We start from the raw sequence: 69,198 nt of genomic DNA, 5'->3' as shown, positions 1-69,198 counted from the left end.
GAGAGGGGGAGAGAGAGAGAGAATGGAGAATTGGGCTGAAACGAATTAGGTTTTTAACCCAATTCTTTTATGCGACGAATTCCACAGAATCGACGCGACAATGAAAAAAAAAATCTTAAATTAATTAATTGCGTCGATTCAATATACATCGTCGCCACAAAATAATAAAAAAATAATTCCATTGCGACGTTTATATATTCGTAGCAATTTGGGCTCCAAAATTTGGGAAAGAGAAAATTCTTGCGACGTTTCATATACATATTCGTCGCAATATTTATTAAAAAATAATAAAAGGAAAATAATTTATTCTAACTGCGACTGTTTCCTAAATCGACGCAACGGGAAAAGAAATAAATGCAATTTGTTTGCGTCGTTTAGTCACAATTCGTCGCCGGTAACATAATACATAAAATAAAAATTATTCTAATTGCGACGACGTGCATTTCGTCGCAGGGATTGAAGAAAAAAATATTTTTTTCAAACTCCTAGCGACGATTATCTACATTTCGTCGCTAACATATACTTTAAAAATAAAAAAAAATTACTTTTCGCGACGTTTATCGCTTTTTCGTCTAAAAAATATGTGAAAATTATTTTGTTTTCTCGTTGCGACTTTTATTTACCGATTCGACGCAACATAGCGACGATACTCGCGTTTCGTCGCCAAGGTTTTGAGTCAAAAGCGGGATTTAAACTGTTGCGACTAATGTAGTAGGAATCGTCGCAAAATTGCGACGATTTGGATTTAGTCGCAAATTTTAACGTCGCCAGAAGTGTGTTTTGGCCTAGTGACAATTAATTGGTTATTGGAATACTAAAGAGATAAATAATTCGGGAACAAAAATATTACTTCAAGCCTCAAGGAGACAAATATGTTGGGATTGAGAGAGCTACGGTTAAATACTTTTATCTATCGATATGATCTAATAATAAATGGGGAAAAAACATTTTAGAAAAGATTTGTTATATACCTAAACATTTAACGAAAATAAAATTAGGTTTTGGCGGGATCAATAAAATACATACCTAATTTTTGTCGGGTTTTGATTTATCCTATTATGTTCGGATACGATGGCTTTTACCATCATGACGGATATATTTCTCATCTTTGATTTATTTATATCTCAAAATTAAATTATTTTTCGTCGTCTTATAATAACATAACATCAGTAACTTTTATAATAATATTATTTGTCGTTTTGGATTTTATTTTTACCAAATTGTTAGTAACTTTAGAATTTCAATGAAGTAATAATTGTATTTTTTTAATTTACCATTTATCGCTCTTAATTTATTGAAAGATAATTCGTTAACAAACAATTAGTGGCAAAGATATTTTATTTATTTTCATATTTTTGCAATTTGCTCAACATTGCAGGACCAATTAAAATGGAAATGAGCTCTTCACATAAAAGAGTCTACTTCAAACCAATAACCACTTTTACATTTTTATTTTATTTATTGGCTCATTTATTTAAATTAAACCTTTTTGATAAAGAATAATATAATAATTAAATATTTTATCAATAATATTAGATATTTTAAATTAATTTTACTTTTTAATTTTAATTTAATTTTTGTGAGATGTATTTATTCGTTAATTTTCAAATGACAACTTGTTCCTACCAACTATACAACGAGCTTTCATTTATTATCCAAATTCCAAACCAAATAGTAGTTACTAGGGATAAGTTTGTAAGTAATACGAACATTAATTACATTTATGTTCTTAATGTGCATTAAATTCATATATACAAAGATATATTTACTTCACCATTTGCCATTCATTGTCTAACAGTTGCTCGATAAAAGCTCGAGATCAAGCTTAAAATTTTTCGAGTTCGAACTCGAGCCCATCCTTAGTTGTTCATAAGTTCATGAACCGGCTCGTGAGCTTTTATATATACATATTTTTAATTTTAATATAAATATAACTATTCTATAGCTATCATAATATAATAATAAATAGATATTAAAAACTAAAATAAATATCATTTTTACTTTTCATTCTATAATTTTTTAGTATAATATAAATAATTAATAATAAAAATAATATCAATATTATGTAAAAATAATAAATAAATAAATAAAATGACCTGAGCTCGAGCCCCTAAACAGGAAGCTCAATGAGCTTGGGCTCGAAAAATCTTGCGAGTGCAGCTAATTTACAGCCTATAGATGTAAATGTGAATATTAAGCTAGAACGAAAATTGATTTCAAAATTTTCCGGTTTGGGGTAATACTTTTCATATAAAAAGTCCATTGCGATTTTTTGATGGTATTAGAATATATATGAGTTTCGAATTTCAGGTCCTATTTTATTTTTCAAAAATAATTATGTAAACTTTAATTTTGCCTCAAAGATTGCACTTATACTATTACTGTTATTATGTATTTTATGTAGGTGATACAAAAATTGATTATTTTTTCAAAATCCGCCGATTCCAAGCAAAAAAATAAAAAAAGTTCGGTTTTGGAGCAAGTTTTCTTATTCCAATTTTCGTTTTTTCTTGAAATAGAATCGGACATATTTTTTCACTTTCGAAAAAAAAAATCATATAATTTATCGAAAGTGCTAACTCAAATCCAATTCATCCAATTTTCACCCTACACAATTAAGCCGGGTACAGTACCGAAAGGTACTCTAGTATTTTAGCCTCTACATATATCAAAAATAGGTATAATCCAAAATTTCAAAATATAACAAGTGAAATCATAACATAAATACAAAAAATGGCTGGCAACAGTCCATTTGTGCTTTTAGGGTATATGTGCAGTGTGTGTGTATATATATGCCACTCTACTCACACATTCTTCACTCCATACGTGCAATCTCTCTTTCTCTCTCTAAATCTCTCTCTCTCTTTCTCCAAATAACTTTTTAAGAAATTTATTATTTTTCGACTAATGAATACTTGCCCGAAATTAGCCGACACCACTAGCGATATTCCAACACCGAATATGGAAGAAAACATGAAAATCGAGACCCCATTGCCGGAATCTCTGCAGCAGAAACCGAGCTCGAGTAACTTGGCTTCAACCGCCAACGATACTCATCCAAGAGCCGCCGCTCTCACACTCGACGAAGCAATCGAGTACGAACTGAAGCATGGCCGGAGATTGGACCCTAACATTGATCAAAGGAAGCTCAGAAGGTAAATTTCAATTTATTTATTTATTTATTTAATTTAATTTAATTTAATTTAATGTGACATGCATGCAGTAGACTAATTAATTAATTTTTTTTTGATTAATTAATTATTTATTTATAGGACGGTATCCAACAGACTTTCTGCTCAGAGATCCAGAATCAAGAAAGTCAAGTATATCGATCAAATGGAGAAGATGGTGATAGAATTAGAAGTAAATTAAGCCCTCAATATATTTTATTTATTTATTTATTTTTATTTTTTAATATAATCAATTTTGTGTTTTATTTTGCAATTTATTTTATGTAGAAGTTGATACTATTTCTCACCCCACAAGTTGAAACCCAAATCGAAAATAAAAAGGAGTTGATGGAGGAAAACGAATCGCTCCAAAAACTTGCCGCCATTCGCCTCAACGAATCGAAACTCGCCGAATGTACGTAAAAATCATTCACCTACTAATTCTCACTATTTTATTTATATATATAATAGTTTTTTATTTTAATTTAAATTTTTTTTTGTGTGTGCAGTGGAGGTTGAACAGAAGCAAGCGGAAATCGCGAGGCTGAAGGAGCTCGAGAAAACGGCAAAAAGGAATATCCACGGCGAGAGATTGAAACAAATCACCACAGTGCATCCATATGCGAAACTTGGATATAATTACGAAAACGGTACTGCATATGAGTTCAATAATCACTTTTATTGCACAAAAACTGCACCAACTTTATTAATTAGGTCTGCTAATGAACAAGCTGGTGAATCAGATGACGAACGACAACAGCTAGCGGCCGGATTTACGAGTTGTAAGATGCCGTTTCAAGCGTTGACCGGTCAAGGCGACGACGACGACGACCAAGACGAAGAAGAAACGGATCAATACATCAACTTTGACGCACTGAATAACGTTGAACCAGCGGCTGCATGTTTGAATTAATTTTTGAATTATTATTAAAATATAATTAATTAAGTAATTAATTTGGATAATTGTTAGTTAGTTGAGATATGTGCTGTGTTGTGCTTTTTGCGTGCCTTGCATTTTGTCACAATTGCTTTAATTTAATGCTTGTCTTCATGTTTATTATATCAACAAATAACTCGGCCCTAGTATATATATATTTATATATATATATGAACAATGTTTTAAAAAAAAAAATCATCACATCTGAAAAAAGAAAGTGATGGATCTAAAAATTTCAATTTTCTTATGCCAAAAAATGTTATTACTTCAGATATGTTGAATATTTTTTTTAATTTGTTTTATATATATATATATATATATATATATATATATATATATATATATATATATATATATATATATATATATATATATATATATATATATATTAGAACAAAAAAAAATTAAAAAAATCATCACATCTGAAAAAAGAAAGTGATGAATCTAAAAATTTCGATTTTCTTATGCCAAAAAATGTTATTACACCATTTTTTCCTATATTATTTGTCGTTTTATTCCGATTAAATATTTACTATATTTTTTTTTATCCTTACGGTCTTAATTATTTTACTCATTTTATTATACTTTTCCTCGAATTTATTTACATTTATTAGTTTTCTTGATACATTGTGCATCGGTATTATTACAAAACGACAAATAAAATAAAAAGAACGGAGTATATTTAATAGCATTAACTTTTATTCTCCTTATTATTCGAACAAAATCACCCGATTAAGAGTGATTATTGAGAATCACGAAAAATAATGTACTTACGATAAACTCATGTAGATTCCATATATGGATGGTTGCGATTGTCTGAATTCCGGGCTTCCACGGACTTGGGACGCACGTGTTCTTCCCTTTGTCTTATTTTTCTTTAAAATTTTATTATTTTTGGTTTGTTAAAAGTAAAAATCGAATTTTTTTCTCGATTCCATAAATGTATACGGTTTTAATTTAAACTTTGTGTATGATTTTTAACATAATAAATTTAAATTAAATATTAAAACATAAAATGATTAGACAAATCCGTACTAAAACATTTATTATTATTATTATTATTATTATTATTATTATTATTATTATTATTATTATTATTATTATTATTATTATTATTATTATTATTATTATTATTATTATTATTATTATTATTATTATTATTATTATTATTATTATTATTATTATTAAAATTATTATTATTATTCTGTTGTATCTTAAGAAATGCTCACACTTCTATTTTGTACATGCAAGAGTACTATACCTGAAGAAATATGGACTTCTGTAAGCCAAAATTCCTACCTTGAGGTGCCAGCTACAATTGGGCAGTTACGCTCCTTACAGGTCTACAAAAAAAAAAATGTTTGCTCTCACATAAAAAATAGCTACTTTATGAATGAGTTACGTTTTTTTCACTCACAATAGCCTCGTCTTCTTTGTAATGCTTTCTGTAGAAATTGCATCTAAATGGAAATAATTTATCCGACGAGTCTATTGGCTGGGAGGGACTGACGTCTTTGAAGCTTCTTACGATTCGATCATTGAGCCAAAATATGTGCGATAAAGGGCGATTTTGAAATAAAACGCGATTAATGCGTTATTGGAATACTAAAGAGACGAATCATTCGGGGGGATGGAGAGAGCTACGATTAAATACTATTATCTATCGATAACAAATAATAAATGGAAAAAAAATATTTTAGAAAAGATTCGTTATATACTTAAACATTAAACGAGAATAAAATTAGGTTTTGTCGGAATCAATAAAACACATACCTAAGTTTTGTCGTGTTTTGATTTATCCTATTATGTTCGGATATGATGGGTTTTACCATCACGGCGGGTATATTTCTCATCTTTTATGTATTTATATCTCAAAATTAAATTATTTTTCGTCGTCTTATAATAATATAATATCACTAACTTTTAAAATAATATTTTTTGTTGCTTTGGATTTTATTTTTACCAAATTATTAGTAACTTTAGAATTTCAATGGAGTATTAATGTGTATTTTTTTTCAATTTTGCCATCGCTCTTAATTTATTGAAAGATAATTCGTTAACAAATAATTAATAATAAGCGTATTTTAGTTAGTTATGCATGTTGCTATTTACTCAACATCGCAACACAATTAATGTGGTGTTTGCAAATGATTATTTAAAAGCAGAAGCTAGTGATTGTGATTTAAGTTAGTTTTAAGTGTTTATTTCTAAAAGTTGGAGGTGTTTGCAAATATTTCGGAAAATGAACTAAAATTGAAAAAGTAGGGTTAGGGGTGCTTTTAAAAAAATAGCTTAAAACAGATTATTTTAAGAAAAACAAAAGCAAACATTGATTTTGCAAACACCTAAAAAGAGATTATAAAGAAGAAAAAAAACGCATAATCACTTTCAAAAAGCATTTGCAAAATGGAAATGGAAATGTGGGAAATATGGTTGACTCTTTCAACTCTTTGCATAAAAAAGTCAACTTCAAACCAATAACCACTTTTACATTTTTATTTTCTTTATTGGATTAAATCCAACCTTTTGGAAAAAGAATAATATATAATAATAAAATAATTAACACTTTTAGCAATAATATAATTAGAAAATTAAAAGTAATTTTTACCATTTAATTTAATTTAAGTTTTAAGGGATGTATGCATTCGTTAATTTTCGAATGACAACTTGTTCTTACCAATTATACAACGAGCTTTAATTTATTATCCAACCAAAATAGTAGTTGCTAGGGATATGTTTGTAAGTAATACGAACATTAATTACATTTATGTTCTTAATTTGCATTAAATTCATACATACAAAAATAAATTTACTTCACCAGTTGCCAATTGTTGTCAAACGTGAGAAATTTGCTTTACCAGTTGCCATTCATTTTCTAACAGCTGATTTTACAAGTCTTAGGGGTGTAACTAGGGTTGTAAATCAGCTGAACCGACTCATGAGCTCGATGAGTCAACTTGACAAAAGTTTGAATTTTTTGGGTCCGAGCTTGAGCTTTCAGACGAGTTTGAACTCGAGCCCATCCTTACTTGTCCATATAAGCTCATGAGATGGCCCGTGAGCTTTTTTATATCTTTAATAAATATAACTGTTATGTAATATTAAAATATTTATAATCATAGTATAATAAAATATACATATAATAAAATATACATATAAAAAATTAAAAATAAATATCAGTTTTACTTTTTAGTCTATAATTTTTTTAGTATCATATAAATAATTAATAACAACAAATAATATAGATATTATGTAAAACTAAAAAAAATGAGCTGAACTCGAGCTCGAAAAATTTGGCGAGCTCGGTTCATTTACACCCCTATTTTTAACTGTGTAAGCTAGCAAAAAAAAATTCAGAATTTTCCGTTTGGAACAATACTTTTCGTTACAAATCCGTTGCGATATTTTGGATTGAAATTAGAATATATATATATATATATATATATATAAAAGTTTTGGAATTCAGGTCCTATTTTAATTTTCAAAAATAATTATGTAAACTTTTATTTTGCCCCAAAGATGGCACTATTAATATTACTGTTATCATGTATTTTATATTTAGGTGGTACAAAAATTGAATTTTATCGAGTTCCGCCGATTTCAAACAAAAAAAAATCTCGGTTTCGGAGCAAGTATTCTTATTCCAATTCTCGATTTTTCTCGAAATGGAACCGGAAACATTTTTCCACTTTCGAAAAAAAAATAAAAATTTATCGAAAGTGCTAACTCCGAACCAATAAGTCCGACACAATTAAGCCGGGTACATCGAAGGGCACTCTGGTATTTTTAGGCTCTACATATATAAAAAATAAGGTATAATAAAAAATTTCAAAATATAACAAGTGAAATCATAACATAAAGACAAAAAATGGCTGGCAACAGTCCATTTGTGCTTTTAGGCCCCGTTTGGTTGACTAGATAAGATTAGCTAAGATAAGATTAAATAATCTAATGAGACCCAATTATTTTATTGGAGCTTGAAAGGTCCAACAAAAAAAACTCATTAAAAGGCAAGATAAGCCAAGATAAGACAAGATAAACCATGATTATATAATTTTGGCGGGTCGACCCGGCAAGTTATTGAGGATACCAAACATCAAATTAAGTCCAACTATTTAGTTAATCATGGCTTATCTTGGCAATCAAACGGGACCTTAGAGTATATGTGCAGTATGTGTGTATATATATGCCACTCTACTCACACATTCTTCCCTCCATACGTGCAATCTCTATCTCTCTAAACCCCTCTCTCTCTCTCTTCACTGTTCAGTAGCGAAGCCAGCATAAAATCATAGTAATTTTTTCAGAAATTTATTATTTTTCGACTTATGAATTCTTGCCCGAAATTAGCCGACACCACTAGCAATATTCCGACACCGAATAGGGAAGAAAACATGAAAATCGAGACCCCATTGGCGGAATCTCCGCAGCAGAAACCAAGCTCGAGTAACTTGACTTCACCAACCAATGATACTCATCCAAGAGCCGCTCTCACGCTCGACGAAGCAATCGAGTACGAACTGAAGCATGGCCGGAGATTGGACCAGAACATGGATCAAAGGAAGCTCAGAAGGTAAATTTTAATTTATTCATTTATTTATTTATTTATTTTATTTAATGTGACACGCATGCAGACTAATTACTTGATTTTCTTTTTAATTAATTAATTATTTATTTATAGGACGGTATCCAATAGACTTTCTGCTCAGAGATCTAGAATCAAAAAAGTCAAGTACATCGATCAAATGGAGAAGACGGTGATAGAATTAGAAGTAAATTAAGCCCTCAAGATATTTTATTTATTTATTTATTTTTATTTTTTAATATAATCAATTTTGTGTTTTATTTTGCAATTTATTTATGTAGAAGTTGATACTATTTCTCACCCCACAATTTGAAACGCAAATCGAAAACAAAAAAGAGTTGATGGAGGAAAACGAATCGCTCCAAAAACTCGTCGCGATTCGCCTCAACGAATCGAAACTCGCCGAATGTACGTAAATATCATTCAACTACTAATTATCACCATTTTATATATATATATATATATAATTGTTTTTTATTTTAATTTTAATTTTTTTTTGCAGTGGAGGTTGAACAGAAGCAAGCAGAAATCGCGAGGCTGAAGGAGCTCGAGAAAACGGCGAAAAGCAATATCCACGGCGAGAGATTGAAACAAATCACCACAGCGCATCCATATGCGAAACTTGGATATAATTACGAAAACAGTACTGCATGTGAGTTCAATAATCACTTTTACTGCACAAAAACTGCACCGACTTTATTAATTAGGTCTAATAATGAACAATCTGGTAAATCAGATGACGAATGACAGCAGCTAGCGGCCGGATTTACGACTTGTAAGATGCCGGTTCAAGCATTGATCGGTCAAGGTGAGGGAAAGGATAATTTCTTACTCGAGAAAGTCTAAATGTGCAAAACTTGCGCTTCCTTTTCCAGCTATACTTGATTAGTTGTGTTCCTTTCTTCAAAGCAATGAGTACCTTCAGTCAACAAGTCAACAAAATTAAGAGAGTTGTTCATAAGTGCATTATCAAATAAAGAGAGTTGTTCATAAGTGTATTTAGTCTGTTACGATACACCCCCAAAGTGAAAACCCCAAATACACCCCAAAAATACACCCCCAAATACACCCCAAATCAGCAAATACACCCCCAAAAACACCCCCAAATACACCCCAAAATCAGCAAATACACCCCCAAATACATCCCAAAATCAGCAAATACACCCCCAAATACACCCGAAAATCAGCAAATACACCCCATAATCAGCAAAAACACCCCCAAATACACCCCAAAATCAGATTTTTTTAGATATTTTTTTAAACGCATAATTACCTACAAAGTACAGATCTATAAAGCACAAATTATTACAGAATTCTAGATGCATATTAATCTGGTGTAAAATCCAACGAACCAAGCTACAAATCTAGTCAATCAATTAAATTCTAAACGAACAAAATTTATAAATTCACTTAAGAACCTTTTTCTATGGCGTATTTGACTTAGCTACCCCAAAATTCTACCGGCATCACACATTTGTCTATTTCACAAGAAAATCTCAAATAATAACCAGATTCTCACACACACACACACACGCACAGACACATATTTGTCTACCTCTGCTCTTTTACATATTCTATGATTCGCATCAGCCGATTTTTCGCAACTGTATGATTTGCTGGAATCAGCAAAACATGTTTATGAACAAAATCAAATTACAAAAAAAGAAAACCTTTTCACACACACACACACTCACTCAGAGAGAAAAACACACACATATCACACAATTTGATGCATATATCTACCTGTTATGAAATTCAATTCAACAAACATTTACGCCTCTTCACACACACACACACACACACACACACACACACACACACACACACAATTAGAAGCTTAAAATGGTACCTCGACAGTCTGCACACGGTGGGCTTTCACAGACGAGGCGGCGGCAAGGCAACGGCAGAGGCGGCGGCAACACACCGGAACAGAGATCCCAAGAGAGTGAGAAAAAAGATGGAGGGAGAGAGAGAGGGGGAGAAAGAAGGGGGGAGTTTTATGGCGTAGATTACAAATTGAAATTAGGGCAGTTAGGTGGCCGGTGATGGTGGAATCGCGCCGGCAGAACGACGCCGCCACCGGCGACGGTAGAGTCGGAGAGAGAGAAGAGAGAGAGAGGGGGAGAGAGAGAGAGAGAATGGAGAATTGGGCTGAAACGAATTAGGTTTTTAACCCAATTCTTTTATGCGACGAATTCCACAGAATCGACGCGACAATGAAAAAAAAAATCTTAAATTAATTAATTGCGTCGATTCAATATACATCGTCGCCACAAAATAATAAAAAAATAATTCCATTGCGACGTTTATATATTCGTAGCAATTTGGGCTCCAAAATTTGGGAAAGAGAAAATTCTTGCGACGTTTCATATACATATTCGTCGCAATATTTATTAAAAAATAATAAAAGGAAAATAATTTATTCTAACTGCGACTGTTTCCTAAATCGACGCAACGGGAAAAGAAATAAATGCAATTTGTTTGCGTCGTTTAGTCACAATTCGTCGCCGGTAACATAATACATAAAATAAAAATTATTCTAATTGCGACGACGTGCATTTCGTCGCAGGGATTGAAGAAAAAAATATTTTTTTCAAACTCCTAGCGACGATTATCTACATTTCGTCGCTAACATATACTTTAAAAATAAAAAAAAATTACTTTTCGCGACGTTTATCGCTTTTTCGTCTCAAAAATATGTGAAAATTATTTTGTTTTCTCGTTGCGACTTTTATTTACCGATTCGACGCAACATAGCGACGATACTCGCGTTTCGTCGCCAAGGTTTTGAGTCAAAAGCGGGATTTAAACTGTTGCGACTAATGTAGTAGGAATCGTCGCAAAATTGCGACGATTTGGATTTAGTCGCAAATTTTAACGTCGCCAGAAGTGTGTTTTGGCCTAGTGACAATTAATTGGTTATTGGAATACTAAAGAGATAAATAATTCGGGAACAAAAATATTACTTCAAGCCTCAAGGAGACAAATATGTTGGGATTGAGAGAGCTACGGTTAAATACTTTTATCTATCGATATGATCTAATAATAAATGGGGAAAAAACATTTTAGAAAAGATTTGTTATATACCTAAACATTTAACGAAAATAAAATTAGGTTTTGGCGGGATCAATAAAATACATACCTAATTTTTGTCGGGTTTTGATTTATCCTATTATGTGCGGATACGATGGCTTTTACCATCATGACGGATATATTTCTCATCTTTGATTTATTTATATCTCAAAATTAAATTATTTTTCGTCGTCTTATAATAACATAACATCAGTAACTTTTATAATAATATTATTTGTCGTTTTGGATTTTATTTTTACCAAATTGTTAGTAACTTTAGAATTTCAATGAAGTAATAATTGTATTTTTTTAATTTACCATTTATCGCTCTTAATTTATTGAAAGATAATTCGTTAACAAACAATTAGTGGCAAAGATATTTTATTTATTTTCATATTTTTGCAATTTGCTCAACATTGCAGGACCAATTAAAATGGAAATGAGCTCTTCACATAAAAGAGTCTACTTCAAACCAATAACCACTTTTACATTTTTATTTTATTTATTGGCTCATTTATTTAAATTAAACCTTTTTGATAAAGAATAATATAATAATTAAATATTTTATCAATAATATTAGATATTTTAAATTAATTTTACTTTTTAATTTTAATTTAATTTTTGTGAGATGTATTTATTCGTTAATTTTCAAATGACAACTTGTTCCTACCAACTATACAACGAGCTTTCATTTATTATCCAAATTCCAAACCAAATAGTAGTTACTAGGGATAAGTTTGTAAGTAATACGAACATTAATTACATTTATGTTCTTAATGTGCATTAAATTCATATATACAAAGATATATTTACTTCACCATTTGCCATTCATTGTCTAACAGTTGCTCGATAAAAGCTCGAGATCAAGCTTAAAATTTTTCGAGTTCGAACTCGAGCCCATCCTTAGTTGTTCATAAGTTCATGAACCGGCTCGTGAGCTTTTATATATACATATTTTTAATTTTAATATAAATATAACTATTCTATAGCTATCATAATATAATAATAAATAGATATTAAAAACTAAAATAAATATCATTTTTACTTTTCATTCTATAATTTTTTAGTATAATATAAATAATTAATAATAAAAATAATATCAATATTATGTAAAAATAATAAATAAATAAATAAAATGACCTGAGCTCGAGCCCCTAAACAGGAAGCTCAATGAGCTTGGGCTCGAAAAATCTTGCGAGTGCAGCTAATTTACAGCCTATAGATGTAAATGTGAATATTAAGCTAGAACGAAAATTGATTTCAAAATTTTCCGGTTTGGGGTAATACTTTTCATATAAAAAGTCCATTGCGATTTTTTGATGGTATTAGAATATATATGAGTTTCGAATTTCAGGTCCTATTTTATTTTTCAAAAATAATTATGTAAACTTTAATTTTGCCTCAAAGATTGCACTTATGTATTTTACTGTTATTACTGTTATTATGTATTTTATGTAGGTGATACAAAAATTGATTATTTTTTCAAAATCCGCCGATTCCAAGCAAAAAAATAAAAAAAGTTCGGTTTTGGAGCAAGTTTTCTTATTCCAATTTTCGTTTTTTCTTGAAATAGAATCGGAAATATTTTTTCACTTTCGAAAAAAAAAATCATATAATTTATCGAAAGTGCTAACTCAAATCCAATTCATCCAATTTTCACCCTACACAATTAAGCCGGGTACAGTACCGAAAGGTACTCTAGTATTTTAGCCTCTACATATATCAAAAATAGGTATAATCCAAAATTTCAAAATATAACAAGTGAAATCATAACATAAATACAAAAAATGGCTGGCAACAGTCCATTTGTGCTTTTAGGGTATATGTGCAGTGTGTGTGTATATATATGCCACTCTACTCACACATTCTTCACTCCATACGTGCAATCTCTCTTTCTCTCTCTAAATCTCTCTCTCTCTTTCTCCAAATAACTTTTTAAGAAATTTATTATTTTTCGACTAATGAATACTTGCCCGAAATTAGCCGACACCACTAGCGATATTCCAACACCGAATATGGAAGAAAACATGAAAATCGAGACCCCATTGCCGGAATCTCTGCAGCAGAAACCGAGCTCGAGTAACTTGGCTTCAACCGCCAACGATACTCATCCAAGAGCCGCCGCTCTCACACTCGACGAAGCAATCGAGTACGAACTGAAGCATGGCCGGAGATTGGACCCTAACATTGATCAAAGGAAGCTCAGAAGGTAAATTTCAATTTATTTATTTATTTATTTAATTTAATTTAATTTAATTTAATGTGACATGCATGCAGTAGACTAATTAATTAATTTTTTTTTGATTAATTAATTATTTATTTATAGGACGGTATCCAACAGACTTTCTGCTCAGAGATCCAGAATCAAGAAAGTCAAGTATATCGATCAAATGGAGAAGATGGTGATAGAATTAGAAGTAAATTAAGCCCTCAATATATTTTATTTATTTATTTATTTTTATTTTTTAATATAATCAATTTTGTGTTTTATTTTGCAATTTATTTTATGTAGAAGTTGATACTATTTCTCACCCCACAAGTTGAAACCCAAATCGAAAATAAAAAGGAGTTGATGGAGGAAAACGAATCGCTCCAAAAACTTGCCGCCATTCGCCTCAACGAATCGAAACTCGCCGAATGTACGTAAAAATCATTCACCTACTAATTCTCACTATTTTATTTATATATATAATAGTTTTTTATTTTAATTTAAATTTTTTTTTGTGTGTGCAGTGGAGGTTGAACAGAAGCAAGCGGAAATCGCGAGGCTGAAGGAGCTCGAGAAAACGGCAAAAAGGAATATCCACGGCGAGAGATTGAAACAAATCACCACAGTGCATCCATATGCGAAACTTGGATATAATTACGAAAACGGTACTGCATATGAGTTCAATAATCACTTTTATTGCACAAAAACTGCACCAACTTTATTAATTAGGTCTGCTAATGAACAAGCTGGTGAATCAGATGACGAACGACAACAGCTAGCGGCCGGATTTACGAGTTGTAAGATGCCGTTTCAAGCGTTGACCGGTCAAGGCGACGACGACGACGACCAAGACGAAGAAGAAACGGATCAATACATCAACTTTGACGCACTGAATAACGTTGAACCAGCGGCTGCATGTTTGAATTAATTTTTGAATTATTATTAAAATATAATTAATTAAGTAATTAATTTGGATAATTGTTAGTTAGTTGAGATATGTGCTGTGTTGTGCTTTTTGCGTGCCTTGCATTTTGTCACAATTGCTTTAATTTAATGCTTGTCTTCATGTTTATTATATCAACAAATAACTCGGCCCTAGTATATATATATTTATATATATATGAACAATGTTTTAAAAAAAAAAATCATCACATCTGAAAAAAGAAAGTGATGGATCTAAAAATTTCAATTTTCTTATGCCAAAAAATGTTATTACTTCAGATATGTTGAATATTTTTTTTAATTTGTTATATATATATATATATATATATATATATATATATATATATATATATATATATATATATATATATATATATATATATATATATATATATATATTAGAACAAAAAAAAATTAAAAAAATCATCACATCTGAAAAAAGAAAGTGATGAATCTAAAAATTTCGATTTTCTTATGCCAAAAAATGTTATTACACCATTTTTTCCTATATTATTTGTCGTTTTATTCCGATTAAATATTTACTATATTTTTTTTTATCCTTACGGTCTTAATTATTTTACTCATTTTATTATACTTTTCCTCGAATTTATTTACATTTATTAGTTTTCTTGATACGTTGTGCATCGGTATTATTGCAAAACGACAAATAAAATAAAAAGAACGGAGTATATTTAATAGCATTAACTTTTATTCTCCTTATTATTCGAACAAAATCACCCGATTAAGAGTGATTATTGAGAATCACGAAAAATAATGTACTTACGATAAACTCATGTAGATTCCATATATGGATGGTTGCGATTGTCTGAATTCCGGGCTTCCACGGACTTGGGACGCACGTGTTCTTCCCTTTGTCTTATTTTTCTTTAAAATTTTATTATTTTTGGTTTGTTAAAAGTAAAAATCGAATTTTTTTCTCGATTCCATAAATGTATACGGTTTTAATTTAAACTTTGTGTATGATTTTTAACATAATAAATTTAAATTAAATATTAAAACATAAAATGATTAGACAAATCCGTACTAAAACATTTATTATTATTATTATTATTATTATTATTATTATTATTATTATTATTATTATTATTATTATTATTATTATTATTATTATTATTATTATTATTATTATTATTATTATTATTATTATTATTATTATTATTATTAAAATTATTATTATTATTCTGTTGTATCTTAAGAAATGCTCACACTTCTATTTTGTACATGCAAGAGTACTATACCTGAAGAAATATGGACTTCTGTAAGCCAAAATTCCTACCTTGAGGTGCCAGCTACAATTGGGCAGTTACGCTCCTTACAGGTCTACAAAAAAAAAAATGTTTGCTCTCACATAAAAAATAGCTACTTTATGAATGAGTTACGTTTTTTTCACTCACAATAGCCTCGTCTTCTTTGTAATGCTTTCTGTAGAAATTGCATCTAAATGGAAATAATTTATCCGACGAGTCTATTGGCTGGGAGGGACTGACGTCTTTGAAGCTTCTTACGATTCGATCATTGAGCCAAAATATGTGCGATAAAGGGCGATTTTGAAATAAAACGCGATTAATGCGTTATTGGAATACTAAAGAGACGAATCATTCGGGGGGATGGAGAGAGCTACGATTAAATACTATTATCTATCGATATCTAATAACAAATGGAAAAAAAAAATATTTTAGAAAAGATTCGTTATATACCTAAACATTCAACGGGAATAAAATTAGGTTTTGGCGGTATCAATAAAATACATACCTAATTTTTGTCGCATTTTGATTTATCCTATTATGTTCGGATACGATGGTTTTTACCATCACGACAGGTATATTTTTTCATCTTTTATGTATTTGTATCTCAAAATTAAATTATTTTTCGTCGTCTTATAATAATGTAACATCACTAACTTTTGTAATAATATTATTTGTCGCTTTGAATTTTATTTTTACCAAATTATTAGTAACTTTAGAATTTCAATGGAGTATTAATTGTATATTTTTTTCAATTTTGCCATCGCTCTTAATTTATTGAAAGACAATTCGTTAACAAACAATTACCGACAAGGGTACTTTAGTAATTTTCATATCTTTTGCAATTTGCTACATAAAAATGTAAACTTCAAACTTCAAACCAATAACCAATTTTACATTTTTATTTTATATTGGCGAATTTAGTTAAATTCAACCTTTTGGATAAAGAATAATATACTAATAAAATAATAACATCTTTCAGCAATAATATAATTAGAAAATTAAAAGTAATTTTTACCATTTAATTTAATTTTATGGGATTTATTTATTGGTTAATTTTCAAATGACAACTTTTTCCTACCAATTATACAACGAGCTTTCATTTATTATCCAAATTCCAAACCAAATAGTAGTTGCTGGGGATAAGTTTGTAAGTAATACGAACATTAATTACATTTATGTTCTTAATTTGCATTAAATTCATATATACAAAGATTAATTTAATTCACGAGTTACCAATTGTTGTCAAACGTTTGTAAGAGAATTTTTTTTACCAGTTGCCATTCATTATCAAACAATTGGTCTTACAAGTCTTGGGGGTGTAACTCGGGTTTAAATAAGTTGAGCCGGCTCGATAAAAGCTCGAGATCAAGCTTGAATTTTTCGAGCTCGAGCCCATCCTTAGTTGTTCATAAGTTCATGAACCGGCTCGTGAACTTTTTTATATACATATATTTTTAATAAATATTACTATTATATAATAATAAATACATGTAAAAAAACTAAAATAATTATCAGTTTTACTTTTTATTCAATAATTTTTTTAGTATGTTATAAATAATTAATAATAAAAATAATATTAAAATTATGTTAAAATAATAAATAAATAAAATGAGTTGAGCTCGAGAGACTCGACTCCACTCAAGCTCGAGCCCCTACATTGGAAGCTCAATGAGCTTGAGCTCGAAAAATTTGGCGAGTTTGGCTCATTTACACCCTATAGATGTAACTGTGTGTGTAAGCTAGAACAAAAATTTCGATTTCAGAATTTTCCGTTTGGAAAAAATACTTTTCATTACAAATCCATTGCGATTTTTTGGATTGGAATTAAAATATATATAAGTTTTGGATTTCAGGTCCTATTTTAAAATTCAAAAATAATTATGTAAACTTTAATTTTGCCCCAAAGATTGCACTTATACTATTACTGTTATTATGTATTTTATATTCCAAGCAAAAAAATGAAAAAAAGTTCGGTTTCGGAGCGAGTTTTCTTATTCCAATTTTTGCTTTTCCTCGAAATAGAACCGGAAATATTTTTTCACTTTCGAAAAAAAAAATCATATAATTTATCGAAAGTGCTAACTCCGATCCAATTCATCCGATTTCCACTCTACACAATTAAGCCGGGTACACCAAAGGGCACTCTAGTATTTTTAGGCTCTACATATATCAAAAATGGGTATAATCCAAAATTTCAAAATATAACAAGTGAAATCATAACATAAAGACAAAAACGGCTGGCAACAGTCCATTTGTGCTTTTAGGGTATATGTGCAGTGTGTGTGTATATATATACCACTCTAGTCACACATTCTTCACTCCATACGTGCAATATTTTTCTCTCTCTCTTCACTGTTCAGTTCTCTCTCTCTCTCTCTTCACTGTTCAGTGGCGAAGCCAGCATAAAATCATAGTAATTTTTTTAAAAAATTATTATTTTTTGACTAGTTATGAATTCTTGCCCGAAATTAGCCGACGCCACTAGTGATATTCCAACACCGAATATGGAAGAAAACATGAAAATCGAGACCCCGTTGCCGGAATCTCCGCAGCAGAAACCGAGCTCGAGTAACTTGGCTTCAACCGCCAACGATACTCATCCAAGAGCCGCCGCTCTCACACTCGATGAAGCAATCGAGTACGAACTGAAGCATGGCCGAAGATTGGACCCTAACATGGATCAAAGGAAGCTCAGAAGGTAAATTTTAATTTATTCATTTATTTTATTTTATTTAATGTGACATGCATGCAACTAATTAATTAATTTTTTTTATTAATTATTTATTTACAGGACGGTATCCAACAGACTTTCTGCTCAGAGATCTAGAGTCAAGAAAGTCAAGTATATCGATCAAATGGAGAAGACGGTGATAGAATTAGAAGTAAATTAAGCCCTCAAGATATTTTATTTATTTATTTAATTATTTTTATTTATTTTTAAATAATCAATTTTGTGTTTTATTTTGCAATTTATTTATGTAGAAGTTGATACTATTTCTCACCCCACAAGTTGAAACCCAAATCGAAAATAAAAAGGAGTTGATGGAGGAAAATGAATCGCTCCAAAAACTCACCGCCATTCGCCTCAACGAATCGAAACTCGCCGAATGTACGTAAAAATCATTCAACTACTAATTATCACCATTTTATATATATAATTGTTTTTTTTATTTTAATTTTAATTTTGTTTTTTTTTTTTTTTTTTGCAGTGGAGGTAGAACAGAAGCAAGCAGAAATCGCGAGGCTGAAAGAACTCGAGAAAACGGCGAAAAGGTATATCCACGACCAGAGATTGAAGCATATCACCGTGGCACATCCATGTACGAAACTTGGATATAATTACGAAAATGGTACTGAATTTGAGTTCAATAATCACTTTTATTGCACAGAAACTGCACCAACTTTATTAATTAGGTCTAATAATGAACAACTGGTAAATCAGACGACGAACAGCAGCAGCTAGCAGCCGGGTTTACTACTTGTAAGATGCCGTTTCAAGCGTTGATCGGTCAAGGCGGCGACGACGACGAAGATGATGATGAAGAAACGGATCAATACATCAACTTTGAAGCACTCAATAACGTTGAACCAGCAGCTGCATGTTTGAATTAATTTTGAATTATTGTTAAAAAAAATTAATTAAGTAATTAATTTGGATAATTGTTAGTTAGTTGAGATATGTGTTGTGTTGTGCTTTTTGCGTGCCTTGCATTTTGTCACAATTGCTTTAATTCAATGCTTGTCTTCATGCTTATTATATCAACAACTATTGTTGGATATATATATATATATATATATATATATATATATATATATATATATATATATATATATATATATATATATATATATATATATATATATATATATTGGCATAAAAAAAAATTCATCACATCTGAAGTAATAACATTTTTTGGCATAAGAAAACTTGAAATTTTTAGATCCATCACTTTCTTTTTTTCAGATGTGATGACTTTTTTTTTAATTGTTCGTGTATATATATATATATATATATATATATATATATATATATATATATATATATATATATATATATATATTAGAACAAAATAAATAAATAAATAAAATCATCACATCTGAAAAAAGAAAGTGATGAATCTAAATATTTCAATTTTCTTATGCCAAAAAATGTTATTACTACATTTTTCCTGTATAATTTGTCGTTTTGGATAAAATTTTGTTTTTCAAATTATTATTTATCATTTTTGAATTCCGATGAAATATTTACTATATTTGTTTTTCTTTTTTTTTTTTTAAAAAATTTTATCCTTACGTTCTTATTTATTTTACTCATTTTATTATATTTTTCCTAGAATTTATTTACATTTATTAGTTTTCTTAATATGTTGTGCAGCGGCATTATTGCAAAACGACAAATAAAATAAAAAGAACAGAGTATATTTAATAGCATTAACTTTTATTCTCCTTATTATTCGAACAAAATCACCCGATCGATTAAGAGTGATTATTGAGAATCACGAAAAATGACGTATGTACGATATAAATATCACGTAGATTGTACGTAGTAAGTAGAATTTTATTCGTTTATGATAAATTTCATATAGATTCCATATATGCATGGTTGGGATTGTCTAAATTCCGGACTTTCACAGGCTTGGGACGCGCGTGTTCTTCCCTTTCCCTTTTTTTCTTTAAAATTATTATTTTGGTTTGTTAAAAGTAAAAATTGAATTATTTTCTTCTCGATTCCATAAATGTATACGGGTTTGATCAATTTAAAATTTGTGTATGATTTTTAACATAATATGTTTTAAATAAATATTAAAACATAAAATGATTAGACAAATTCGTACTATTTTTTTTGTTTATAATTGAATCTTATATATAAAAGAAAGAAACGCTAGAACAACTTAAAAAACCCTAATGACAAATTAGTAATTTTTTTTTTGGAATTTTATAAAAAAATTATCTCCTAAATATTATTTCAGTTTTTATCAGATTTTTATCTCCTAAATATTATTTTTGATTTTTATCAATTTTTATCTTCTAAATATTATTTTAAACATTATTTTTTAATTTTATCAAACTTTTATCTCCTACATACTATTTTAAATATTATTTTCGAATTTTATCAAATTTTTATCTCCTAAATGTTATTTTAAATATTATTTTCGATTTTTTTTATCAATTTTTATCTCCTAAATATTATTTTCGAGTTTTATCAGATATTTATCTACAAAATATTATTTTCGATTTTTATCTCATAAATATTATTTTTGATTTTTATCTGATTTTTATCTCCTAAATATTATTTTAAATATTATTTTCTAATTTTATCAAATTTTTACCTCCTAAATATTATTTCAATTTTTATCAAATTTTTATCTCCTAAATATTATTTTAAATATTATTTTTGATTTTTATCAAAACTTTATCTCCTAAATATTATTTTCGATTTTTATCAGATTTTTATCTCCTAACTATTATTTTCTATTTTTATCAAATTTTTATCTCCTAAATATTATTTTAAATATTATTTTCTAATTTTATCAAACTTTTATTTCCTAAACATTATTTTCAATTTTTATCAGATTTTTATCTCCTATATAGTATTTCGATTTTTATCAATTTTTATCCCCTAAATATTATTTTAAATATTATTTTAATTTTTATTAGATTTTTATCTCCTAAATATTATTTTTCGATTTTTATCAAAATTTTATCTCCTAAATATTATTTTAAATATTATTTTCGGTTTTAATCAGGTTTTTATATCCTAAATATTATTTTCGATCTTCATCCAATTTTTATCACCTAAATATTATTTTCTATCTTTATCAGATTTTTATCTCCTAAATATTATTTTTGACATACTATTATACAAATATGTGTTTTTCCCCCTCCCCTACTTTTATTTTCTTTTCTATTTTTTTAGTGTAATTTTAGATATTCTTTCTCTATTTGTTATTACAATATAAAATACAGCTACTAAAATACATAAAATATTTGACACTGTATCTCAAATTTTAAGAGATAAAGATAGAAATTCGATTTGCTAATTATTAACATATTAAATTTTACTAATGTTATATGAAATATGAATAGTACAACTTTCTTAAATTTTACTATGTTAGTATATTATATATTTTTTTTGTTATGTATTAAATTGATCATTTTTTTTCACTTTTTAAATACGATCCCGTGCATCGCACGGGAAAAAAATGCTAGTATAATTAAAATTAAATAATCATCGTACTGTTAGCAAAGGCTAATGACAATGCAGGTAAATTCAGTGAATATTTTTTGACTTTCATATTCATATTATTATTGTTGGATTAGAAAAATAGAAAGCCAAAACTCGAAACCGGACGATTTATTTTGCATCATTTATTATTATTATTATTATTAAATAAATGGTGAGACTGTCTGGAATACAAATGTCAATTAAAAGTCCAAAAGGAAGTCTTTTGGGCCACTCAGCCCACCGTTAAATAATGACGACGCCATTGTTAATTATTAAATAATGGGTGTTCTTATTTCTAGCCGGAGTTTTACTGAAATTGGTGTTCCCGTTCCCTAGAGCACGATTGTTCTTCTCTTTTTTATTTATTTTTTTTTTTTTTGAATTTTCCGTATTGTGTAGCACGGGAAACCCAAAAAAATTGGGTTCTCGTGCTGCACAACACGAAAATACCGCGAAACAAATAGAAATTTCACTAATTTCTTCGATTTTATCTCGTAGAAGTCATCTGAATCGGCCATTATGTTATTTGTTGTCGTTGGGCAGTCGATTTATCAAACAAACACGAAATTCTTTGTTTTCGACTTTTTTTAGTTGAGAGCGTTTTGAGTTTTTTAGAAAATTGAAAAAAATTGAAATGAAAGTACCGCTGCGAATAAGCTAATGTTAGTAAAAGTCCCGCTACAATTAGCAATTCAGTTAAATAATTTACATGAATTAAATGATAAAGTTGAAGCTAATTATTAACAATAAAAATGGGAAAAATTAAGTTTTAGTCCCTCACATTTACACTGATTTCATATTTGGTCCTCTATGTTCATAGAAAACACATTGGATCCCTTATATTTCAAAACATCAACACTGTTAGTCCTTCCTGTCAATTGTCCATTAAAACTAACGGAATCAAGCATGTTCACATCACTGAACTCACAGGCTAACATTAGATTGACCGAAATGACAAAAAATGTTGAATTATTGGAACTTGAAGGACCAAATGTCTCTATTGAGAACATGGGGACCAAATATATAATTGGTGAAACATTGAGGGATGAAACTGTAATTTCCCCCAATAACAATATAAAATAGTTTTTGAAATTGAATAGGATCTCTCATTTCATCCAAAGAGCTCTGGTTTCGAACTCCACAAATCTCACGAAATAATTTGATCCGAACGACGTCGTTTTTGTCACCGAGCAGCTAAGAAAGCAAAACAATGGATTCCGAATCATCGAATGCGAGTAGATTAAAGCTGCAAATAAAGTTCAGCGGCCGATCAATTCCGGTTGAAATCGCCGGAAACACCACAATCAAGGACCTCAAATCCCTACTTCAAACCCTTACCAATGTCCTCCCTCGCGGCCAAAAGCTCATCTTCAAAGGTCTTCTTCTTCTTTCTCCATTTCCCTTTTACTGTCAACTAGGTTTTAAATTTGCTGATTATCACCGCACAATTCTCAGGGAAGGTTCTTTCCGACGAATCGACGTTGGCGTCGTCGGGTATTATTGATGGCTCCAAAATTATGCTCATGGCTTCACAGGGACTTCACCAAGGGGTATGTATAATGTGTGTGTGCGTGTGTGTGTGTGTGTGTGTGTGTATGGTTTTCGTTTTTGTTTGCAGAGTATTTGGTTTAAAATGTGTATTCTGAATTTCATTCAAAAATCAAGATTGGCATTCAGTGCATTTGTTGATTGTGAGAGTGCGAATCAATTGACACGGTGTTTGATGTTTCTGAACAGGGTGGCCCGGTGAAAAAGGAGGCAGCTATTGTGCCTGATAGCACAAGAAGAGAGAAAGCAACGACCAAAGATTCTATCGTAAAGAGCCAAGTTGAACGTTGGAAAGCAACTGGGGTCATTGCATTGTCCGACTGTGGTCTCACGGTACATAAATCTTACCTTGAGAAATAAATTGGATGACAGTTTGTTGGTTGTTTTATACTCTATACAGTTTTGGTGAATGATGCATAGTAGGTTATTTATATGTTTTCTTGTTTATCCTTAAAACAAAGTAACTCGAGTCAGACAAAAATGGGTGGTGGGATCCAACAAGTAATTGATAGTAAAATGTGCAATGTATATCATTTAACTATATAGATAAAGATCAATCAAGTGGTTATTTATATGTTTTCTTGTTTATCCTTAAACAAAGTAACTCGAGTCAGAAAAAAATTGTTGGTGGGATCCAATCAATAAGTAATTGATAGTAAAATGTGCAATGTATATTATTGAACTATATATATATAAATATCAATCAAGTGGTTATTTTATTTGATAAGTAACATGAAGATTTTAAATGCACATTTCTTTTTCCTGGAATGTCTGCCAGCTGTGATCGCGACATATATTGGCTGTATGTAAATATCTATATAACTGCGAAAAATAATCGAGCAGTGCCCCTCTTATGGTGTCAGGCATTAATAGCTCACGAAATTGTGTTATTATTTCCTTGCATTTGCATTTCTTGCTAAATTTATTGTGTTTGAGAATTTCTTAATATTTGTTGGTTATATATTCTTCTGTTGTATCTTAAGAATGCTTACGCTTCTATTTTGTACATGCAAGACTATACCTGAAGAAATATGGACTTCTGTACCTTCAGTCAGAGTACTTGATATAAGCCAAAATTCCTACCTTGAGGTGCCAGCTACAATTGGGCAGTTACGCTCCTTACAGGTCTGCAAAAAGAAAATGTTTGCTCTCACATAAAAAATAGCTACTTTATGCACGAGTTACGTTTTTTTCACTCACAATAGCCTCGTCTTCTTTGTAATGCTTTCTGTAGAAATTGCATCTAAATGGAAATAATTTATTCAACGAGTCTATTGGCTGGGAGGGACTGACGTCTTTGAAGCTTCTTACGATTCTATCGTTGAGCCAAAATAAGTACGTGTATTCTTGTTATATCTTATCTCTCTTGTAAATAGTGCACATCCAGATGTGCTATAAGAAGAACTTTGTGAATGATAAAAGAAAATTTGATTCGTTATATTCACATGCAACATAGTTAAAGAGTAATAGCTGTGGAAGAAAAGGAGAGAGGTGACAGTTACAGAGCTTATGACAACGAGGGACTTACTGACGTTTAATAGATAAAGTTAACCGACTAAATTAGAGTCAAAAGCCAAAATTAATAGTCAAAAGTGATTATGAGGGGTGTTTTACTGTTGTCCAACTTTTTCTGTATCAGGTCTTCATTGTTATCTTTTACTTGTGTTGATGGTTCAGCCAGTTTTAATTACAGCTTGCATTTTCTTTTGAGCACAAAATATTTAAGCACTGGTAGATATACCTAAAGCCCCACCCTAGCAAAATTTTGCAGTTTCCATTTTCGAGAATAGCTCGTTTTTTTTCCTTTTTTTTTTGAATCTTGATAACTGCATGTGTTACATGGCAAAGCTCAACTCTTTTTTTTGTCCAATTAACTGTCCTTGTAATTCGATTTGTACATCGCATGCAGTTTGTACTGAACTCTTTACTCTTTCAGTTTGAAAGCATTACCTTCTGCAATTGGTGCTCTAAAATCCCTGAAGCAACTCCATATCGAAAACAACCAATTGACGTGTCTCCCTACTGAAATAGGTTTTCTGACAGAGCTTCAGGTTTTAAAAGCCCAGAATAACAGGTAAACAAATTGTTCAAAGAATCGATCGATCATTCAATTGCAAATCGTATTCTCTGTTTTCCTTAATCGTATTTGCAAATCACCCCACCTCATTCATTCGAGAGTCTTAGCTCAAGTGAGAATTATGCAGTTGCAAATCGTATTCTCTGCTTTACTCGATCTTCACATTGATAATATCTTGTTGAATGCAGGATAAAGACGATTCCTACAAGTATAGGGGAATGTGTTTCTCTTATTGAAGTATGACCCTGTTCTTTCTTCCATTTTTCACTTACTAGTGATTGCATGCATTCATTCACCAAGTTATTTGAGATGTTAGGTCTAGCCTTTTTAATTGTCAATATGCTGTTGCAGGTTGATCTTTCATGTAATCTACTGGCTGAGTTACCCGAGACGTGTGACCGTTTAAAAAATTTGAAGGTTTATTCCCCTGTTTTTCAAATATACTATTTTGTTTTGTATATTTTCACTGTATTAAAAATTTGAAATTCGTGCAGGCATTCTATCTTGGTAATAACGGGCTAAAGTCCCTTCCAAGTAAGCTATTTAAAATGTGCTTACAGCTTTCGACCCTGGATCTTCATAACACAGAAATAACAACGGACCTTCTCCGCCAGGTACGTGTCATCATCCTTACCAACAACTGTTTCAATTTTTTAAATTAATTTTTCGCGGTTTTAGTAATGGAAAGTTAGCTTCATCGGTTAGTTAACGTTTCCATTTACGATCATATATAATATCTGAGTGTATCATCTCATTTGACAGTTTGAAGGATGGGAGAGTTTTGACGAGCGTCGTCGATTAAAGCATCAGAAACAGCTCGATTTCCGAGTCTCTGGTTCCGCTGAATTTGATGAAGGTGCTGACAAGAACTGGTAGTACAACCAAGTCTTTTATGCTTATTGAAAGGTTTGATTGAAACTGGCTACTCACTCCTTGAATTTATATATATATTCCTAAGTATTTATATGCAACTGGAGAATGGCAAATTAAATATCCAAATAGATGTGTATTCCAAAATTAAATTACTAATAATTGATTCAAACTAATTTTTTTTTAATAATTATTATTATTAAAGTTGACTGACCTTGTGTAGTGTTATTAGTTTGTCATTTTTGGATTAGGATTATATTACTTATTTTCTTTCTATGGTCATTTTTTTTTGTATATATTGAATTTCAAAAAAATAAATATTTTGTATAAATAAAAAATCAAGAGCTTTTTATAGGGAAATATATCATAACAAAGCATATAGAAATTCATGTTTAAAAAAAAAAAATAGTTTTCTCATGTAATTACTAATTATTACTTTTTAATTATCATAATAATTTCATTAAAAAAGGAAAAAAGAAAAAACCTAGCCTAGGTGAAAACGACATCCAATTAGTATTATTATGGAGAAAGAAGTAAGAAAAGGTTGAAACCGGCAAATGGAGGGGCCGCCGGTGCGTTGAATAGTAAATATTGTCATATCTTTCATGGGCCCACCACGTGACAAAAACAAAATCAATCTCCCCCTCCCTCCACCACCTCTCCACCGCCGCTCTCAGCCTTCCCCCCTCTCCCTTGGATTCTCTCTCTCTCTCTCTCTCTCTCTCTCTCTCTAGTTTCTACAAGTTAGTATTATGAATGTGGGTCCCCAACACTTATGCCATGGTGAATTGTATTATATAGAATGCAAATCTTAAATATACACGGAACATGAATTAAGGAATTTAATTCCTTTTTTTTTTGTTCATTCATTTTTAGGCCGGGCCAACAAGTACAATATTCACTCTTTTGAAACCCGAATCAAACCGGCCGGTTGACCGCGAACCATTGTTTTGCCTGGTCCAATTTGACCAGTTGAACCGTAAAATTGGAACCCGCCTGAAAATCGAGTTTCTTTTGTCAAAATGGCTAAAACAAAGCTTTGTTACTGCCGAGTTGATCTTTTATTTTTTTCTAAACCCAACTATAAAACTTTGAAATTGCAATCTATAATATTTGAACCGATTGAGTTGTGTGATATATGTGTTCATATGTTGTATGTGTAAAATAAAAATAGGCTTATAAATCATGCAAAAAGAAAACCAAAAAAAAAAAGGGAAAACCCGATTAAATCGATCCAACTATGCCCCAATAACTTGTCCGAGTCAATGTCCAGTCCGATTTTTAAAATAGTATAGTACTATTTTGTTTATACTATAGCACTCTACCTTAATTTAATTTAATTTTATTTGATCAATTATGTAGTAGCTAGTAGTCTACATTTGAGCACAAAAGTCTCGTTCATTATTCAAATTCCCAATTTCCAATTACGTTTTCTCTTTTACGTCCTGTCCCATCTCGGCCAATCTTTTAAACCCGATTCTTCTTTTCTTTCTTTTTTTTCTCCTTTTCACACTCCATTTTCCCAATCAAACAAAATTCAATCCACATGGATCCCGGATCCGGATCCGGAGCAGGAGAAGGATCCGATCCAACAGTATCCGCCGATCAGGCCGGTCCGCCTTCAGCGTCAACGGATTCCGCGGCGGCGGCGGCACCGCCGAGCCGCTACGAGTCGCAGAAGAGGCGGGACTGGAACACGTTCCAGCAGTACCTGAGGAACCACAAGCCGCCGCTGACGCTGGCCCGGTGCAGCGGCGCGCACGTGATCGAGTTCCTCAAGTACCTTGACCAGTTCGGGAAGACGAAGGTGCACGTGACGGGTTGCCCCTACTTCGGCCAGCCCGACCCGCCGGCGCCCTGCGCGTGCCAGCTCAAGCAGGCCTGGGGCAGCCTCGACGCGCTCATCGGCCGGCTCCGAGCCGCCTACGAAGAGAACGGCGGCCGCCCCGATACCAACCCGTTCGGAGCCAAAGCCGTCAGGATATATCTGAGAGAAGTTAGAGAGAGCCAGGCCAAAGCTAGAGGGATACCCTATGAGAAGAAGAAGCGGAAACGAAACCCTCCTAATACAGCTGTCACTGGCGGTGGTGCTGGAGGTAGTAGCGGCGGCGGCGGCGGCGGCGATGATCGGAGTTGACCTGCGGAGACTAATGTGCCTGCAGCAGCCGTAGCTACTAAGTTAGTAATAATTCGTATTAGTATATAATTAATTTAGTGGCCGTCGGTCCTATTCTTTATAATATCTTTTAGTATATTATTATTTGATATTTCAACTTGGTATTATATTTCTCTTAATTGTGAATTATTATCGAATATAATAATAATATATATATTCAAGAACGAATTGTTTTTCCCGCTATTGAAAAGTTTAATTAATGGATTAATTAGGCGTGCTTCAATTAATCAAGCCAACCCCTTACCTTAATTTTTTTTTTCAATTTATATGAAGATTTAATTTAATTTAATTTAAATAAAGATTTAATTTAAAATGAATTTAATTTCTGATAATGAATTTCTGGTGTTTGCTTTATGTAGTATGAACTAAGACTAGTGGGAAAGGGTACTGTAGATTCTGGTCCCCTTTTAGAGAATTCACCTGAAGGTGGGCACACGATTGGGTCTGATTTAAACCTCACACGTGGGAATCATGCCTCTTTTTGCGTTGACTTTGACCAAAAATGCCCAATTGGCCCATTAATAAAAGTATAAAATTCCTCAGTTAAAACTAAAGTATAAAAGTCCATTAATAGAAAAATCCAGTCCGTGAAAGCCCACTAAGACAGGAAGCCCAAACCTATGAGGCCCATTAGGGAGTCTACCCTCGTCGACCGCTCGAGCGGGGGCGAACCTACGGATAAGCGTCGAGCTCGACCGGCGGCGTCCGGATAGGCACATTTTTTGCTATGTCGAGCGTATGGAATGCACGAATAGGCGTATTTAATATCCTGGCACAAGCATTTAATGCTCAAGTGTCTGTCGACAACCGAAAAAGCTGGAGAAGGCAATGATTTCGTACCAAAAGGTTGTGTCCACGGGCGTGATTAAGCGGCGGATGGTCGATTAGATGGTGATGATTGTCTGAAATACCATGGGACGTGCGGAAAGTTGGTAACATCGGCGAACTGGCATATTCCTATTCGATTTAAGGGCTTCTTGGGGTCCGATGAGAGTAACTGCAAATAGGAAACCACCCCCTCCCATGAAAATGTAAGGTTTTCTGCGTCAGAATAGAGGTCTATGTTCGAATTATGCCGCTCCCCTACTTCCCCAATTTTTTATTTGATTTTAATTTCTTAAAATAAAAATAAGGGCAAATTATTGCCACCACCCCTGAGGTAAGATATAATTACGAAACCTCCCACATATTTGCATAATTACAACCACCTCTCAACTATGCAATTATGCAAACATGAGGGGTTTATTCGTAATTTGGCTTAAAAATAAAACACTTTAGTAGAGGTTACAAACATTTGAGTTGCCCCTATAAAATAGTAATATTAGTTGCACGAGGCAGGCACACGCCCCTTCGTCTCCCCTCAATCAACACCGTCCACGTGTCCCTCCATCGACGGCCAACGCCGCATCTCGCCCTCCAATTTCTGCATATATACAGGGTGGCGTATCAATCACCTTCCTCATTTTGCTCTCTTCCCTAAAACATTCAAAACAAAAAAGAAAAAAAAAAAATGTCACTCAGATCCTGCTCAGCAGCTGCTCCCCTTGTCCATTCTCTCTCTCCTCGCGTCAACCTCCGCAGCGGCTGCGGCGCTCTGCCTCTGCGGCGCCGGAACGTGGACGGTCTCGTAATTAAGGCGGCGGCGGCGGCTAACGAAGCCAATAACGGAGCCATTCTCACCACCGTTTTCGAGCCGTTTGAGGAAGTGAAGAAGGAGCTCCTCCTCGTACCGTCTCACCCCCAAGCCTCCATCGCTCGCCACCGCTACTCTGATCCATGTGAAGCCGCCATCAACGATCAGATCAAGTAATTTTCGAGTTAATTTATGTTTCAAATTATATGCTGCATGTATATATATGTGTTTGTTTATTTAATTGTAGTTAGGTTTTGTTGGAGGTCTGAGTTATTTATTCATTTGATTTTGATTTCCCCCTAACCACAACCATTTTTTGCGGTTTTACCGAGTGGACATTTAGCTCGAGAGGTTTTTCCGATGTTATATAGGGCAAATTACGGCCACCCTTGAGATGTGGCCAAATTACGAAAAAACCCCTCGTGTTTGGGTAATTACAGCCACCCCTCATTTTATATATTTTTACATAAAATGTATGTTTACGGAACAAACTGTATATTCAGTTCGGTAAACGGTATGAAATGTTGGCGTACCGAAATTTTGATTCGGATTTACTGATTTAACATCTCTAAATTTGAGGGGTATTTTCGTAAGATAATACGTAGTTGAGGGTTGACTGTAATTACCCAAACATGTAATTACCCAAAGAGGAGGGGGGTTTTCGTAATTTGACCGTAACTCAGGAGTGGCCGTAATTTGCCCATATATATGGTTGGGAATTGGGATCTTTTGAAGTCATTGATGTAGTCATGCTATAAAAAAATATTAATCATCAGAGATTTTTTTAAAAAAGAAAAGGAAATAAGGCTAATTAAATGATATAATAAATATGGACCATTATTATTTTTTTTTGAGAAAATTCAAATTCTGTTACAAATACTCGTACCAAATTGGCAGGATTCGAACCCTAGACCTCTCTATTCTAATAGTAGAGGCTAGGTATCAACTCTCTCCTAGTGAGGGTTGGTTAATCATCAGAGATGTTGCTTTAAACTATAATTTATTGCTTGGTTCTGTTTTTTTGCTAGAATTTCATGTTACTCATTTTTTTGTGCAGTGTGGAATATAATGTCTCTTACGTGTATCACGCAATGTATGCCTTTTTCGACAGAGACAACGTTGCTCTCAAGGGGCTCGCCAAGTAATTTATTCCGAGCTATATATAAATATATACTTGCACGCTATTTTCTCATCATGCATGCTGTTCATTTTCTGTATTTACATTGATTACAAGTTGTTGTCCTAAATTAATGCAGGTTCTTCAAGGAAGCTAGTGTAGAAGAAAGGGAGCATGCAGAGAAATTTATGGAATACCAGGTGATTTGATTTTCAATGTATCTTATGAGGTTGTTTTCTATGTTACCGTATTGATTCAATGATTTATAAATTTCATTTTGCTCTAAATGATGTGTAGAATAAGAGAGGTGGAAAAGTGAAGTTGCACGCGATGAACATGCCGATATCGGACTATGATCACCTTGAGAAGGGAGATGCGTTGTACGGTAAGTTTAATTTAACCTATGTCTAATTTAAATGTTTTTTTTAGCTCTACTAGTTCACTCAACAGAATTGCCGTTTATAACATCCTTATCTCTTCTCCATTTCAGCTATGGAGCTTGCTTTATCGCTGGAAAAGTTGACGAACGAAAAACTTCTGAATTTGCAGAGGGTACAGTCCTACATTTTTCTACCATCATTACAATTTTTTCGTTATATCCCTGCATATATTCTTAGGACATTAGATACTTAATTCAATATAATGCAGTTATTTATACTTGAAGTTGCACTACTGATTTCTATTTCCAAATTCTCGATAGGTGGCTGATGAGAACAACGATGCTCAGCTAGCTGATTTTGTGGAGAGCGAATTTTTGGTAGAGCAGGTGAATTAAATATTAATTTTCATCTTTCTGCATATTCTTATAGAACTCGTTTCAATTTTTTTCCCCTTCATAATTGTTTAACGATTGATACTTGCGAAACTTCAGGTCGAGTCGATCAAGAAAATATCTGAATACGTTGCTCAGTTGAGAAGGGTTGGCGGAGGCCATGGTATTTTCACCCGTTTAATTTCCATTTTCCTTAGTCTATTTTCATTGTTATGTTTCGTTACAACAGTTGCATCAATATTTTCTTAACTATATTACTTTGAATAATAATTTCCTCAGGTGTGTGGCACTTTGATCAAACGCTCCAAGCTTGACGCCGTAGCAGCATGACTGAATTAGTTGATAATTCTTCCATCTGCATTAGATGGATTACAGAGGCTGAACCGAGGAGGGTAGTATGAACCTAAAGCTTTCTTTTAAACGTAATCCTTTCGTGTTTTTTTCCCCAATTTGGTTCGGATTTAATAGCATGCATTTTTGCGCGTACTCTATCTTATTGTTCGACAATGGATGCTTATTATTATGGGCGTAAACTGATTGTGAATCAAGCCCAATTTTTTAAATTTGTGTGAACTTTTATCGAGTTTTGAAGTTGTTTTTGAGCTTAGTTTGATAGCCAATCTAATTCGAGCCAAACACAAATTGAGCTTTAAGGATGTTGATTTTTTTTTTATACATGTTTTATTATTTTGTCCTCCAATTGTATTGACCAAAATATGTGTTCAAGTTCGGTTATCCTGAAGAAGCTCTTAACACTAAGCAATCTGATTATTACACAGTAATTTTGTTGGAATCATTTCTCCTGATACTTAGCACACCCCAAATCATTTTCTACAAGTAATGCATTAGTGCTATCTATCATCATATAAAAGTTCCAAAAATAAAAAAAAATAAAAAATAAAAGCCGACTCGAGCAAGTTTCTAGACATATACTGACTGGTAAGAGAAGTTCAGATACAGTGTACTATGTACTTACTGATGAAGACAATTGACATAGTTAACTCGCCATCATAGTGAAGTTTCGATTTTTTAGAATGGAATCCGGATGATACGTTGTTAAAGCCAAGCCTCTTACGATTCTGTATGCTTGTCTAGTAAATTAAGCTTTAATGAAATTTAACGGATAAGACAAACTACATTTGACTTATATGCAGCCATTGTAAACTAGCAGCTTAACTATGTACTTGCGGTCCTTGCATGTCATATGTACCAGGAGGAGGGGGCGGAGGAGGAGGAAGAGGAGGAGGAGGAGGACCAGGAATCCCTGCTCCGAGACCATAATTAGCACCGGCATCAAAAGTAACCTGTTTCCAATAAATTAAATAAAAAAATCATCAGAACTAGATAATTCAATTAGCACTCGTAAAATACTTACGTGTTGAGACAGAACTGAGTTGTAAACTACTTAGATGAAACATAAAAAAGAAAGTTAGAGTAGACACCCGTAAAAGATCTAAAGAGGACTACTCGTTTCCAGATATCACTCCTGTAAAAAGAATTGGAATACCCGATTTATGCGTCACGGTTTTGTTTCTATGTAATTTTCATTATATTTTATGCAACAGGTATTTCTATATACTTTCAGGCCGTTTCTTTCTTCCCACTGTATCCATATATACATCCTCCCTCAGGTACCTTGGATTTGACAATCACAACTAGCAGCAGAGAGAGAAATTGAGCATTGCAGAAAAGTTGAGAGCACCCTTTAAATAATATAACATGATATCTCTTCGTTCCTACACTAAAATACAATTTTCTAGCACCTTAATACCCCAACCTTTCTGGATACAGCCAATTAAAAAAATTGTAATAAGAGCAGTGTATACGCAAACAAACGATAGCGCGAAACTGATGACTGTTAAGAGACAATAAGTGTAGTAGAAGATCTTTAATGTCCTATATAATGCTTAACTGGGAAAATTCAGATCTAAAAGAAAATACGATATAACGAGTATTCAATCAATTTTAAGAAGTAGATAACATTGAAACCGAAGAGTTATATCACGTTTCAAGAAAGAAGCAACGCTAAAAGAGCAGAATGGAAGGAGGAAATTCAACAGCATCTGAGTCGTGCTTTTTGCACTGTTTGATAGTTTCGCTTGACGACCATAAAACTTAAACAGGGAATCAAAATAATTCATAATTTAATAAGAGGTGATATATCAAACCTGATTAACAACATGTGGATTATACAATGGATTTCCACCATAGCTAGGATCGTAGTTTATCTGGTGTGTAGCATACACGGGCCCTGTTAAGACATGTGATTGCACATTACGAAAACCTCGTGATTTTTAGTCACTGTGAAGGGGCAAAAAGGTAAAGTCCTGCATCAGTTACCTGGATTGGCAGCTGAGGCTGCCGCTGCGGCAGCTGCCATTGCCCTCTGCTCTGCATTTGCAAGTTCGGAACGCAGTTTTTCTGCTTCACGAGCCAAGGAAATCATATGCTTCTCCATTGCCTCACTTTGTTCAAAATTGTTGGATGACATCTTTCTTTCGTGTTCAATAGCAGCCCTGTCATATTCACAGCCACAAGATTGCATTTTTATTATTCTCAATTTTACAAATTATTATCTTCTGACGATAAATTACAATGACAATCTTATGCACGAACATAACACTGCAAAATAAATGACACGTGAAACATTTAGTACCGAGGATATTTTCATAATAAAATATTTCCAAAATCAAGTGCGACATTCGAGACCAGTACCAATCAATTAGACTTTATCTGCCATTGGATGAATGACGACAAATTTGAACGAAAAAAAAGAAGCTGTAGTCGCCAACAATATAAGGAAAAAACATTGACTTCTAAAACACAGAATAAGTACACATTATTTTTCGGGGGAAAAATAAAATTACCTAGACAGGCAAAAGAAAATAAGACGAAACTGTGACACACATTTATTTCTACAGTATAAAACAATCTCTTCAGAAGATTTAGCTTCTGCGGTGTGGAGTTCTTATTCCACTTCCGACACTCCACACAACAAATTTCTTAATAATGTTTGAAATCGAACGCTTGCCTCCGTGAAATTGAAACTACAAGTACTTCAAGTCATACATTTTAGCTCTAAGAACTCAACTCTAAGCATCGAAATATAGTGCCAATGCACCAGTTTCCAAGTTATACTTACAACCACATTTTCGCAAGGTTTATAAAGAAAAGATTAATCAAAGGTGAGTGAGGTAAATCGCATGGCTTATCAGAAACGTGCACACGACTTCGTAAGTGAGGCGCACACACATGACGCCGTTTGGGGGAAGCGATTAAGAATTAGTTAAAATCCGTTAGCATTTCGTTAAATTTAAATAAGATTCAGTCCGAATCATACCGAGATTCGATTCGTTAGGGAAATTAGTTACTCCTAAAATAAAATTCTATTTTTTCGGTCCAATTCTTCTTCTCCCCTGTTCGAAATGTTGCAGAAACACAATTAAAGGATCTATGACAATCCACCATTCTTCAATAACTCTGTACCAAATTCAAAACAAATGATAAAGAGCTTCGGAAATTGGATACAAAGTAGATGCATTTGCGCATACCTTCCTCGTTGGATTTCTATTTGCGCCGCCTCAATTTCACTCTTGAGATCAGGCAGCTGCTGCAACTCCGCACGAGCCGTGACAACATCGCCGTCGATATCCTTCAGCTTCTCCAACAGTTCCTTGCGCTCGGACCGGAGTGCATTAATGTCGGCCCGAACCCGTTCCAATTCGGCGGAAATCCCATCGACGGAGCGGGCCTCGTCCTCCAATCTAAGAGACCGCTCGTAGACCTCGCGCACCTGAGCGTCCCTCTCGGCCTTGACGGAGGCGGCCGTGGCGGAGATGTGACGGAGCTCCTGTTCGGCGGCGACCAAATCCTGCTTGAGAGCCACGTAGCTGGTGGCCAGCCGCTGGTTGTCGAGGAGGAGGGTTTCGATTTCGCGGCTCTGCGCGGCGATTCGGTCCTCGATCAGACGGACCTCCGTCGCGGTGAGGCGGCGGTGGGGGTGGACGACGCCGTCGTTGCGAGGGCGGTGGTTGTTGTGGCGGTGCTTTAAGCCGGCGGCTGGGGTGTTGTGGTTTCGTCCCGCCATTGGTGATCGGCGAATTGATTGTCACCGTGGGGGGAGTGTAATTTGGATGTGCTGTTTTGTTACTGTAAAAAGCAAAATTCAGACGTTACAAATAAATATTTTACCATTGGGATATGAAAAAAAGGCTATATTCTATTCTCTGCGTATTGACTACTAATTGATTCACATTAGTGTCAGCGTATACTAACTAGAACCTCTATAAATTAATAATCTCGTTTAAATATTTTTTTTCGGTCCCGATTTGAGGACATTGTAATAAATTAATAATTTTCTAAATTTATAAGATAATACACATGCGAAAATTTTAAGAAGCCCCATATATTATATAAATTAATAATGCATAAAAAATAATTCTTAAATTACATGGTACAGTACATATTTTATAGATCTATGAAGGCTTAATGCAATATAAAATTACATCGTCCCTCACTTTTCTTAATATGGTTAGAACTTTCAATATAGTTTTTTCATGACTTAATATAAAATCGTTATATACCACTGCTGCTTTAAGAGCTTCCGTTTGTGAAACAGGCTCTATAGTGCATTGAACTAATGGTACAATGTATAATATACACGTAAAAAAATTAAAAAAATGTATTTATTGAAAATAATAATAAAAGTAATTTCATAAATTAATAAGTTATTAATTAATGTATAAATTAATAATTATTAATTTATCGATAAGTTAATATTTCGTTAAATTAATAAAATTTTGATGGTCTCAACTGTATTAATTTCAGAAGTTTAACTATATGTATTTTATAGGTGTAATTAGGATTTTACAATTATGTTACAATAGTTATGAAAGAACTGTCAAAGTGATTTATAAACTACATAACTATACTATACTAGGCTGAACACCATCTTGTCGGACAGTTATCTATTCGACCGACCAATTGAGTTTACTGAATATTGAAAATCATTATCGGCCCAATTATTATGGATCAGATAATAGTTGACAACCAATTTAGTCGAGTAACAAATGGTCAGAAAAATGGATAACGATTTTTGGTTTATATTTTTATTTGAACTAAACATTTCCATGTTTTTTTTTATTATGTTTTGACAATTTCCATTACTTGACCTAAATATTTCCATATATTTATTACTTTGTTTTGACAATTTGCTGAGTCATTTTTTTGTTGAATCAATTGAGTTCAGTCAATGTTGTTAGAACCGGGCCGAACGGGCCGGTCGGACCGGTGCGACCGTGACCCGACAATAAAGCGGTCTGGTTTAACATCTAAAATCGGTAAAATCAAAAATTGGGGTCAAATGACCAAAATTCGGTTCGAATGGGTAATACCCAAGAACCGCCGAATCAATCAAGGAACCCGGTTTTCGGCCAAAACGTCTCGAATCACCGTTGAATTGGTTATTTGTGGCTAGATTTGAGCGAACCTTCATATACTTAGTAGTAGGTGGCCGGATCTAATCATGAGTGGTCGAAGGATTGTCGGATATGATCATGGGTGATCGAATAGGGGTGACCGATTGCCGGATTTGAAGAATAAAAATAGAAAAATATATAAGCAATAAATATAATAAAAAGTGAGGTGAAGTAGATAAAAGTGAAAATAATAACTCGGAGTTTAAAAATATAAAGAAAATAATATTTTAAAAACATTAAAATTAATAAAATAATGGCATATTAAAAAAAATCAAAAATCCGGTTGAACCGGTTCGACCCTATGAACCCATGTCTCAAATGGTCGTCCGATTCTATAGCCGGTTCTAAAAGCATTGAGTTCAGTTAATTATCTATCTATCCTTCCCTTCGAAATCAATTGATTTAAATTAGTTGACTCGAGATGAAGATGACACGGGACGAATTAACGCAACATTTGAAAAGGTAAAAGATTTTTAACTAACTAAATTGAAGATTTATTATTATTCTTTTTCTGTAACACATGGACAAAACAAAAAAAAAAACTATATAATATATTGACCTAGAGATGAGAGTTTTTTCTCAAATTGAAATTGCCCTTAATTGGAATAAATTGTTAATTAGAAATAAAACAATAAATCAAATAACATTATCCAAATAGGTAAGGGAAAGCAAAAAGAAGAAGAGGTAAAATCTATGACGGCACTAATTATAATTACTGTTGGTTACTGCAAATTGCAAAACCCCCAAATTTCTGGAACCCTAGTTTTTGCCATTGGAATCTTCCACCATCTTACTCTTTTGACCATTCTCAATACCAAATCTCTATACATATGAATTCCTTTTTATGGCGATAAGCCCTTTCTCTGATACAGAATTGTTCAACCCTAGATCGTTTTCTTCCAATCTCCCATGGCCACCGACGCATCCCCGAAATTCCAGAAGCCGGACCTCCTCGCCGTGCCGCACCAGCCCGATTATCAACCTGCAATCGCCGCCGCCGCCGCGGTGGAGCACGACGGACTTCACTTCTGGCAGTTCATGGTCGCCGGCTCGACCGCCGGCATGGTGGAGCACATGTCCATGTTCCCCGTCGACACAATCAAAACCCGAATGCAAGCCCTAGGTTCCTGCCCGATTAAATCCGCCAGCGTCAACCAAGCGGTGCGTTCTATTCTCAAATCCGACGGCCCGAAGGGGTTCTACCGCGGGATTGGAGCCATGGCGCTCGGCGCGGGGCCGGCGCACGCCGTCTATTTCTCCGTTTACGAGTTCTGTAAGAAGAGATTCTCCGGCGGCAATCCGGACAATCACGCGGCGCACGCTGCCTCTGGGGTTTGTGCCACTGTTGTCAGCGATGGGGTGCTTACTCCCATGGATATGGTGAAGCAGAGGCTGCAATTGGGTGATAGTCCGTACAAAGGCGTGTGGGACTGCGTGAAGAGAGTGCTGAGAGAGGAAGGGTTTGGGGCGTTTTACGCTTCTTACAGGACAACCGTGCTGATGAATGCGCCCTTCACCGCAGTTCATTTCGCAACCTACGAGGCGGCAAAGAGAGGTATGATGGAGGTCTCGCCGGAGAGTACGAGTGAAGAGACGTTGGTTGTTCATGCTACTGCCGGAGCAGCGGCTGGAGCACTGGCTGCCGCCTTGACTACTCCTCTTGATGTGGTGAAGACTCAATTACAGTGCCAGGTATTTGAATTTCAATTTCGTCTGTAATTGAAGTCTCTTTGTGTATTTTTGCCGTTTGAAAGATCAAAAAAGAGCATCTTGAAAGAAAGCCCTCTTCAAGCAGTTTGAAAGGGATATTTGTCTTCAATCCTTAAATAGATTTGGGCGTGTGAGCATCATTCAATTATATTAGTAATCGCGAAGTAACTTACGATTTGAGAGGGTACACCTTTTCTTTTATTATAGTAGGTGTGAGAATTGTAGGAGTTTCAACCACTGTTAAGTGTGTCAATCAGTTAATTTGTCCCTTCTAATTTGAATTATGCAACTGCAGGGCTGAAATAGGACGCATTAGTTTGACTTCTTTTGATATTTGGATGAACCCCTTTGGACATATATTGTTTCCGTTTTAGATTTTATCGATATTTTACTCTTAGTATCGCATATTGAATGTGTTAGTTTGTGGTGTAAATTCTTGTTAGGCCATGGGGTTTTAGAGTTGAGTGAGATAAAATTGATGAATTCTAGTAGAGCTGCGGCGTGTTTTTGTCACTCTCTGACCTCGGAGTCTGTTACATTTACGTGTATATAAATATCATTGGATCGTAAAAAAATAATTACGAAGTGAAGTATCTATAAAGTAGCATAAGAATTAGTTGTCTAGTTTCTATACTTCGACGCATGATGTCTACATTAGCTGGGCCCATCTGCAAGCAATTGCTTGTAAACTCAGTGGTATGTAAGTTTGTAACCGAGTCTGGCATGATCCAGTTTCATTAGAAAACCTCATAACCTACTGGTTTGAGTGGGCTGTGGGGGGTGTGGAATGATGTAAGAATTGTAAAAACAAGAACAGCTTGAGAGAGAAAGGTGCTAGACAAGTTGCGGTTTTATATAAGCACCCTTCATTAATGAAACTGTAAGAAGTGGGTGTTCAGTTTTATTTCTTCAGGGACATGTCTTGCGCCCCACCCCCACCCTCACCCCTTTTATTTCCTCTTCTTTCTGATATAATTTGCATCCCACAATTTCTCATTCATATATAACTTGGTTGGGTTTTCCATGTCCTTGATTTTTGTTTCCCTCCATTATTATTATCATACCACAGTTTTTCAATCATGGATAACTTTTATCTGTTTCTGATTTAATATCACCTGTTAATTCCTAGGAACTATGCTAAACACAATATTTTATAAACGAAACTATATTATATAAGGGTGTCGTTTTAGGTTAGTCCATGGCCTCGCAGTGTCTTTCAAAATCATCAAAAGTAGACGAGTCATCCAAACTAAACCGCCTATACGATGCTATAATGAAGTAGCAATTTAGTTTAGTGGATGTTACAGCACTTTCTAAGTAGATGCATATCAAACATGTAAATCATATCTTTTGAAAACACAATTTGATATTTTTATCAGCTGCTTTATTCGGTTTTTTGAGCTACAACTGTACGGAGTCCTCTTATTAATCAATTGAGTGGATTAAATTGCAGGGTGTGTGTGGATGTGATAGATTTGTGAGCAGTTCAATACGGGATGTTGTTAGGACAATAGTAGAGAAAGACGGATACAGAGGTCTTATGAGAGGGTGGATGCCTCGAATGCTCTTCCACGCTCCTGCTGCAGCTATTTGCTGGTCTACTTATGAAGCTGCCAAATCCTTCTTCCAAGAATCAAACGACGGCAACAACCTCACCTGAGAAAAGATAAATATAAAAAATAAAAGAAATAGATACACGATTTTTCTTTCTTTCGTTCTTTCTTCAGTTTGTTGTATTTGGAGAAGCACTCGATGATTGGGGAAGCACCATTGGAAGGAAGGAGAACTCACCCCCATATGACTTGGTTTTATTTATACAGATGCGGAGAGGCGAACATTTCAAGTATCTCGGAGCGTGCGTGCATTGCTCTTTATATGTAACATTAGTTTGTGATTCGTTGCAATAATCTGGTTCGAAGTAGAGGATCATTTTTCGTCGTTAGTTTGTGGACTGAGTTCTTAGACCCAAATTTGTGTAATTGCTAGTTCTAGGCTTGTTTCCCTGAAAATTTTGATCATTGAATGGTGATGAATCTGAGAGTTTTTATTTATTTATGTATGTTGTTCTAATTTTTTATTTATAATTGTCACTTGACTTTAGAATTATGCAGGGTAAAACCTTGAATGAAAATCCATGCAAACAGCATATATATAATATGAGCATGTGCCTCGATATTCTGGTTCATTGCTTTCATTATTCGTTAATTCGATGTATTTTTCTCTCGATAAATTTCAATAAAACGTCTATTTTTGTTTGATTAAGATGAATAGTATACTATAAAAAATATTTCTTTTCAATAAACATCGGTCACTAAGGTAGCCACTCGGGTCTCGAATCACCATACGAAGAAAGGCGAGCTTTTACGAGCTTAATGAGCTCTTCACCTGCCCAACTATTACAGTCACATCATCAAGTTTCCCCCCTGTCCAGTTAAAAATAACAAACACCATTCAATTTTTAGCATTGAAAAAAAAAAACGTAAAATGCGACGGGAATTCGAAGTTATTTAACCGAATGAATAAAATCGTGCCTGTTAACTTCATCCCCATAATTTTCTTCCACCAAGGAACATCAAAACCCTGTTTTAAAAAAAAAAAATTAAATAAAAAAAAAAAATCAGAATTTTCTCATTATATTAAATAGCATGTCGAAATTTATCAAAACTCACTTGGGTTCGAGCTTCTTGCGAATAGGGGGAATCGAAACTCGGATCCTTTGAATGATTATGAGCCAGGTTAGCTAATGCCTTTGCTAGTGTCCAAAACCACATATTCAGTAAGTTTCGGAAAAAAAAAAAACGAGCTTCAAGTATAACAATTAACGACAAACGAAAACTTTTTACTAGAAAGTTACCAGCATCAGAAACGTTATTGCATGAGCTGAGAACAGAAACGATTTCTCGATCAAAGACATTATCGAAGAGACCATCTGAACCCACCACAATAGTATCCTCTTCCATTAACTCCACAGTCGTAACCTGTGTTTTCAATCAATTCGAAATATCTCGAAATTGAAAAGAAGAATCTAAACTAATCGGAAATTTAGTGGCTAAGAAATGTTTTAGGACGGAAGTGAATTTCGATACCGTTGCGTCAAGAAATGTCTGACCGATGGCCTCTGAACTCAACTGATACGGGCAGTCGAAATAATGTTCTTGTGGAGACGTAGAATATACTATTTGACCTATAATTAGCAAAGCAACAACAACATATATTTACTCCAACAAAAAAAAAAAAAGAAAAAAAAAACCGAAAAAATCAACGTGAAGAATACCTTTTCGTACGACTCTTAAGCCGCAATCACCTACATTAGCGATCTTGAGTGTCCCGTTTCTTTCCAGCATTGCAACAACACTAAGAGGCAGATGGTGCAAATTAAGGATTGATTTTGAAAAGGAATTTTATCAAACACCTGGTGGGCATTCCTGAAAACAGATTTCGAAAAGAGAAAAAAAAAACACTTATTTCAGAAGAACAAACATACGCAGTGGCGGAGCCAATGGAAGTGGTGGCGGCGTGTGCTTTCCTTATCAGATTCCGTGGATTATAGTCAACCTGTAAATGTATGAATTTACACCACATATATATATATTAACCAAAAACAAGAAAACAAAAGAAAACAATAAAGAAGAAAGAAAGAAAGAAAGAAACTTCTTGATCTTGGACAAAGATGGAGGCATTAGTCATAAGCTCGCGGGAGAAGAGAGCAGGATTCACATCTTTCTCAGCCCAACTGCCAAAACCATTCAAACTATTTTATTTATTTATTTATTTATTTAAGAGGGTTCCATACAACACTGGGGAAAGAATATTGGATTTACCCAGAAACACCATCGGCGACTGCAATAACACCGCCGCCGTGGCTGCTAACAAAAAACGCATCTTCTCCGCCTTTCTCAACCTGCACATAAACCAAAAAAAGCCCCTGTTCAACAGAAGAAACACAGAAAAGAAAGAAAAACAGAAGTAATTAATTGTACCTTGTCGGGATGTGGAATGAGGTGGGTTCCGATACTCAAACACACACCTGCCTCTGAACTACTACAAGAAAGAAGAAGTGGGGCTTCAAGAATTAATCTGAAATGGGATTATATGAATGAATGAATGTGTGGACCAAAAAATTAATGAAACTATTACCCAACAAAATTGGAGGAAACAGGTGGTGATGAAGAAGAAGCACAACAAAGCAGCTTGTTGTAAGAAAAAATGGGATGGTGCAAGTATCTGTGTCTGTGTGTAGTAGTAGTAGTACTGTAAGAAGAAATAGTTGTAAACAGAGGAATTGCCATTTCCCACCAAGCTACGAAAAATATCACTTGCTCCTCCTGCTTTCTTTCTCTTCCCACCAAATGATTACACCCAAAACAAACCAGGGACGTGAGTTTCTCTTTGCTCCACGTAAGCAAAGTAAAGTTTTTGTTAAGTAATTTATGTTGTATAGATTCAACAAATCAGCACCAGTGGTCTAGTGGTAGAATAGTACCCTGCCACGGTACAGACCCGGGTTCGATTCCCGGCTGGTGCATTTACTTTTATTTTTTGTTTTAACATTTTTATTTATTTTTAAAAAGTTTAATTTATTGAATAATGAGTATAGAGGCATTGAAGTATTTTTTTTCTAAACTGGTTATGATTTGCTATAGAAGATAGGTGAAGTATATATGGAAAATTAGCTCATTTTCTCCGAGATATTGCATGCAGACGATGAGAAATACTCTTCTCATTGAGTTGTCGAAAGATTATTAGTGTTAATTAAGATCGACGGGGCTTAATCACGAAAAAAAGATGATGTTTTAAATAATGTTATTAGTGGTAAGTTCACTTCTTATGCATATATACACTAAAAAGTAAATCCCTATAAACAATGCTGCACATTAACTTACAAGTTTCGATTATTCGGGAAACAACGATATACAAGTTTTTAGTACATACTTTTCTACTGTATGTGAACTTCAGAGGGTCTTGATCATATAAAAGAAGCCTTTATACCACCAGTCTTTCTCCGGAAAGCTTTATGTTGTGGCAAGCCAGCAATTCCCTAAAGTACCCCTCAATGTTTCGGGCGCAAAGAGAAGCTCCGACAGATTCACTGATTTCTCCATGAATATGGTCATAGATCATTTGTCTCATATCGGAGACTTGATAAATATGGAAATGAACAGAATGGGAACACGATTTTGCATAAACTGTTTCGGTGATGTGAGTAAAGTGGGATTTGAATTACCTAGATTGCCCTTTGAACTGCGCGCTCTTTATGTATAATCAACTACTTGGAGCTCACTATGTACATCTCTTTTGCTCCTGATTGCCCTTGCTCTACCTTCTCGTATTTCGAGAACCTGGTGAAAATAAATAAAAATAATCATGATTATACAATTGTTTCATCTATTTCTAACAGATCATCGAGGCCCGACGAAATAAAAAATTTACTTCTATAGAAAACAAATACAATTGTGACAGTACAACTTTACATGAAGAAAAACCACGTCTTATTCATCTTTGTTTATGCAAATTTACCAATCTTATGTCTTTACTTAGTTACATTTTTATTTTTATATTAAAAAAAAAATAGTTATAGTGATGGGGTGCAAGGAATTGAGTTCTGTAAATGTAGAAAGGTGATCAGATGTTATACAAAATTTACAAAGCTGTCGAGAGTTATGAAATACAGTGAAACAACCGTTTACCTCAGGCCTTGAATCAAGAACTCCACTAGACATCCCGACATCAATGCGCCAAATACTACAGTTGAAATCGCTGCAGAACAAAGTAAACTCTCGTTCAGTTCAGAGACAATTAAATCACAATCATTCCAATCTGGGTACAAGTTTCATTGCCGTATATTTTGGAGATTTCCAGGAGTGTTTCGTAGCAGACTAAGACTTAATTGGCATTTAACTATAGAAACGACGGGACTGAAATAGGTATGTCAAAAGTCCTCTAGTGCTCATAAGTCGTATGGGTTGTATGAACTTTTTGCAGGAATAAAGAAACGAAAACACATTCAAGTTTCTTTACCAATTCACTCCCGTCACTTGTGGAGTATGCCCGACCACCATTGCCTTGGCACCTACTGCTTGAAGTGTCTCCCGGAGAATAGATTCGATCTGATAAGAAGCAAAAGACTCTTAATCACATACACGGTACGGTTCAAACAATAAAACCGATCAACTGTCCATCAAAAGAATATTTATATATAATTGGCGAAGCGACAAACATATTCAACTGAACTGCACAACGTCAAATGCTTTCATAGGTACTCAAAAGGGAATGAAGCCTTGACCTCCCACCCAAGAAAGTCAACTTGTGACACTAGGCCATCAACCATATGATCAATATAACAACTACCTGATTGATCTGATAATCTTCCAGATCCGATGTGTCTCTTGAGTATAAACGACTCCATACGACACTGTCATACCCTCTGGTAGCTATAAACGGGATTTGTGGATAATCATCTTCTGTGCCGAGGCCTTCCATCCAATAAGATACTTCTCTATTTATCCTCTCTATCCCGTACTCAACTGCACCAGCACAAAAGGTCAGTAGTCAGTAGGATTATTTTTTTAAATATCCAAACCACGGAGAGTAGGGAGTGAAGCAATTACCATGATGAGGAAGAAGGCCACCATGACAGAATATCCAGTCATTGACTTTCAGAACAACTGCATGCCGTGCCAATTCAGATGCCAATGGACCGCCTGGTCTTAGGAGAACTGATCTTGCAATGACTCCTTTCTGTCGCTGTCCTAATAGTCAGACGACTGAATTAGAAAGGAAATACTAAACCTGGATTAAACTATCTAATTCAGACATTAGAAATAGTTGACGCTGATTGGATTACGTTAAAAAGAAAAGCTTTTGTCAACAGAAATCAATATATTCAATTTCAATGATATAATCAAAATCACTACTTACCTTCACCAAATTCCATGGACCCCAAGAATTTTGCTGCACCTTACGATCCTCTTTCCATCTTTTAGATACACCAGCCCAACCAACAAATGCTTCTTCCCAGTTATGGTCACAGATTTCCAAATGTTCAAGGAAGTCAGCGCACTCATCGAATCCACCGGAATCAACATATCTAAAATCCCCTTCCACGTTCATGGTTTCATGATTTCCGTTAACCTAGAAATATAAGAAGGTTAGAGAATTAACTCTCTATATATGTGAAAATAAGAACTCACTGGTTTAGTAGTTCCGGCTTTGAAAGTAGAAGAAATTTATTCAACAATAGTATGGTAGAATAACAAGGTGCATTTTAGTAGTTCACTGGCAATCTAGATTTCAAGATACACGCAGAAGCACAACAGACCTGGAAAACTGCACCTCCATTAAGTTTCGCCTGGATATTTAATGACTTCAACAGGGATAAAATTGCAATTTCATCTTCACCCCTATCAAGTATATCTCCAAGTTGTACTAATACCTGATCATGAATAAAAAGTTTCAATAATAAGGTTCATTAAGCTCCTCAACAACCATCTAATTCGAAGTACAGTGTGCATATTGAAATACGCATTACAATTATCCTCTAAAACAGAGTTTCCTATGTTTCTAAAATAGCAAAAGATGCATACCGTTTGTCCACCAACCCACAAATCTTGACCATCAGAACTCAAGATACCAGCCATCTGAAGAGCATATCTAGCTTTATCAAGGTCTCCATGCAAATCTCCAACTGGTAGTCATAACAACAAAATAAGTAACACGGCAAAATGAATGATGTTTATGACCAAAATTTTGTTTATTAGAGAATATTCAAGATGTATGTCCCAGCACAGTTAAACTTCTAAAGAGGCAGTATGACAATCGTCGATCATCACCTTTCCATTCTTTTATCGCTCGTGAATCAGGTAACACAAATTCTTTATATCATCACATAGATGATCCATATAAAAGTTCAACCATAATGTGTTAATGACATACTAAAATGTCTGAATAGTTATTTGGAAGTGTCTTATAGTAGGTGCGTTCCCTACGGTAGCTCACACAACGTGATGTCAACTAAATCAGCTATTGTATAGAAGAAACAAGGGGGACCTCATATTATCACGTGAAAGGATAAACAATTTATTGAAATGGTCTCTACTTAAAAAAGACCTTCAGTTAAATAAGTTTCAGAATTCCTAATACAAGTATAAGGTAAATCGCTCTTGATATAGTAAAGCTCAACTTAAGCCCGATCACAGAGCTCGAATACAGGAATTCAGAAGCTTGCAAGTTCTTTTTTTTTTTTTTCTAGATTTTGATCTGTCATCTTATTAGCTAGTGAAAAATAACTCAAACTAATTTAAAAAAATTGAAATTGACATTTCTCAGTTGGATAGCATCAACTCGTCTTCATTTGCACCTCCTCTACAGATCTACATAATTCTTATAAACACAACAGGTCAGATACACCAGTATCCTACTATGCATAAGCTAACGGATTCATATCAAATGGAAAACTAATTTCAGCAGAAAACAAGGAAAACACACTCACACATGTAATCTTTGATTATTAACAGCACAAATTCAAATTATCGGCAATAAGCATTATATACACCACCTCCTCAAACACTTTCCAAGTACTCATCACAAATACCAATTCAACAATCTACAGCCCTCCAATCCATAATCGTCGTTACTAAAGAACAGCATATCGAAAGACATACAGTAAACAACAAGAAGCATCCAATACAATAGCTAATCTACACCCAAAAAAAAAAATCAATACAAATTTCATTTCACATTATGATTATGATTTCTAAGTTAAAAGTCGTAAAAAAGGGCAGATATATCATATGTGATAAGTCCATCAGAACACAATTGCAAAAACTCCGCTAACGCACGCAAACTACTTGTAAAAATGCCGCATCCAAAAAAATGATCACATGACATCCATACCGGCAATGATTCGGCGGCCGGGGGCGGAGACAGAGGTCGGCGGATCGCCGTTCACTACTATCGGCTTCAAGCTTACCCCAGCAACAACAGTACTCTCGGTATTGCTGCTTCGACTTTTGCTGAGGCCTTGCTGTGGAGTTGACGCCGTTGAAGCGCAGCAACACACGGCGTCGGAGAATTTGTGCGGCTGCTGCTGCGTGCGAAGATATAGCGTTTGCGGCGGCAACGAGCAGCCGAGAGGGACGGGAGCCATTTTTTTCGTCTTCTGCTTTATCGCTCAGCTCCTCAAATTCATCTCTATTTTTGTATTGTGTGTTTCGAGTGAGAGCGTCCACACATTTTGCCACGGAGTTTTTCCTTTGGCGAAAAATCGTAGATTTTTTTGGTTTCTATTTGAATTATCGGTTAATTATTTAGAGGAATTGCGTGAATAAAAACCTAACAAATGTAGCCCCGTTATTTTAACTGTTGGCAAATAAGTCCCACGGACCGCCAATTGACGAATTTACCCTCCTGACTTCATATATATTAGTGATGGGGGCTAATTTGGCAAGGTCGGGGGCCAACGAGCTGAAAACGAGTCCATTGGGCCAGAGTTCGAAGGATAGAGAGGATTCGGGCAGCTAGCCTATTAAAGTACACAAGCCTACTAAACGAAGAGCTGACATTATAAAGTAGACGTCCGCTTCTTAAGCTCGCACGAAGTAGAGTCGTAGACACTCGCTCCTTACCCACTCGTGAAATAGAAAAGAGACCCCAACGCAGTAGGTGGCGAACTGACCAGGGAAGGCATATTTGAAGATAAAACGCAAAAAATATATAAATTTGAGGTACGAATTAAGGGCGGATAATATTATTAAATTATAGGGAATATTGTACAATATATATAGACTTGTTGAGAGAGGAAAGAACCATTGTAAAACATCGTATGTAAAAGAATGTACGGAGCTCTTGTAGGGGTATGTTTTTACAATAATACAAGAACACACACTCTTTTCTATACTCTCTACTCACTTATACTTTTCGTCGGTATATTCTCTTGTTTTATGCTATAATAAAAGTAAACATAAAAAAAAAAAAAAAGTAATTTTCAAAAAAATCTTCTTGTTTTTGTTATTTATCATAAGTAATATTGGTGGAGAAAATAAGAACACATATTGATATATCATAGACAAAATTCAGAATCAAATGCTTAATGATATAGGTCGATCGGCAGCCAATTTAATATATGCAAGAAAATAGAATGGGAAATTAATCATAAAAAATTTCTAATTAACATTGCATTAAATACCTATAGTTGTATCGATGTGTGTGTGTGTGTGCAGGTAATTATATAATTGTTCCAATAAATGTCCTTATTACAATATTATGAAATTTCCATTTATGCCCTTTATCCTTTGTGCCAGTTCAGTCACCCCTCCTATATATATAGGACCTTGCCTTTTCATTCAACTCATCCACCATTTCCATTCTTGAAAACCTCCTTAATTCTCTTATACATGATATATACATACATATAATATGTATGTATATATATATAGTGCTAGCTGAAAAATTTCTTAGTATAAGAAGGATCTGTAAAGCTCAGGAGGGATAGCGCCATATATATACACACGATCGATCTCGCTAATTTAGTACTTAATCCATGGCGCTATCCATCCTGAGTTTCACCGCTCCTTCTTGCTCGCTTACAACTCGTCGCAGATCTATATATAATACACAAACACACACACAAGGTTTTTTTTTTTTCTTTTTTTCTTTGTTGCATGCTTTTTTCTCTTTATTCAAAATTATTAAATTATTCCTACATATATTAGAGTTTTTGTGTTGGTTTGTGAGAGGGGTGACATTGCATTGCAGCTTCCTCTATTTTATTTCACAATTTAATTTATTTAAAATTCTCCCTTTTTTTTTGTGGTTTAGAGGAAATAATTAAAATATATTATTACTGCAGCTTAATTTTGTTCTTTGATATTAATTTTAATTTGATATATTTTGGCTAGTGTGTGTTAGCTAGAGAGAGAGGAATAAATTAATGCATGCATGCAGTCTGAAGCATGATACGCATGCATGCACCATGCATCAGAAGCATTTAATTGTATCAGTTATTAAGGTTTTAGGGTTTCTTTTATATTCTCATCAAAAAAAAAAAAAAAAAAAAGGGTTTCTTTTATATGTTTTTTAATTAATTTTTGTTGTGCAGGCTTTTTAATAATGAGCGCCATTAATATTTAGACTGTAGATGTTTGACTCCTTTTTTCTACTTATCATCTTAGCATTGTTCATTTGTCCAATGTACACTAGAACATCGGTGTATCAATACTCGATAAATTAATAACATTATTTGAATAATAATTTTTTTCGGTTTCGACTCGATGAGAACATGCTAGTTGTTGATTCGATAATTTAATATTCTGTTAAATTAATAGAATTTTGTTAGTCTTAATTATATTAATTTCATCTAAATGGTGAACGATATATTTGTATACTCTATAAAAACCAATAAACTGATTTTTAAAAGGTACCTAAGTTAACGCATACTTCCATTTTTTTTTGGATAATTAAGCTCCCGAGATAAGGTTAAATTACAAAAATATCTCTTATTTCTTGGTATTACAACCACCCATCAATTATAAATTTTCTTATACGTCTACTTTTATGGTGTCAAATTCAACACAATTTTCTAGATTTAATTTCATGGAATGTTCTCTAGTTTGTACTCGTTTTGTGCAAAAATGCAGTTTTTGATGCACCGTAATGTGATATTTACAAGCCAAGAGATACATCTCACGATCATCTTGTTTCTAAATGTGGAGCTCGAATGTGATAAAATTTAAAACAAACTGAAGAATATTGCACATAATCTAGAAGATTCTACTAAATTTGACACAGTGCAACCGTAAATATGTAAGATGATTCATAATTGATGGGTGGTTATAATTACCAAAATATGAGGAGTTTTTTCGTAATTTAGCAAGCTTATATCTAATATCTAATGGATTTATTTAAATAATCCAAGATTTAAAAAAAAAAAAAAAATCAAAATCAACAAGAAAGGAGAAACACTAATTATATATTTAACCTGACTCTCCAAAAAGTGATAAAAAACTACATTAACGGTTATCCAATCCCTTTCCCCCCTCTCAATTTCACCTTTCCGCCATGCGCATGCACCATGATCATCAGATGAAACTTTCCTCGCGCGTACAAAATTCCCCCGTTAATGGTGAACACCGCCCGCCTCTTCGAACCCTCCGACCTCTTCAACAATGGTCTTATCGTATGCCAGAAGAAGCCGAAGGAGCACTCCTACGGTATTTTCTATGGCGAAAATCCATTGGATTTCACTTTCCCCCTTGTCCTGTTGCAGATGTCGCTCGTCATCCTCGTTACTCATCTTCTCCATTTTCTGCTCAAGCCCTTCCGGCAGCCTAAGATTGTCTCCGAGATTCTTGTGAGTTTCTCTTTTCTTTAATCCTCTCCTTTTTTTTTTATGCTCGCTTTCTGTTTGATGAAATGTCTGACCCAAAAAAAAAACTACTGGTATTGATATAGGGTGGCATTATACTCGGACCGTCTGTACTAGGCCGAAACGAGAAATACCGTGCCTACATGTTCCCGGTTAACTCCTACTACATGATTAAAAACATAGGAGTTGTGGGGTTCATGTATTTCTTCTTCTTGGCCGGAGTGAAGATGGACATTACTGTAATAACTAGAGCACGGAAGAAACATTGGTACATCGGTCTGGCTGGAGTAGTAGCACCCTTCTGTTCTAGTCTAACCATCGCGTTTCTGGAAAGAAAATCGCTCGATAAGGAAACCGCAAAAGCTTCCTCTATTTGGGGGATTAGTTCGTCTCTCTCCATGGCATCTTTCCCTGTTCTGTATCCTATAATCAGAGAGCTCAATCTACTCAGCTCTGGAATCGGAAGAATGGCTTTGTATACAGCAATTGTCAGTGATGTAACGGGGATGAACACGCTACTTATATTCGAGGCTTGGAAACAAGGCGAACACAGGGCTATCGTAGCTTTATGGTACGTTGTTTGTTTCGTGGGCATTGTTACGTCCATTGTGGGTGCCGCCAGGCAGGCCATGCTGTGGATTGTCCGAAATACCCCTGAAGGGAAGCCGGTGGATCAGATATACGTGGTCACTATCTTGGCTGCGGTTATGGTCGTTGGGTTTATTGCTGACATGTTCGGGCTGACCATAGTCAACGGGCCCCTTTGGCTTGGTCTTGCTGTGCCCGACGGCCCCCCCTTGGGGGCCATTGTTGTCGAGAAGAGCGAGACGTTCGTGAGGAATATTTTCATGCCGTTTTCGTTTTTGTATATAGGCATAATCTTCGATTTTTCGTATGTGAGCGAGCAGTGGTCTCAGTTGAAACCGTTTGTTCTCATGGTTTTGGCCGCATTCGTGGCGAGACTGGTTTCGACTCTCGTTGCTTCTCGTTTCTTCGACATGGTGGTGAAAGACAGTCTTGCCCTTAGCCTGATAATGAGTTTGAAGGGGGAGGTGGATATTCTGCTGTTTCTCCACTTGACAGATAGAACGGTAAACACATTACGTTATCCGATATTCTGATTCTCGATTTTTCCGATCTTTTTTCGGATTGGAATTGGAATTATATATATATATATATATATATATATATATATATATATATATATATATATATATATATATATATATATATATATATATATATATTGGAAATTCTGATTTTCGATCCAATTGTTATCCGAAAAAATTACAATTTTTCCTTATTATTTTATTAGATAATTATTTTATATTATATTTATAAAAATATATGACATATTGTATACTTGCTATGTGTGACTAGATTAGTTTTGTATTTAACTAACTCATTAGACAAAGACAATTTATTTGTAATTTTTTTTTTGTTGAATTACAGAAATTTCGAATATTTCCAAATAAATTTCCGAAATTTGTTCCAATTGTGATTTCTTTTTATGTAATTTCCGAATATACAAAATTTCTCGAATTGGAATAGATTTTCATTCCAAAAATTTTGGAATTGGAATTGGAATCGGAAGTTGTATTTAATTTCCGAAAAAAAATTCAATTTTTCCGAAAGGCTCGTTTTCGATATTTCATATTTCTTGATTTTCTTTCCTTGTTCCGGTTGGTTCTAGAATCTTCTTTTTTTGACTCGCAGATAATAGGGCGGGAACATTTCACCATTATCGTGATAACTGTAGCGTCCGTGACCGCCTTAGTGACACCCTTGATAAGTATACTCTACAACCCCACAAGACCATACATGGTGAACAAGAGAAGAAATATCCAACACTCCCCTCCGAACACTGAACTCCACATTGTCGCTTGTATTGACGGTGAAGAAAATCTCTCCGGCGTATTGAAATTACTAGAGGTCTCGAATCCAACTGTGAACAGTCCTATATCAGTCTACACTCTGTACATGGTCGAACTCGTCGGCCGTTCGAACCCAGTTCTCATTGACCACAAAAAAGAAAACCAAGAACAAGTAGTATCGGATAACTCAAACTTCAGTTCAATTCAGCACGCATTGAGAATTTTCCAGGAGACAAGAGGCGAGTGCTTGAAGATTAGTTCCTACACAACAATCACTTCCAAGAAAAGCATGTATCAAGACATTTGCGAGCTGGCGCTTTCCAAGAAAGCTTGTATGATTATCGTGCTGTTTAACAAGAACAACGGGGTGAACTCTAATGTTTTGGCACACGCGCCTTGCTCGGTCGGAATTCTCGTTGACAGAAGCAGAAGCCCGTTCCAGAATCTCGTTAAAAACTCGATGCACCGCCACTTGGCGGTTATTTTCCTAGGTGGAGCGGATGCAAGAGAGGCACTATCGTATGCCGATCGAATGGCTGTAAATCCGGATATATCACTCACCGTAATTAGGTTTCTGTCGCACGAAAACGAGGGAGATAATAAGATGGAGAAGAAGCTTGATGATGGACTTGTGACTTGGTTTTGGGTGAAGAGCGAAGGGAGTAATCGGATAGTTTATAGGGAAGTTGTGGTGAGAAATGGGGAAGAAACGATTGCTTCGATCCAGGCTTTGGATAAAGAAAGGTACGATCTTTGGATCGTGGGGAGGAAGAATGGAATAAATCCGGTTCTTCTGAAAGGGTTATCGAATTGGAGCGAGAATAACGAGCTTGGAGTTATAGGAGACTATGTTGCTTCTGCAGATTTCGATAGCAGGGCTTCGGTTTTAGCGGTGCAACAGCAAGTTTTACGAGGTCAAGACAAGGGTTCTTCGACTAGTGTATTAGGAGGTTATTCTTTCTGTACAAGAAAGTAGTAGATATTGTACAAGTGTACATAACCATCAATCAAATGTAATTTTAGCATGTATGGAAGTTGTTATGAGCTTAAAAGTTGTTATTAGCTTAATGAAATTTTCTCTTGCAACACCGACACCTTTTGGGATCGACCTGGTTCTCTGTAAATCGAAAATTTGAACCATAGAAAATACATAGCCAAAAAAACATATATATTTATCTATCCAAACAAAACTTTATTACTCCACAGTCAAAAACTACCAAAAACCTTAAAATCGGAGACAATCGTCCAAACGGTCGAACTAAGGAAAAGCTGCCATAGGATTCCCACATAAACCCTCAATGTGCTGCATACATCATCACTACAAAATATTCTAAACATTCGTCTGGATTTTGCATTCTTTGGAGGTACAAATGACCTAATTTTATCGTGAAGTTAAAAAAGCAAAGGTAACAAATCCATAGAAAATAAGAGAGATGCATGCCGTTTTAGTTGGTCATTCAAGAAAGCCAAAATGATGTTCTTGTTTGTGTATACATTCCCATTTTGCCCTTTTCCCAATATCGACCAATCAAGGGAGGATCTTGCGGCGCCTACGTGGCGTCTCTCGTTTGACGAACATTTTCTCAAAGTCATTTAGAGGCCTAGTTGAGCCATCCGCTTCACTTACAAACTTCCACCCACCTCCACTGCCACGTTTGCCTTTCGAACCCAATTTCTCCACCATGAAATTCCAGCCTTCAGATGGGCGCCTCCTGCTGTATTTATGGCATTTCACCTTGTTCGCCATCTTTTCGAAAAAAACAATCGACATGAGAGAATGGTGATGTCACATAAGGGCAACAACAACAATAATTAAAAAAATACTTATGTTGAGAATTTTTTTTTTTATTATTATTACCTTCATTTTGTTGAAATTCATCCGCTGGACGAATTCTTGGTACAGCATTTCATCCTCTTTCATTGAGATCTCGTAGTGCACCTCGTCTGGGTCCCGCGTGGTTCCATCCCAGCCCTCGGGCATGACTTTGAAATCCGGCTTGTACGGCAGAGAAGCAACATGGAATTCTCTGTCGTGGGAGACAAAAAACCTTTTGCATTGGGCAAAAGTTAATCAGGGAAATTACTCAAAAAATCCATTCTCGTGATTATGATTAAATGACAAAATATATACATATAAAAATGCAATCTAGTGCTATTTAGGCTTTTCAATATTTTTTTTCTAGCAATTTGATGAATTTTCACACTGGGGTAAGTTGGGTGTCGAGCTGTTGTGAGGCATGCATTCTGATCTTTTTTTCTATTTGATGTTTATTTTAGTCGGGCAGCAGACCAAGGAACCAGGTAATACTTTCTACAAGCTGATATTCGACATGATAAATACTAAAGGAAGGTGAAGTCTCGCTTTATAGGGAATAATAGTATATGCCCTTTGTACTCGTAAAACTGAGGAATCAGATTTTGGCTAGTATGTGAAAGATAAACCTTTAAAACATCGAGCTAGCTCGTGAAAAGTCAAAACTTATTACGAAACCGATACTCTTTTTTTAGTGTAAACAATTCCAGGGACAATACAATATAAATCAATTTTACATATCCTAACTCTCCTTTTCTTATGTGCTCAAAAACTATTTATTTAGCGGACTTTGGAAAAAGCAGAGTAGCTGAGGTGGCAGAGGTATTCTCTAACCTCTAAAAGACTATAAAGATAAGATATTAGGACGAAAAAATCTTACGAAAGTCTAAAAAATTTATAAACTTCATTTCATCAAGTTTCAAAAGAGAAGTGAAAATGCATGTGCATCAAAAGAGAAGTGAACCTGTAAAATTCAGTACAAAAAGACTCCCAACATATGCGCAATTTTATGCGTTTGAAAGAGGTTTAATATTAAAAATATCAAAATTACAACGAACATTCCTCACACAAAACAACAACATGGAAGTCGTACTCCAATATCAAAAGAACAATGAATGGGAAACAAGTAAAAACAAAGGCAAGAACAACCGAAACTTGACTGGCACATAACACAGAAACTGAGGCAGACACGGTCGAATAGAAAGCATAATATCATTTTGATACCATGAGAAACCTTGGATGCGACAACCATTTGATGAAGATAAAGATTGTAAATATATTCAATAACAGAACCAATTACATATGCAGAAAAGATCCCTCAAATTCAGGCAAATTTACTTGTGTAGGGGTGTTTATAGCTAGAAACTCAGCAATAAGAAATTCATTGCTAGGTGATAGAGTACAGAACAATCTCTCAATACAACTAGAACCACTACCCCCTGCATATTACATAAACACTAAGGCCTCGTTTTGTTAGGGAGATTAGCCATGATTAACTAAATAATTAAACTTTGTTTGATGTTTGGTATAATGGGTCGACCCGGAGATATTATGTTACCATGCTTATCTTGCCTTTTAGGGAGCTTTTTTATTGGACCTTCCATGGTCCAATAATACAATTCAGTTTCATTAGATTATTTAATCTTATCTTGGCTAATCCTATCTTCCCAACCAAACGAGGCCTAACAAGTTACTGATAGAACCAACTCATAAAAAAAATCAAGAAAGCAAATAAAAATGCACAGTTAAATACCACACATTAGCAAGCACAATAATAAAGCAGAAAAAAATGGCATTAAATCCACTTACTCAGGACATGTATCAAGCAAAAGCTCGACCGAGTCATCCAATGGGTGCCCGAGCTTTTTCTCTTCCTCCTCTTCAAGTTCTTTCAGCCACAAAATTGCATGCACTCGCTGCCTCATCACCCTGTAATCCTTTGCCAACCTTTCCACGGTGTACGTCTCTGGATTCTCTTTGTGCTTTTTGTACATCTCTGCTTTCTCTGAATCCTTCAAGTATGAGCCTCTTGCACCAGGCTCCCTCACCTTCATCGATAGTTTTTCAAGAATATTATTACCACTAATTTACTTATCCGTTTTGTTTTTTCAGAACGTGAATTAAACATTGTAAGGTCCCGACAAATTGGCAATGTGGGACAAATGCAACTGCTAACACCTTTGAAAATATAAACGACAGTAACATTGCAGCAGATGAAATAGATCGATTCAGAGAAGTAAATGCACTGCTACGTCAATAATATTCAAGCATAGCCAAGAATAGAACGAGACCATGCAAATGATTTCAAATTCTTTAAAAAAATGATCGTATGGTAACATAATACAAATATGTCAAATTCTCATTTCCTAATTCTCGCCCTGGAAATACAAAACATACGCACACGACAAAGATCATAAAAACTATTGTCACTATCTTATATGCATAAATGACGAAAAAACTAACTAAGATCAAGATATCACTATAAAATTCAAACATGCTTGTCTTTTTTTAATTTTACTTTAGAAACAAAATCCCTAAAATTCGAAAATCTATAAATTGAATCGTTTATATATTTCTATTTAATCTAGGATCCCGCTTTCACTAGAAATTTTGGTTGTGTCAGCATTCTAATCAATCATTCCACAAACCCCTATATCCCTTTCATTACGGCGAATCACATTACGAAGAACACGAACGCATATACAATAAGATACTTAAATTCACTAATCCGAAAAAAAAAAGGACAAAATAATCCGTACCTGTTTCATCAACACTGTCATATCATTCACTTTATCATCCCAGCCATCTATAAACGCCTTACTCTTACGCTGCTCAGCTTCCAACTGCTTCATTTTCGCCATCTCCTGCTCCGTCCACCTGGCATCTGAATACCACTTGCCCCGACCCGACTGACCCATACCGCCCGAAACGGGTCGAACCGGACCACTCGGAGCCGGCTGATTTTGGCCCGGATCCGGAGCCACCTTCTGCCCAATTACCTCGCCGTCGAAGTGCTCCTTCGTCATCCCAGTCGACCAGGACGAACCGCCGACATCCCAGCCCAATGAGTCGGCACCGGAGGACTTGGTTCCACCGAAATGCGCCGCCCAATCCGGGTCTTTGGTGCCGCCGCTTTCATCTTGAGTGGAATAGGGTTTGAGGAAAGGGGAGAGGTGGCGAAACTGCGTCGTTTTGGAGTCGGCGTTGCAGGAGAGCTGCTTTAAGGTGCGAAGGAGGAGGGCTCGCATTTTTACCCTCGATGAAGATGAGCGGAGAAGAAAGGGTACTCTGCTATGGAGGCTTTTGTCTCAGGGTTTCTCTATGAAAAATAAAATACCAGTCTTTGGTAGACGAGGGTTCGATCTCTCATTACCTCAAAATTCATCAAAATACAAATGAATGTTTTATTTTAGGGTAAATTTTACTTTCCCCCTTATACTTTGGCTCAATATCATTTTACCCCATTCTACTCTCAATTTCATCGATTTGCCCCTTGTACTTTGGCTTGATATCACTTTACCCCCTCCTACTCTCAATTGCTTCGATTTGCCCAATTGTACTTTGGTTCGATGTCATTTTACCCCCTTGTACTCTCAATTGCATCGATTTACCCCCTTATACTTTGACTCGATATCACTTTACACCTTTCTATTATCAATTGCATCAATTTGCCCTACCTGTACTTAAAAAATTGTCTCAATGCGGCCCTCGCTGTTAGTTTTCACACATTTAACATTAACACCGTTTGATCTAAGTCTGAAAATTACAAAAAAGCACCCCTCCCAACTTAAATAATTATTAAAAAAATTAATGGTTAACATAATGTTTTAAAAAGGATTACTATGAGATGATTATGATATATAAAGTACTAGTACGATAACATTTAACAGAAGAGGGATTAAATTAGAACAAAATATATAGTCGAAGGACTACCATTAAAACTACGTGAAATTGTTATCGAAGATTTAGCTGGAGTACAGTACCCCCTACTCTCCCTCACGTAAACCGCGTAATCCGTTGACTTTTGGCCGGTTCAAAAGTCAACTTCTGCAACACAGCGCCAAACCCTGAGAGTTGACTCTCTAGTTTAATTGAAAACCAAAAGTTCGAAATTTCCAACATCGGAAAACTATTGGCTCAGCTCTAATGGCAGAAATCGCCGATGAGAAGCTTATGGCTCTAGCCCGGCAAATAGCCCAGACTCTCGGCCCGAACAACTCCGCCACCGACGATATTCTCAGCATTCTCTCCAACTCCGACGCAAAACCACGCGAGAGCTTCTCCGACGACGGCGGCGGCGTGGACCATACCCTAAAGTCCCTCGACCGCCGGATCTCCCGTTACATCTCCTCCGCCGCGTCAATTTGGCTGAACCCCCGCAATTCCGCTTCATTCCTCGACGCCGTCGACCAATTAATCGCCGTCGTCCGCGAATGGAACCCTATCGCCGACCGCGACAACATCTCCACCTCCCTCGACCGCGCCGAGGATCTGCTCCAGCAGTCCATGTACCGGTTGGAGAACGAGTTCCGAGCCCTAATCGAACGCGGCTGGTCGACCGCCGATCACTCCGACTACTCCGATGAGGACCTAGACGACGACGTTTCGGTCGACAGCGTCGATTTCATCCCCGTGGCGCGGCCGATGACCGATTACAAGCTCGTGGTCGACGCTTTGCCGGAGAGGACCGCCGACGACTTAAACGACATCGCCAAGCGGATGGTGGCGGCGGGGTACATGAAAGAGTGCTCCGGCGTGTACAGCGCGTGCCGGAGGGATTTCCTGGAGCAAAGCTTCTCCAGATTGGGGCTGCAGAAGCTCACCGGAGACGATTTACAGAGCATGCCGTGGAGCCAGGTAGAAGATGAGATCGAGAAATGGAGCAAAGGAATCACCGTCGCCGCTCAGATTCTCTTCCCGAGCGAGCTTCGCTTATGCGATCGTGTCTTCTACGGCTTCCCCTCCGCCGTGGACCTTTCGTTCGCGGAGGTTTGCAGGGATTCAACCATCCAGCTCTTGAATTTCGCCGATGAAGTGGCGATCGTCAGCCGCATTCCAGACCGGTTGTTCAAGTTGCTGGACGTTTACGAAGCTGTAAGGGACTTGATCCCTCAATTCGAGTTGATTTTTTCGAGGGATCACTCTTTTTCGTTGATTGATGAAGCCGTAGCTGTTAGGAGAAGAGTGGGAGATGTTATCAGGGTCATATTCTTGGAGTTGGAGAATTCGATCCGCCGTGATGTGGCCAAGTCCGCGATCCCCGGTGGGGGTTTGCACCCCATTAATCGGTACATGATGAATTATCTTCGTGCAGCGTGTAGTTCGAGGCAGACGCTGGAACAGGTTTTCGAGGAGAGTGACGGAAAAGGGGACGAACGGGGTTTGTCCCCGTTAGCTATCCAACTTACGTGGATGATGGAGCTTCTGGAGAATAATCTGGAGTCGAAGTCGAAGCTTTACAGGGGGGACACTGCGTTGTGCTGCGTATTTATGATCAACAACCTGAGTTATATGTTGCAGAAGGTGAAAGATAACGAGATGGGAGCGGTGTTGGGTGGTAATTGGATCAAGAAACACACTGCTAAAGTGAGGCAGTATCACGTAACTTATCAAAAGAGTTCGTGGAGTAAGGTTTTGGATGTACTCAGTGTCGATAATAGCTCTCATGGAACGACAACCAAGATTTTGAGGGAAAAACTGAAGCTGTTCAATTCGTACTTTGAGGAGACGTGCAAGACTCAATCCACGTGGGTGATCTTCAACGAGGAGCTGTGCGAGGAGTTTACGGTTTCGGTTTCGGAGACTGTGTCCGAAGCATACAGCGGCTTCATTCAAAGATTTGGGAAGCATGGTGATAGGCATATCAAGTACAGCGTGGAGGATATCGAGGCTTTGATCGACGATTTGTTTCGTGGAATGTGCAGTGGGAAAAGGTGAGATGGGAAAATATGTAAAGATTGTGTTGCGTGTGTGATCTTTTGTGTTGTGTTTTGTGTCGTATATACACTAGTCTAGTTTTTCGGAAAGATTTCGCTGTTCTTGTGTATTATGGCCCTATTGATCTTGTTTTTGACTTGTTCATTCTTTTCTACAACTTTGTGTAATAAATTCGGAACTCATTGCAAATTTGCAACTACCGAGATGCATCGTTTTATAATAATGTCAACATGTTTTCGATTTGCCGAGTGCTGTAAGTATCGTAAATTCTCATTTTCATAAATTTGGATATTCTCGAAATGCATGAGTTCATGATTGAGAAGATAGTTCGATTCAATAACCAGTTGTTTGTCAAAATAGCGACAGCTTTGTAAGAAGCGACGCGGATAGTTTCTCGGAAAGGATTCTATAAGTTGATTCACCGGGGTGGATGCTATCCCAGAACAAGTACTGCGATGGATTTGCACACACGGGAGTTAACTGTGTGCAGAGAGGTCCGGCTTCAAGAAATCCAGTCCCGCAACACCCTCTTCTAGTTTCCACAAATCCTTCGACACGAGGAAAAAAAAACTATTAGTAACAAGTAACAACTACATGATATATTACGTACACAGATTTTCGAGAAAAACTTACCATATTTGTGTGGGTCGTTGATCATGTCCATGAGAGGATTGTACGAATCCACGTAGACGATTTTGCTCCGCGGAAGCTCGGCTTCTAACTGTGGAAGCAGCTGCTTTTCGAGCTTGTGATTGTAAGACTGTGCATCCGCGTTCTCCTTGCGACTGCAACTCCTCAGAATCGGTGATTTTGTCGTTATTTGTATTGGCAGACAGCCTATCGGCGGCAGCCCCGATACCACCATTTTCCGGCATCCAAGATTGTACAGTTCCTGTAAGTTTATCGAAACATAAAAACGCAATCATAAACGCAAAAGCAATTCAAGAAAATCATAATCGATAATTTTTTTTTTACCTTAACCATGTTTTGCAGCTTGTTTAGCAGGAAGTCTTGATACATCCCGACAGTAACGAACTGAATCCTCCGTGTCGGTACGTCGTAATAGTTAAATATAAAGTCATTCGTTCCAGCACTAACAATAACCAAAGCGCCGCTCAAAATCCTCCCAGCCTCGTCTCGACCGACAACGCCCTCAACTCTCTTGACATACTGCTCGAACAAACGTGGCTGCTTCGACATGGGAATCACACGAGACAGAGACGTGGTCAACTCATCAAACCCTGATCCAGCCGAAGCAAAACTGACCCCTGTAAGAATTTCCCTGTCCGAAAGATTCGGGTCCAGAAATGGAGGTATAGTTTCCTTTAACCCCATCATCGATGCCAGTATATCAGGTACGAGTTTCCCGTTCGAAAATCTCCCCGTCGAAAAACTGCCCGGGAAATCTAAACCGTACGGTGGGTGGTCTCCTTTGAACGGCGTTAGTATGTAGTTGTTGTTTCCTGTGTCGACCGTCGAGTCGCCGAATACGAGAATTGCGGGAAATTTAGGTAGTGTTGGTTTTTCGACATTGCATTCGACTGCGATTGTTGCGATGAGTATGAAAAGCAGAGTACTACTACGAGGCATTGTTCGATATCGCAAAATACGCAGACGAAAAAAGTGTGTTGTATATAATATGTGGTATGGAGTTATATATGGTGGTTTATTAATGTGTAAGGGAAGAAGGAATTGAGTTTCTATATTTGAATGGTGTATTGGATTTTATGTACTGGAAATGCTTACAGAAAACCATTGGGAACTCTAAACTGTGTCTGTATACTATGTGAGTGTGTTTTTCTGCCTGTGAAGAAGTATGTCTTGTTGTGTATTTTTCTGACACCTACTCAGGTTAGAAACAGCCATTTCTTGCCTTACTTACTAAGGCTTCGTTTGGCTGACGATATAAGATTAGTCAAGATAAGATTATTTTATCGGATCTCGTAACGCGTAATAAAAAAAAACGCTCTAAAAGGCAAGATAAGGCACAATAAACCATGATAAGTAAGATTTGCCGATCGACCCACTAAGTTATTGAGTATACCAAGCATCAAACAAAGTTTAATTATCTAGTTAATAATGACTAATTTTTCTAACTAAACGAGGCCTAAAAGTATATAATTAATTAACCTGTGTATTGGAACCTAGCGATGCCATTTTATTTGTATCTTCAACAAGTTTCTTTTTTTTATTATTTTTCCTTCATAAATAATAGTTGGAATTTTATTTTAAGAAAAATTAGATGTCATTCAGAACAAATGCATTCAATTAAACCAAAACCCTACCCGAAAACGGTGCCAAAGCTATGACTATATATATGGTTGGCCACAAATTCATTGTTAAAAAAAAAAAAAAACCCTGAAATGTTAAATACCGGTTCAAGTTTACTATTACCGTTTCAACTTTGAACGTGATTTTGACCATTTTTAAGTATGAGTTTGACAAAATTCGAAACACGAAAACTGTAGTCCTTTGAGTTGACTTTGGAATCTAACTCGAATCAGATGTCATGTGACAAAGTTATGAAGGAATAAGTTACATTTTAAATTTCAGATAACTTATAACATCAAATTCGTGGGCGGTGTTTATTAATTCATGCTTATCTTTCTCATCATCCGATGTCCAATCTTGGTAATTTAAGTTGCATTAAAAAAGTTAACTCAAAGAACTACTAATTCCATGTTTTGAATTTGGCCAAATTCTGACTAAAAAATGATCAAAATCACGTTTGAATTTACATCCACCCTCTACAATTTGAATATTTCTTATATTGTCACCCTTTTGTAAGGGATTAGTGTAAGAAAATTAGAAAGTTTAGGGACTAGATGTAATTTTTCAAATAAAAGGGATCTTTTCATAACTACACTTCACCTCAGGGATGTGGTTGTAATTCACCCTAAATTAAACCATACTAATGTTTGCTATACCAAAATTAGGAGAAGGAAAATTCTTATACTATACATCAAGTGTAAGTAAGTCATTTATTTGTATTCCACCGATGTAAGATCAGTATACTTATAATTTGCATTGTTTTCAAGAAGTTGACCACCAATTTATTTATTTTTTAATTTATTTTATTTTATTATAATATTAATAATTATGAAATCATATGTAGTTAACGGATTTGTTGTATTTTTATTTTTTTTACAAGTACACATGAAACCACATAACCACATCAAAATGATATACGTACCGTACGGATACACATACGGTCAAGCAAAATATATTTTTAGCAAGTGTTACAATTTATAGTATATTTTATTTAATCGTACATATAATTAATTAATTAGTAATAAAATATAAATATATATAGTTATAGCACAACTCATCTTTGAATCTGCCATGCATCATGCACCAAACATTAACACTCTCCACCTTCTAACCAATTAATAGGGCACAAAATTAATTTTATTACAAATTAATTTATTTTTTACAAATTAATTGTAATACATTGCATGGAGACTCTATTATGATGAACTGTCTAACATATAATATTTTATATTTGAAAAAAGAAAAAAAAAACACAGCTTCAAAAAATTATGTTATAACGTATATACACATGTTGGTGTCGGTTTTTTTTTTTCGATAATAAAAAAACTCGCAGTCAACCACATAAATGTATTGGATAAACCGTTAGGTCATCCCTTGCAGAACGTGGTATTGTTTTCGATTAACTTAAACTTTCGATCACGTACGATACGTACAAAATGAGGGCAGGGGTACGGTAACTTGAAAGAGAAATAATATTTAAAATTGTAATAATTATTGATTAGTGATTAATGATTATTAATTAATTAATGAATTAATTGCTGTGGCAGAAGTACTGTTTGAAACAGAGTTAGCATGTTACTGTAATGTAAGCTTGTATTACGAAGAATCTCCCCCCATTTAATCATTTGTTGTGTTAGATTTAGTATAATTAATTATTGTAAGCTTTAATTAAAAAAATCAAAATAAAAACATAAAATATTTCGAATGAAGCTAATTATTTGTCGGTGCGCCGTAAACCTAAGTGCAACGAAGTTTCGTCCTTATATAATTAATAATTAAATTATAATTATAATCTCCATTAATGTTTCTAATGATTTGGTGCAGGTTTACTATTTTCTTAAATATAAATATTTTTATAATTAATATTTCAATTTTTTTGACAAACTACCTAAAAAAAAAGAAAATCACAATTTATAGAGTTGTATGCAAAAAAAAAAATTATAATAAGAAATGTTTTGCTAATATTAATATCATGGAGTTTTGCAATTCAAAATATTATTTTATTTTTTATTTTAACTCAGTCTTTCTGTATCATATGAAAGCGATAAAAGAACACTGAATATAATCACTTATTGCAAATAATTAATTTCATATGGTATTTATTATATTTTACAAATATATATATAATCGAACACATTTATAGTTTAGTTCGAAATTATATATTTGCCACTAACGGAGCAAGGATTTTAAGTTCGAGAGGGCCGTTAATACTATTGTATACAATTTTTATTTTTATTTTATATACAAAATTAATAAATATTCGAGAAATAACATTGGGGGGCCATGGCCCCCGACCCTATTTTTGCTTTGTGACTATTAATATTGCACAAGAGTCCATCAACCTAAGTGAACATGGATTGTTTTGGAGAAATAAAGGGCACATGAAATTTTTAGAGAGATCACAATTAATTATGTGTTAATTCAAAATTAAGGTTTCTCTAATGATAATTAATTAAGCTCTTTATGCTTTTAAGAAGGTTTTGCACAAACTTCTATGTGAAAAAAATAAATAAATAAATAGCATCAACTTGACATGTACGTTTCATACTTATTCAGTACGTATCAATTATATATCATCAACTTGACCCAACTTTGACTTCAAATAAACATATTTTACCTAATTAATTTAATTTTAATGTGTTTACAATAAAACATTAAAAATGTGAATCAGAGAGAGAAAAGATTTTTAACAAACTATCATCTTCCCGCGGGAGAGCATTTCAAAAGCGAAAATTAGAGAATTAGAAAATAATAATAATTACAAATGTGCCATTATCAAATAAAAGTTAATCGTTTTATTGAGGTAAAAAAAAGAATAAAAAAATATATTAGTGGATAAAAAAATTTAATTACAACGATGCATCAGGTTTGCTTAGGTTGCCCTACGTTTTAACCCATTTTATATATATAAGATTAATTAAAATAAATTGCAAAAATAGGAGATAATGATTGAAAAATTGGAGCTAAATAATGTGCTAGGGTGACAAAATTCATTTGTTGGTTTAGTAGTGGATTAGAATTGAATAACAATATACTAGATTTGCTATGAAAAAATATGCTGGATTTAAACAAACAAAATATTTCAATTTTTTTTGCAAAAAATATCATTAGGGTTTTTTTGGTTTGACCTAATGTTTATTGCTTTTATATATACGATTTTTCAAATTTCCGTGCAAAATATATATGATAAATATAAATATAACAATATAAATATTCTTTTTCAAATAATAATAATAATATCTAAATAAATACAGCGAAGTAGAAGATTCTGTGGCAAGCCCAACCACGATTCGCGATGCCAAACATAAATTACTAATTTACCACAACGAAAAAGATTTTATTTTATTTTTTAATTTAATTTTTTTTATTCGTTGGGAGAAAAGAAGGATGAATGTAGTCATACATACATGTTTAATATTAATTTATTTCAACATTATGTATTTTAGTTGGAGATGATTAATTAATAAATAAATAACAGCAGCCAAATGATTTTCCCTTAAATAAATACATTGTTATACTCATAATTATAAAGAAAATAAAAATAAAGAATTAGAGAAAAAAAATAAAAAGTCTTTGGATCAATGACAGCTGTAAGCTTTGGAAGTACATATGCAGGATTAATATAAAATTGTTAGATATAGGAATTATAGCTCCCCCAATCATGGATCATTATCAAGTTGAGTTATGACCAATTATTTTATTTCAATTCAATTCCAAATCAAATGAATTTATGGTCATCTTAATTTGATGAGGGCAAGTAGGAAAATATTTTTTCCTATACGATTTCGGAAACTTTTGTCCACACGTGTTTTCACGTTTCGGAAACCGAAACTCCGTGATATACGTCAGAAATATTTCAGGGTTGTTTATGTAAATATTTCAAAGTTTCGGGGACATTTCTAGTAATAATAAAAAGATGGAAACGTGTTTCCACAAAAGAAAATCCAAAACTCCTTTCGGATTGGAACTTATAAATTATACATAATTTGTAAATACAAAAATATAATTGACGACAATCTTATAATAACTTTTAGAAATTATAAATGTACCCCTATATTTTTAGTATTTACACGTTCCCCTATGTTTCCGTATCAAACTTTTTGAAAAATGAAGTTTTTCCGTGTCCGCGTTCCAATATCAGTGCTACACAGTTTTTAAGAGCACAAACATGTTCATGAGAAAAAAAAAGGGCATTTTAGACATTTCACAACCGTGAGTTATTCCATATAGAAAATTAATCATTAATAAGCTTGATTAATATAATTAACTAATCCGTGTAAGCTGGTTTGTCATTCCTATATAAAGTACATAATCAAACCATGTCAATCTAAACTCTTATTACACACACACACATAACTAGAGAGAGAAAGTGAGTTTAAGAGAGAGAGAGAGTGGTTTAATTAGTTTAACTACTAATTCAAGAAAATGGGGAACAGCCTAAGGTGTTGTTTGGCTTGCGTTCTTCCATGTGGGGCGCTAGACATGATCCGGATAGTGCACCTAAGCGGGTGCGTCGACGAGCTAACGGGTCGGGTCACCGCCGGCGAGGTCCTCAAGAACAACCCGAACCACGTCCTCACCACGCCGTGCTGCCAGGGCATGGCCCGCCGGATCCTCATCCTCTCGCCGGAGTCGGAGCTGAAACGGGGCTCCATTTACTTCTTGATACCCGCTTCCTCTTTGCCCGCCGAGAAGACCAATAAAATCCTCAAGAAGTTGAGCTCCTCAAAGAAAAAGTCGCCGGAAAATACCCCCACCGGAAAGTTGCCGGAGAAGAAGTCGTCGTCCAAACGCCGGGATCGGAGCAAAAACACTAGCGGTGAGTGGAGGCCGAATCTTGAGAGCATCTCCGAGGACTGACGATTTTTATACAAACACTTTTTTCCCCATTTCTTGGGGTATTTTATTTTCTTTTCTTTTTTTTTTTTTTTTTTTAATTTGCCAACTAAAATGTGGATAATTAATTAATTAATTCTCTCTCTCCCTTTCTTCTTTTTGTAAAAGAGGTTATTATCTAATTTTTACCTCATGATACTTACTACTCAAGTATTTTATGTATGAGAAAAGGGAGAGATGAGAATGTATTTTTATGTAATTTATAAAGAAATTAAAGTATTTTTCCTCTTTTTGAGGAGTATTATTGTTATATTTTG

The 69,198-nt window shown here is 34.6% G+C and overlaps 11 protein-coding genes, 1 non-coding gene and 1 pseudogene across 16 annotated transcripts; 8 read left to right on the top strand and 5 right to left on the bottom strand.

The window, feature by feature from the left end:
• Positions 1–23,514: 23,514 nt before the first annotated feature.
• On the top strand, positions 23,515–27,117 carry LOC105958619 (LRR/ubiquitin-like domain protein). The gene is made up of 10 exons (XM_012982656.2): positions 23,515–23,785; positions 23,865–23,959; positions 24,147–24,290; positions 24,972–25,082; positions 25,192–25,292; positions 25,894–26,031; positions 26,223–26,271; positions 26,386–26,451; positions 26,529–26,648; positions 26,797–27,117. The coding sequence occupies exons 1-10, from the start codon at positions 23,620–23,622 to the stop codon at positions 26,908–26,910; spliced, it is 1,104 nt and encodes a 367-aa protein (XP_012838110.2). The 5' UTR covers positions 23,515–23,619; the 3' UTR covers positions 26,911–27,117.
• A 942-nt stretch (positions 27,118–28,059) lies between these two features.
• On the top strand, positions 28,060–29,199 carry LOC105958926 (protein LIGHT-DEPENDENT SHORT HYPOCOTYLS 6). The gene has a single exon (XM_012982963.2). It carries the CDS (start codon positions 28,451–28,453, stop codon positions 29,039–29,041), a length of 591 nt encoding a protein of 196 aa, XP_012838417.2. The 5' UTR covers positions 28,060–28,450; the 3' UTR covers positions 29,042–29,199.
• Positions 29,200–30,541: 1,342 nt separating this feature from the next.
• LOC105958819 (ferritin-4, chloroplastic) lies at positions 30,542–33,209 on the top strand. The gene is made up of 8 exons (XM_012982857.2): positions 30,542–30,886; positions 31,771–31,854; positions 31,970–32,030; positions 32,128–32,215; positions 32,321–32,382; positions 32,531–32,596; positions 32,702–32,765; positions 32,882–33,209. Exons 1-8 carry the CDS (start codon positions 30,591–30,593, stop codon positions 32,914–32,916), a joined length of 756 nt encoding a protein of 251 aa, XP_012838311.2. The 5' UTR covers positions 30,542–30,590; the 3' UTR covers positions 32,917–33,209.
• Positions 33,210–33,511: 302 nt separating this feature from the next.
• On the bottom strand, positions 33,512–36,786 carry LOC105958710 (protein FLC EXPRESSOR). The gene is made up of 4 exons (XM_012982751.2): positions 36,154–36,786; positions 34,943–35,118; positions 34,771–34,853; positions 33,512–33,906 (listed from the first exon to the last, which is right to left on the bottom strand). The coding sequence occupies exons 1-4, from the start codon at positions 36,687–36,689 to the stop codon at positions 33,775–33,777; spliced, it is 927 nt and encodes a 308-aa protein (XP_012838205.2). The 5' UTR covers positions 36,690–36,786; the 3' UTR covers positions 33,512–33,774.
• Positions 36,787–38,772: 1,986 nt separating this feature from the next.
• Positions 38,773–41,844, top strand: LOC105959022 (uncharacterized). The gene is made up of 2 exons (XM_012983078.2): positions 38,773–39,771; positions 41,243–41,844. The coding sequence occupies exons 1-2, from the start codon at positions 38,989–38,991 to the stop codon at positions 41,447–41,449; spliced, it is 990 nt and encodes a 329-aa protein (XP_012838532.2). The 5' UTR covers positions 38,773–38,988; the 3' UTR covers positions 41,450–41,844.
• A 93-nt stretch (positions 41,845–41,937) lies between these two features.
• PBCP (Protein phosphatase 2C family protein) lies at positions 41,938–44,163 on the bottom strand. 3 transcript variants are annotated; one of them, XM_088816537.1, is made up of 11 exons: positions 43,927–44,163; positions 43,770–43,830; positions 43,611–43,690; positions 43,441–43,522; positions 43,274–43,344; positions 43,064–43,143; positions 42,876–42,973; positions 42,644–42,767; positions 42,459–42,541; positions 42,321–42,369; positions 41,938–42,212 (listed from the first exon to the last, which is right to left on the bottom strand). In XM_088816537.1, exons 1-11 carry the CDS (start codon positions 44,076–44,078, stop codon positions 42,151–42,153), a joined length of 942 nt encoding a protein of 313 aa, XP_088672663.1. In that variant the 5' UTR covers positions 44,079–44,163; the 3' UTR covers positions 41,938–42,150. The 3 variants fall into 3 exon arrangements, with proteins under 3 accessions (XP_088672663.1, XP_012838644.2, XP_088672665.1); XM_012983190.2 differs by having other exon boundaries at positions 43,770–43,827; positions 43,927–44,147; XM_088816539.1 differs by having other exon boundaries at positions 41,965–42,212; positions 42,302–42,369; positions 43,927–44,147.
• Positions 44,164–44,243: 80 nt separating this feature from the next.
• TRNAG-GCC (transfer RNA glycine (anticodon GCC)) lies at positions 44,244–44,314 on the top strand. Its single transcript has one exon. It is a non-coding gene; the product is annotated as a tRNA-Gly (tRNA).
• A 243-nt stretch (positions 44,315–44,557) lies between these two features.
• SLP1 (Calcineurin-like metallo-phosphoesterase superfamily protein) lies at positions 44,558–49,113 on the bottom strand. Of its 2 annotated transcripts, XM_012983453.2 has the most exons (10): positions 48,682–49,096; positions 47,373–47,473; positions 47,108–47,221; positions 46,708–46,920; positions 46,398–46,533; positions 46,138–46,313; positions 45,808–45,896; positions 45,477–45,546; positions 45,014–45,128; positions 44,558–44,878 (listed from the first exon to the last, which is right to left on the bottom strand). In XM_012983453.2, exons 1-9 carry the CDS (start codon positions 48,932–48,934, stop codon positions 45,042–45,044), a joined length of 1,239 nt encoding a protein of 412 aa, XP_012838907.2. In that variant the 5' UTR covers positions 48,935–49,096; the 3' UTR covers positions 44,558–44,878; positions 45,014–45,041. The 2 variants fall into 2 exon arrangements, with proteins under 2 accessions (XP_012838907.2, XP_012838757.2); XM_012983303.2 differs by having other exon boundaries at positions 44,558–45,128; positions 48,682–49,113.
• A 2,609-nt stretch (positions 49,114–51,722) lies between these two features.
• Positions 51,723–55,116, top strand: LOC105959426 (cation/H(+) antiporter 25). The gene is made up of 3 exons (XM_012983566.2): positions 51,723–52,135; positions 52,237–53,241; positions 53,867–55,116. Exons 1-3 carry the CDS (start codon positions 51,905–51,907, stop codon positions 54,998–55,000), a joined length of 2,370 nt encoding a protein of 789 aa, XP_012839020.2. The 5' UTR covers positions 51,723–51,904; the 3' UTR covers positions 55,001–55,116.
• A 79-nt stretch (positions 55,117–55,195) lies between these two features.
• Positions 55,196–59,247, bottom strand: GCD1 (ribosomal protein L20). The gene is made up of 4 exons (XM_012983675.2): positions 58,597–59,247; positions 57,647–57,885; positions 55,883–56,072; positions 55,196–55,771 (listed from the first exon to the last, which is right to left on the bottom strand). The coding sequence occupies exons 1-4, from the start codon at positions 59,083–59,085 to the stop codon at positions 55,553–55,555; spliced, it is 1,137 nt and encodes a 378-aa protein (XP_012839129.2). The 5' UTR covers positions 59,086–59,247; the 3' UTR covers positions 55,196–55,552.
• Positions 59,248–59,731: 484 nt separating this feature from the next.
• On the top strand, positions 59,732–62,016 carry LOC105959611 (exocyst complex component EXO70B1 pseudogene; annotated as a pseudogene). The gene has a single exon (XR_016030744.1). The product of XR_016030744.1 is annotated as an exocyst complex component EXO70B1 pseudogene (transcript).
• A 16-nt stretch (positions 62,017–62,032) lies between these two features.
• LOC105955999 (GDSL esterase/lipase At2g30310) lies at positions 62,033–63,570 on the bottom strand. The gene is made up of 3 exons (XM_088816536.1): positions 62,750–63,570; positions 62,408–62,666; positions 62,033–62,322 (listed from the first exon to the last, which is right to left on the bottom strand). The coding sequence occupies exons 1-3, from the start codon at positions 63,362–63,364 to the stop codon at positions 62,126–62,128; spliced, it is 1,071 nt and encodes a 356-aa protein (XP_088672662.1). The 5' UTR covers positions 63,365–63,570; the 3' UTR covers positions 62,033–62,125.
• A 4,766-nt stretch (positions 63,571–68,336) lies between these two features.
• LOC105957218 (6,7-dimethyl-8-ribityllumazine synthase) lies at positions 68,337–68,944 on the top strand. The gene has a single exon (XM_012981151.2). It carries the CDS (start codon positions 68,471–68,473, stop codon positions 68,903–68,905), a length of 435 nt encoding a protein of 144 aa, XP_012836605.2. The 5' UTR covers positions 68,337–68,470; the 3' UTR covers positions 68,906–68,944.
• The last annotated feature ends 254 nt before the right edge of the window (positions 68,945–69,198 follow it).

The sequence above is a fragment of the Erythranthe guttata genome, chromosome 4 (genome assembly GCF_056151865.1).
Source record: "Erythranthe guttata isolate IM_541 chromosome 4, IM_541, whole genome shotgun sequence".
NCBI lineage: Eukaryota > Viridiplantae > Streptophyta > Magnoliopsida > Lamiales > Phrymaceae > Erythranthe > Erythranthe guttata.
This window is presented reverse-complemented; position numbering and strand designations above follow the sequence as displayed.

Bases quoted from the DNA above. Each gene is read 5' to 3' on its own strand.
- LOC105959426 (XM_012983566.2), top strand. From the start codon at position 51,905: ATGGTGAACACCGCCCGCCTCTTCGAACCCTCCGACCTCTTCAACAAT. The intron at 52,136-52,236 runs GTGAGTTTCTCT...GTATTGATATAG, and splicing joins AGATTGTCTCCGAGATTCTT to GGTGGCATTATACTCGGACC. The intron at 53,242-53,866 runs GTAAACACATTA...TTTGACTCGCAG, and splicing joins TCCACTTGACAGATAGAACG to ATAATAGGGCGGGAACATTT.
- LOC105957218 (XM_012981151.2), top strand. From the start codon at position 68,471: ATGGGGAACAGCCTAAGGTGTTGTTTGGCTTGCGTTCTTCCATGTGGG.
- SLP1 (XM_012983303.2), bottom strand. From the start codon at position 48,934: ATGGCTCCCGTCCCTCTCGGCTGCTCGTTGCCGCCGCAAACGCTATAT. The intron at 47,222-47,372 runs GTATGCATCTTT...ATTCATGATCAG, and splicing joins TGTGGGTTGGTGGACAAACG to GTATTAGTACAACTTGGAGA. The intron at 45,547-45,807 runs GTAAAGAAACTT...TTTGTTCTGCAG, and splicing joins CAAGTGACGGGAGTGAATTG to CGATTTCAACTGTAGTATTT.
- LOC105958710 (XM_012982751.2), bottom strand. From the start codon at position 36,689: ATGGCGGGACGAAACCACAACACCCCAGCCGCCGGCTTAAAGCACCGC. The intron at 35,119-36,153 runs GTATGCGCAAAT...TGAATATGACAG, and splicing joins ATAGAAATCCAACGAGGAAG to GGCTGCTATTGAACACGAAA. The intron at 34,854-34,942 runs GTAACTGATGCA...ATGTCTTAACAG, and splicing joins AGCCTCAGCTGCCAATCCAG to GGCCCGTGTATGCTACACAC.
- GCD1 (XM_012983675.2), bottom strand. From the start codon at position 59,085: ATGCGAGCCCTCCTCCTTCGCACCTTAAAGCAGCTCTCCTGCAACGCC. The intron at 57,886-58,596 runs GTACGGATTATT...CTATCGATGAAG, and splicing joins TGACAGTGTTGATGAAACAG to GTGAGGGAGCCTGGTGCAAG. The intron at 55,772-55,882 runs GTAATAATAATA...TTTTTCGAAAAG, and splicing joins TGAATTTCAACAAAATGAAG to ATGGCGAACAAGGTGAAATG.
- LOC105958819 (XM_012982857.2), top strand. From the start codon at position 30,591: ATGTCACTCAGATCCTGCTCAGCAGCTGCTCCCCTTGTCCATTCTCTC. The intron at 32,031-32,127 runs GTGATTTGATTT...AATGATGTGTAG, and splicing joins AGAAATTTATGGAATACCAG to AATAAGAGAGGTGGAAAAGT. The intron at 32,216-32,320 runs GTAAGTTTAATT...TCTCCATTTCAG, and splicing joins GAAGGGAGATGCGTTGTACG to CTATGGAGCTTGCTTTATCG.
- LOC105958926 (XM_012982963.2), top strand. From the start codon at position 28,451: ATGGATCCCGGATCCGGATCCGGAGCAGGAGAAGGATCCGATCCAACA.
- LOC105959022 (XM_012983078.2), top strand. From the start codon at position 38,989: ATGGCCACCGACGCATCCCCGAAATTCCAGAAGCCGGACCTCCTCGCC. The intron at 39,772-41,242 runs GTATTTGAATTT...ATTAAATTGCAG, and splicing joins AGACTCAATTACAGTGCCAG to GGTGTGTGTGGATGTGATAG.
- LOC105958619 (XM_012982656.2), top strand. From the start codon at position 23,620: ATGGATTCCGAATCATCGAATGCGAGTAGATTAAAGCTGCAAATAAAG. The intron at 23,786-23,864 runs GTCTTCTTCTTC...CACAATTCTCAG, and splicing joins CCAAAAGCTCATCTTCAAAG to GGAAGGTTCTTTCCGACGAA. The intron at 23,960-24,146 runs GTATGTATAATG...GTTTCTGAACAG, and splicing joins CACAGGGACTTCACCAAGGG to GGTGGCCCGGTGAAAAAGGA.
- LOC105955999 (XM_088816536.1), bottom strand. From the start codon at position 63,364: ATGCCTCGTAGTAGTACTCTGCTTTTCATACTCATCGCAACAATCGCA. The intron at 62,667-62,749 runs GTAAAAAAAAAA...ATAAACTTACAG, and splicing joins AGCTGCAAAACATGGTTAAG to GAACTGTACAATCTTGGATG. The intron at 62,323-62,407 runs GTAAGTTTTTCT...CTCGTGTCGAAG, and splicing joins CAACGACCCACACAAATATG to GATTTGTGGAAACTAGAAGA.
- PBCP (XM_088816537.1), bottom strand. From the start codon at position 44,078: ATGGCAATTCCTCTGTTTACAACTATTTCTTCTTACAGTACTACTACT. The intron at 42,974-43,063 runs GTATTCTTCACG...TGCTAATTATAG, and splicing joins CTTAAGAGTCGTACGAAAAG to GTCAAATAGTATATTCTACG. The intron at 42,768-42,875 runs GTATCGAAATTC...TTGAAAACACAG, and splicing joins AGACATTTCTTGACGCAACG to GTTACGACTGTGGAGTTAAT.